This window comes from Pristiophorus japonicus, chromosome 18, assembly GCF_044704955.1.
Source record: "Pristiophorus japonicus isolate sPriJap1 chromosome 18, sPriJap1.hap1, whole genome shotgun sequence".
Classification (NCBI taxonomy): Eukaryota; Metazoa; Chordata; class Chondrichthyes; family Pristiophoridae; genus Pristiophorus; species Pristiophorus japonicus.
Window position 1 is genome coordinate 55,866,507 of NC_091994.1, and position 72,089 is coordinate 55,938,595.

Genomic DNA, 72,089 nt, shown 5'->3' on the forward strand with positions numbered 1-72,089 from the left:
CTGTGAGTTTGTGTGTGTGTTTGTGAGGGTGTGTGTGTGAGTGTGTTTGGGAGTATGTTTGTGACTGTGTGCGAGTGTGTGTGAGTATGTGTTTGTGTGAGTGTGTGTGAGTGAGTGTGTATGTGTGTGTGTGACTGTGTGGGTGAGTGTGTGTTTGTGTGTGTGTGAGTGTGTGTGAGTGTGTATGTGTGAGTGTGTGTGTGTGCGTGTGAGAGAGTGTGTGTGTGTATATGTGAGTATGTGTGTGAGAGAGAATGTGTGTGTATGTGTGTCTCTGTTTGTGTGTGGGAGTGTGTGTGTGTGTGTCTGTGAGTTTGTGTGTGTGTGTGTGTGCGATGGTGTGTATGTGTGAGTGTGTTTGGGAGTATGTGTGTGTGTATGTGTGTCTCTGTTTGTGTGTGGAAGTGTGTGTGTGTGTGTCTGTGAGTTTGTGTGTGTGTGTGCGATGGTGTGTGTGTGTGAGTGTGTTTGGGAGTATGTGTGTGAGTGTGTGAGAGTGTGTGTGAGTGTGTGTGTGGGTGTGAGTGTGTGTGTGTAAGAGTGTGTGTGTAAGAGTGTGTGTGTAAGAGTGTGTCTGTGTGAGTGTGTGAGTGTGTGTGAGTGAATGTGTGTGAGTGTTTGTGAGTGTGTGTGTGAGTATGTAAGTGTGTGTGTGTGAATGTGTACGAGTGTGTTTGTTTGTGTGAGTGTGTGTCTGTGAGTGTGTGTGTTTGTTTGTGTGTGTGTGTGAGAGAGTGTGTGTATGAGCTTGTGTGAGTGTGTGCGTATGTGTACGTGTAAGTATGGGTGTGCGCATGTGTGAGTGTGTGTGTATATGTGAGTGTGTGTGTGAGTGTGTGTGAGTGTGTGTGAGTTTGTGTGTGTGTGAGAGAGTGTGTGTTTGTGAGTGTGTGTGAGAGTGTGTGTGAGTGTGTGTGTTTGTGTGTTTGTAAGTGTGTGTGTGAGTGTGTATGTGTGCCTGTGATTGTGTGAGTGAGTGTGTGTGTGTGTGTGCGTGTGAGTCTGAGTGTGTGATTGTGAGTGCTTGTGTGTGAGTGAGTGTGTGTGTGTGTCTGTGTCTGATGTGTGTGTGTGTGATGTGTGTGTGAGTGTGTGTGTGTATGCGTCTCTGTGGGAGTGAGTGTGTGTGTGTGAGTGTGAGAGTGCGTGTTTAAGTGTGCGCGAGTGTGCGTGTGTGAGTGGTTGAGAGTGTATGTGTGTGCAGGAGTGTGTGTGAGAGTGTGTGTGAATTTGTGTGTGTGTGAGTGTGTGTGTCTGTGAGTGTGTATGAGTGTGTGTGTGAGTGTGTGTGAGTATGTGTGTGTGTGAGCATGTGAGTCTGTGCATGTGTCTGTGAGTGTGTGTGTGAGAGATTGTGTCTGTGTGAAAGAGTGTGTGTATGAGTTTGTGTGAGTGTGTGTGTGTATGAGTGTGTGTGTGTAGGTGTGAGTGTGTGCGTGAAAGAGTGTGTGTTTGTGAGTGTGTGAGTGTGTGTGTGAGTGTGTGTATGTCTGTGAGTGTGTGTGTGTGGGTATTTGTGAGTGTGTATGAGTGTGTGTGTGTGAGCGTGTGTGTGAGTATGTGTATATTTGAGTGTGTGTGTGAATGTATGTGTGAGTGTGTGTGTGAGTATGTTTGTTTGTGTGTGTGTGTGTCTGTGGATGTGTGTCTGCGAGTGTGTGTGTTTGAGTGTGTACATGTGTGTGAGTGTGTGTGTATGTGTGAGTGGGTGTCTGTGAGTGTGTATGAGTATGTTTGTTTGTGTGAGTGTGTGTCGGTGGATGCGTGTCTGTGAGTGTGTGTGTTTGAGTGTGTGTGTGTGTGTGTGTATGTCTGTGTGGGTGTGTGTATGTGTGAGTGTGTGTGAGTGTGTGTGTGAGTGTGTATGAGTGTGTTTGTTTGTTTGAGCGTGTGTCTGTGAGTGTGTGTGTTTGTGTGTATGAGTGTGTGTGTGAGTGTGTGTGAGTATATGAGTCTGTGCATGTGTCTGTGAGTGTGTGTGTGAGAGATTGTGTGTGTGTGTGTGTTGGTGTGAGTGTGTGTGTGTGAAAGAGTGTGTGTTTGTGAGTGTGTGTGTGTGAGTGTGTGTATGTCTGTGAGTGTGTGTGTGGGTATTTGTGAGTGTGTATGAGTGTGTGTGTGTGTGAGTGTGTGTGTGAGTATGTGTGTATTTGAGTGTGTGTATGAATGTATGTGTGAGTGTGTGTGTTTGTGTGTGTGTGTCTGTGGATGTGTGTCTGTGAGTGTGTGCGTTTGAGTGTGTATATGTGTGTGAGTGTGTTGCATGTGTGAGTGTGTGTGTGTGAGTATGTATGAGTATGTTTGTTTGTGTGAGTGTGTCTGTGAGTGTGTGTGTTTGTGTGTGTGTGTGAGGGAGTGTGTGTGTGAGTGCGTGCATGAGTGTGTGTGTGTGAGTGTATGTGAGTGTGTGATTGTGAGTGTGTGTATGTGAGTGTGTGTGTTTGTGTGCGTGCCTGTGAGTGTGTGAGTGAGTGTGTGTGCGTGAGTGTGAGTGTGTGATTGTGAGTGCTTGTGTGTGTGTGAGTGTGAGTGTCTGTGTATGTGTGTGTCTGATATGTGTGTGAGTGTGTGTGTGAATGTGTGTGAGTGTGTGTATGTCTGTGAGTGTGTGTGTGTGTATGGGTATTTCTCTCTCCCTCCTTTTTTAAAAAGTGGTGTTACATTAGCTACTCTCCAGTCCATAGGAACTGATCCAGAGTCGACTGTTGGAAAATGATCACCAATGCATCCACTATTTCTAGGGCCACTTCCTTAAGTACTCTGGGATGCAGACTATCAGGCCCCGGGGATTTATCGGCCTTCAATCCCATCAATTTCCCTAACACAATTACCCGCCTGATAAGGATATCCTTCAGTTCCTCCTTCTCAATAGACCTACTGTCCCCTAGTACATTCGGAAGGTTATTTGTGTCTTCCTTCGTGAAGACAGAACCAAAGTATTTGCTTAATTGGTCTGCCATTTCTTTGTTCCCCATTATAAATTCACCTGAATCCGACTGCAAGGGACCTACGTTTGTCTTCACTAATCTTTTTCTCTTCATATATTTATAGAAGCTTTTGCAGTCAGTTTTTATGTTCCCTGCAAGCTTCCTTTTGTACTCTATTTTCCCCCTCTTAATTAAACCCTTAGTCTTCCTCTGCTGAATTCTAAATTTCTCCAAGTCCTCAGGTTTGTTGCTTTTTCTAGCCAAATTATATGCCTCTTCCTTGGCTTTAACACTATCCTTAATTTCCCTTGTTAGCCAGGGTTGAGCCACCTTCCCCGTTTAATTTTACTCCAGACAGGGATGTACAATTGTTGAAGTTCATCCATGTGATCTTTAAATGTTTGCCATTACTTATCCGCCGTCAACCCTCTAAGTATCCTTTGCCAGTCTATTCTAACCAATTCACGCCTCATACCGTCGAAGTTACCTTTCCTTAAGTTCAGGACCCTAGTTTCCGAATTAACTGTGTCACTCTCCATCTTAATAAATAATTCTACAATATTATGGTCACTCTTCCCCAAGGGGCCTCGCACAACAAGATTGCTAATTAGTCTCTTCTCATTACACATCACCCAGGCTAGGATGGCCAGCTCTCTAGTTGGTTCCTCGACATATTGGTCGAGAAAACCATCCCTAATACACTCCAGGAAATCCTCCTCCACCGCATTGTTACCAATTTGGTTAGCCCAATCAATATGTAGATTAAAGTCGCCCTTGATAACTGCTGTACCTTTATTGCACACATCCCTTATTTCTTGTTTGACGCTGTCCCCAACCTCATTACTACTGTTTGGAGGTCTGTACACAACTCCCACCAGTGTTTTCTGACCTTTGGTATCCTGCAGCTCCACCCATACCGATTCCACATCATCCAGGCTAATGTCCTTCCTTACTATTGCATTAATTTCCTCTTTAACCAGTAACGCCACCCCACCTCATTTTCCTCTCTGCCTATCCTTCCTAAATGTTGAATACCCCTGGATGTTGAGTTCCCAGCCTTGGTCACCCTGGAGCCATGTCTCCACGATGCCAATTACATACCCGTTAACTGCTATCTGCGCAGTTAATTAAAAACATAGAAACATAGAAAATAGGTGCAGGAGTAGGCCATTTGGCCCTTCTAGCCTGCACCGCCATTCAATGAGTTCATGGCTGAACATGCAACTTCAGTACCCCATTCCTGCTTTCTCACCATACCCCTTGATCCCCTTAGTAGTAAGGACTACATCTAACTCTTTTTTGAATATATTTAGTGAATTGGCCTCAACAACTTTCTGTGGTAGAGAATTCCACAGGTTCACCACTCTCTGGGTGAAGAAGTTTCTCCTCATCTCGGTCCTAAATGGCTTAACCCTTATCCTTAGACTGTGACCCCTGGTTCTGGACTTCCCCAACATTGGGAACATTCTTCCTGCATCTAACCTGTCTAAACCCATCAGAATCTTAAACGTTTCGATGAGGTCCCCTCTCATTCTTCTGAACTCCAGTGAATACAAGCCCAGTTGATTCAGTCTTTCTTGATAGGTCAGTCCCGCCATCCCGGGAATCAGTCTGGTGAACCTTCGCTGCACTCCCTCAATAGCAAGAATGTCCTTCCTCAGGTTAGGAGACCAAAACTGTACACAATACTCCAGGTGTGGCCTCACCAAGGCCCTGTACAACTGTAGCAACACCTCCCTGCCCCTGTACTCAAATCCCCTCGCTATGAAGGCCAACATGCCATTTGCTTTCTTAACCGCCTGCTGTACCTGCATGCCAACTTTCAATGACTGATGTACCATGACACCCAGGTCTCGTTGCACCTCCCCTTTTCCTAATCTGTCACCATTCAGATAATAGTCTGTCTCTCTGTTTTTAACCACCAAAGTGGATAACCTCACATTTATCCACATTATACTTCATCTGCCATGCATTTGCCCACTCACCTAACCTATCCAAGTCACTCTGCAGCCTCATAGCATCCTCCTCGCAGCTCACACTGCCACCTAACTGAGTGTCATTCGCAAATTTGGAGATACTACATTTAATCCCCTCGTCTAAATCATTAATGTACAGTGTAAACAGCTGGAGCCCCAGCACAGAACCTTGCGGTACCCCACTAGTCACCGCCTGCCGTTCTGAAAAGTACCCATTTACTCCTACTCTTTGCTTCCTGTCTGACAACCAGTTCTCAATCCATGTCAGCACACTACCCCCAATCCCATGTGCTTTAATTTTGCACATTAATCTCTTGTGTGGGACCTTGTCGAAAGCCTTCTGAAAGTCCAAATATACCACACCAACTGGTTCTCCCTTGTCCACTCTACTGGAAACATCCTCAAAAAATTCTAGAAGATTTGTCAAGCATGATTTCCCTTTCACAAATCCATGCTGACTTGGACCTATCATGTCACCTCTTTCCAAATGCGCTGCTATGACATCCTTAATAATTGATTCTATCATCTTACCCACTACCGATGTCAGGCTTACCGGTCTATAATTCCCTGTTTTCTCTCTCCCTCCTTTTTTAAAAAGTGGGGTTACATTGGCTACCCTCCACTCCATAGGAACTGATCCAGAGTCAATGGAATGTTGGAAAATGACTATCAATGCATCCGCTATTTCCAAGGCCACCTCCTTAAGTACTCTGGGATGTAGTTCATCAGGCCCTGGGGATTTATCGGCCTTCAATCCCATTAATTTCCCCAACACAATTTCCCGACTAATAAGGATTTCCCTCCGTTCCTCCTCCTTACTAGACCCTCTGATCCCTCTTATGTCTGGAAGGTTGTTAGTGTCTCCTTAGTGAATACCGAACCAAAGTACTTGTTCAATTGGTCCGCCATTTCTTTGTTCCCCGTTATGACTTCCCCTGATTCTGACTGCAGGGGACCTACGTTTGTCTTTACTAACATTTTTCTCTTTACGTATCTATAGAAACTTTTGCAATCCGTCTTAATGTTCCCTGCAAGCTTCTTCTCGTACTTCATTTTCCCTGCCCTAATCAAACCCTTTGTCCTCCTCTGCTGAGTTCTAATTTCTCCCAGTCTCCGGGTTCACTGCTATTTCTGGCCAATTTGTATGCCACTTCCTTGGCTTTAATACTATCCCTGATTTCCCTTGATAGCCACGGTTGAGCCACCTTCCCTTTTTTATTTTTACGACAGACAGGAATGTACAATTATTGTCGTTCATCCATGCGGTCTCTAAATGTCTGCCATTGCCCATCCACAGTCAACCCCTTCAGTATCATTCGCCAATCAATCCTAGCTAATTCATGCCTCATACCTTCAAAGTTACCCTTCTTTAAGTTCTGGACCATGGTCTCTGAATTAACTGTTTCATTCTCCATCCTAATGCAGAATTCGTCCACCTTATTCCGAATACTCCTCGCATTGAGGCACAGAGCCTTCAGGCTTGTATTTTTTGACACACTTTGCCCCTTTAGAATTTTGCTGTAATGTGGCCCTTTTTGTTTTTTGCCTTAGGTTTCTCTGCCCTCCACTTTTACTATTCTCCTTTCTATCTTTTGCTTCTGTGTCCATTTTATTTCCCTCTGTCTCCCTGCATAGGTTCCCATCCCCCTGCCATATTAGTTTAACTCCTCCCCAACAGCACTAGCAGACACTCCCCCTTGGACATTGGTTCCGGTCCTGCCCAGGTGTAGACTGTCCGGTTTGTACTGGTCCCACCTCCCCCAGAACCGGTTCCAATGTCCCAGGAATTTGAATCCCTCCCTTCTGAACCACTGCTCAAGCCATGTATTCATCTGAGCTATCCTGCGATTCCTACTCTGACTAGCACGTGGCACTGGTAGCAATCCTGAGATTACTACTTTTGAGGTCCTACTTTTTAATTTAACTCCTAGCTCCCTAAATTCGTCTCGTAGGACCTCATCCTGTTTTTTACCTATGTCGTTGGTATCTATATGCACTATGACAACTGGCTGTTCACCCTCCCTTTTCAGAATGTCCTGCACCCGCTCCGAGACACCCTTGACCCTTGCACCAGCGAGGCAACATACCATTCTGGAGTCTCGGTTGCGGCCGCAGAAATGCCTATCTATTCCCCTTACAATTGAATCCCCTATCACTATCGCTCTCCCACACTTGTTCCTGCCCTCCTGTGCAGCAGAGCCAGCCACGGTGCCATGAACTTGGCTGCTACTCCCCCCTGATGAGTCATCCCCCTCAACAGTACCCAAAGCGGCGTATGTGTTTTGCAGGGGGTGCAGTGCTCAATGAGAGTCGCTGTAGGACTGTTCGCCTACAGTCCTGGTGGTGCGAAGGGGAGTGAGCAGCCAAGTGCACGGGGGATAGCCTTTGTCACCAAGCAGCCAGCCACAACCCTGGTTTGGGCCCGAGAACACGGTGGGCACACTGCTCTGGTGCAGGATGAAGGCATCGTGGCTGCTGCCTACTTTCCGGGCATCGACTGCCAGGAATGCCGGGGGCCGCACACCAGCTGCACGTCGAGGGAGTGGAATCCCTTTCGGTTCATGAACATTTTGGCGTGGGTTTGTGGTGCCCTCAGTGCGCGGTGTGTGCAGTCGATGGCCCCCTGCACCCTGGGGATCCCCGCAATCCGTACCTACCCGGTCTCCTCCCCGCTCATTGGGAAAGAAATGAATTGCAGCCTTCTCTTGTCGAGAGCAGCGGTGACTTGACCGATGGAGCAGTGAGCCAAGAACTGAGAAATGTTACAGATGTATTATCATCATCATCATCATAGGAAGTCCCTCGGAATCGAGGGAGACTTGCTTCCACTCTTAGAATGAGTCCTTAGGTGACTGAACAGTCCATACGGGAAGCACAGTCCCTGTCACAGGTGGGACAGACAGTGGTTGAAGGAAAGGGAGGGTGGGACTTGTTTGCCGCACGCTCCTTCAGCTGCCTGCGCTTGATTTCTGCATGCTCTCGGTGATGAGACTCGAGGTGCTCAGCGCCCTCCCGGGTGCACTTCCTCCACTTAGGGCAGTGTTTGGCCAGGGACTCCCAGATGTCAGTGGGGATGTTACACTTTAACAGGGAGGCTCTGAGGGTGTCCCTGTAACGTTTCCTCTGCCCACTTTCGGCTTGCTTGCCGTGTATGAGTTCCGAGTAGAGCGCTTTCTTTGGGAGTCTCATGTCAGGCATGCGGACAATGTGGCCTGCCCAGCGGAGCTGATCAAGTGTGGTCAGTGCTTTGATGCTGGGGATGTTGGCCCAGGTCGAGGACGCTAACGTTGGTGCGTCTGTCCTCCCAGGGGATTTGCAGGATCTTGCGGAGACATCATTGGTGGTATTTCTCCAGCGACTTGAGGTATTATAGGAAGGACGTGATTGCACTAGAGAGGTTTACGAGGATGCTGCCTGGAATGAAGAATCTTAGTTATGAGGACAGATTGGATAGGCTGGGTTTGTTCTCCTTGGAACAGAGGAGGCTGAGGGGAAACCTCATTGAGGCGTATAAAATTTTGAGGGGATAGTAAGGGTCTATTTCGATTGGTGGAGGGGTCTATTACGAGGGGGCATAGTTTTAAGGTGGTTGGTGGAAGGTTTAGATTGGATTTAATGGGGGCTTCTTTACCCAGAGGGTTGTGGGGGTCTGGAACTCGCTGGCTGGAAGGGTGGTAGAGGCAGAAACCCTCACCTCATTTAAAAGGTGCTTGGACGGACCTAGAGCTGGTAATTGGGATTAGACTGGATGACCTTTTGTTGGACGGAGCAGATATAATGGTAAGTACTGCAGGGAATAGAATACGGCCAGGGTGATCTCCTGGACTAGTTTCGATTGCCTGGATGGGTCGGAGAGGAATTTTCCCAGATTTTTTCTCCCTAAATTGGCCTGGGTTTTTATCTGGTTTTTGCCTTTCCCAGGAGATCACATGGCTCCGGTTGGGGTGGAATGTTTCAGTATAAGGGGTGTCACAGTGCTGTGGGGCGGACTGGATGGGCCGGGTGCTCTTTGCCTTTCTGTCATTGTTCATAGGTTTAAATGTAACCTTCAGGGCTGCTGACCGAGGGCCGTGCCGAAATGGCCTCCTCCTGCACTGTCAATTTCTATGGCGTGGAAATCCTGGCCTCCCCGGGTCTGTAAGGAGTGTGTACGGGGTGTGTACGTGGTGTGTACAGGGTGTGTACGGCGTGTGTACGGAATGTGTACGGAGTGTGTGCGGGGTGTGTACGGAGTGTGTACGGCGTGTGTACGGGGTGTGTACGCGGTGTGTACAGGGTGTGTACGGAGTGTGTACGGGGTGTGTACGGGGTGTGTACGCAGTGTGTACGGGGTGTGTACAGGGTGTGTACGGGGTGTGTACGGAGTGTGTGTACGGCGTGTGTACGGAATGTGTACGGAGTGTGTACGGCGTATGTACAGGGTGTGTACAGGGTGTGTATGCGGTGTGTACACGGTGTGTACGGGGTGTGTACGGAGTGTGTACGGTGTGTGTACGGCGTGTGTACGGGGTGTGCACGGGATGTGTACGGGGTGTGTGTACGGCGTGTGTACGGGGTGTGTGTACGGGGTGTGTACGGGGTGTGTGTACGGCGTGTGCACGGGGTGTGTACGGGATGTGTACGGGGTGTGTGTACAGGGTGTGTACGGAGTGTGTATGGGGTGTATACAGGGTGTGTACGGAGTGTGTACGGGGTGTGTACGGGGTGTGTACGGAGTGTGTATGGGGTGTGTACGGAGTGTGTACGGGGTGTGTACGGGGTGTGTGTACGGCGTGTGTACGGGGTGTGTGTACGACGTGTGTACGGGGTGTGTGTACGGGGTGTGTACGTGGTGTGTACGGAATGTGTACGGAGTGTGTACGGGGTGTGTGTACGGGGTGTGTGTACGGGGTGTGTATGGGGTGTGTACGGGGTGTGTGTACGGCGTGTGTACGGAGTGTGTACGGGGTGTGTGTACGGCGTGTGTACGGGGTGTGTACGGGGTGTGTGTACGGCGTGTGTACGGGGTGTGTATGGGGTGTGTGTACGGGGTGTGTACGGGGTGTGTGTACGGCGTGTGTACGGGGTGTGTATGGGATGTGTACGGGGTGTGTGTACGCGGTGTGTACAGGGTGTGTACGGAGTGTGTACGGGGTGTGTACGGAGTGTGTACGGACCCCGGAAGGCATCACAAAAAACGGTTTTCGTGCAAGCTGGAGCTTGACAGAGCTCGTGCATATCGGGAGCGAGGACAGTTGTACGGGCAAGATTGCAGGATTTACCTATATCTTGCCCGGCAAATGTCCTCAAAACTCTCGCGCCTGATAAAAGCAGGTGCATAGCCCACTGTTACAGGCATAAGAGTTTAAAAACACACAAAAATATAATTAAATTAAAGTATCAAAACCCTGCCCACCATGTTACATTTATTTTTAGCCATAATTAAAAAAACGTTAAAAAAACTCGGAACTTTTTTTTCTCTAAGATATTTATTAACTTTAATTGTAATTATGTGAGGTGTGTTTTTTATTTTTTATTATATGTGTTTGTTTTTTTTTTCTCATTAATATCGTATCGACGAAAGCTGTGGAATACAGAACCTGATTGGCTGAGCACTCACACGTGACTGCACCGTCTCCGTGGGAACCTAGAGCGCGTTCCGCGCAGCGCGGGAAGAGAAGGTCCTACCGCCGGAATCCCACGCTCCTCCCGGACCAGCGGGTACTTGCGTAGAAATGTTTCAAGGTCGGGGGCAGCTGCCCGCGGGAAGCCTGCGACCCCAATTTCAGTCGCAGTGTTTCTATGTTTCTATCCCGCATTCTCTTCAGTAACCGAGAACTCATTGTTAGTGTGGAAGCAAATCATCCTCGACTCCGAGGGATTGCCTGAGAAGGAGAAGAAGAAGGGAGCACCTTCACCACACGGACTGCAGCGGTTCAAGAAGGAGGCCCACCGCCACTTTCTCACGGCAGCTCGGGCAATAAATGCGGCTGTGGTGCACAGGCAGGGCAAGGAATTGCCCCCCCCCCGGGAGTCAGCATGCGCACTCGAGCAGACACTCGTCAGTGGCCGATTTTCCCTCTCGCTACATCAGTATTTTGCCGCAGGGACAAGGTTTTGGAGAGAATATAAAACATTAACATCGCGGCAAAATGGGATGGAAATTCATTTTACCCGTTTTTGGGCCTGAGAAGCCAGAGGCCCCGATACTCTCCCAGAATTGGCCCTCAGGTGTCCAGCTTATTGCCGGCGAGCTGCGGCTGCCAAATTGGGCGTCCGGAGGATGCCTGCCGGTTGCATGAGGACCAATGTGGGCCTGCCCACGTCACCAACACACACTCTACACAAGATGGCACTCAACACAGAAACTGCTATCATGTGACTTTGTCCCATGATCCCTTTATTATTTACATCAGTCATCATAGGCAGCCCCTCGGAGTTGAGGGAGACTCACTTCCACTCTAAAAGTGAGTTCTCAGGTGACTGAACAGTCCAATACGGGAATTACAGTCCCTGTCACAGGTGGGACAGACAGTGGTTGAGGGAAAGGGTGGGTGGGACTGGTTTGCCGCACGCTCTTTCCGCTGCCTGCACTTGATTTCTGCATGCTCTCGGCGACGAGACTCGAGGTGCTCAGCGCCCTCCTGGATGCACTTCCTCCACTTAGGGCAGTCCATGGCCAGGGACTCCCAGGTGTCGGTGGGGATGTTGCATTTTATCAGGGAGGCTTTGAGGGTGTCCTTGTAACGTTTCCTCTGCCCACCTGGGGCTCGCTTGCCGTGTAGGAATTCCGAGTAGAGCGCTTGCTTTGGGAGTCTTGTGTCAGGCATGCGAACAAGGTGGCCCGCCCAACGGAGCTGATCGAGTGTGGTCAGTGCTTCAATGCTGGGGATGTTGGCCTGGTCGAGGACGCTAATGTTGGTGCATCTGTCCTCCCAGGGGATTTGCAGATCTTGCGGAGACATCGTTGGTGGTAATTCTCCAGCGATTTAAGGTGTCTACTATATATGGTCCATGTCTCTGAGCCATACAGGAGGGTGGGTATCACTGCAGCCCTGTAGACCATAAGATTGACAATGAGCTTAAATCAGTAGTTGCATTAAATCGGTAGCCCACTAGGGGAGCTCTATATTTCAGGCCGGTTGCCAGGTTGGTTGCGGCCTTCAGCGAGCACTTGGGTGGGATGTCGGAGAACAAGAGAGGGGTGATTGTGAGGTGGCTGTGGTCTGTAAAGATGCTGTAGAGCTAGGAGCAGAACACCTACTCCCCACGACTCCACATAATGTCAAGCTTTAAAACATTTTTACCTTGAGGCGGCTTTAGGATCCGCACAGCAGCGTGGAGTGGGCTCGATGCTGACCCACTTCACTGAGGTCTTTAGGCAGGAGGTAAACCCCTCAGCCACACATCCAAGGGACCTGATGTCTGCTTAAGGCAGCCACTCGGAGCCTGAAAATCGTCCAAGGGCACTATGGCCTCGGAATTACATCAAGCCCGCTTCAGCTCATCCGCTGCTGAAGCCCTCATCCATGCCTTTGCTACCTCTAGGCTTGACTATCACCCCTTGTGCACACCGCCCTGTGTCCTAACTCGCACCGAGTCCCGCTCACCCATCACCCCTTGTGCACACCGCCCTGTGTCCTAACTCGCACCGAGTCCCGCTCACCTATCACTCCTGTGCACACCGCCCTGTGTCCTAACTCGCACCGAGTCCCGCTCACCCATCACCCCCTGTGCTCGTTGCCCCGTGTCCTAACTCGCACCGAGTCCCGCTCACCTATCACCCCTTGTGCACACCGCCCTGTGTCCTAACTCGCACCGAGTTCCACTCACCCATCACCCCCTGTGCTCGTTGCCCCGTGTCCTAACTTGCACCGAGTTCCACTCACCTATCACCCCTTGTGCACACCGCCCTGTGTCCTAACTCGCACCGAGTCCCGCTCACCTATCACCCCTTGTGCACACCGCCCTGTGTCCTAACTCGCACCGAGTCCCGCTCACCTATCACCCCTTGTGCACACCGCCCTGTGTCCTAACTCGAACCGAGTTCCACTCACCCGTCACCCCCTGTGCTCGTTGCCCCGTGTCCTAACTTGCACCGAGTTCCACTCACCCATCACTCCCTGTGCTCGCTGACCCGTGTCCTAACTCGCACCGAGTCCCGCTCACCCATCACTCCCTGTGCTCGCTGACCCGTGTCCTAACTCGCACCGAGTCCCGCTCACTCATCACCCCCTGTGCACACTGACTCATGTCCTAACTCATACCGAGTCCCGCTCACCCATCCCCGCCTGTGCTCGCTGCCCCGTGTCCTAACTCGCACCAAGTCCCGCTCACCCATCACCCTCTGTGCTCACTGCCCGTGTCCTAACTCACACCCAGTCCCGCTCACCCATCACCCCCTGTGCTCACTGACCCGTGTCCTAACTCGCACCAAGTCCCGCTCACCCATCACCCCCTGTGCTCGCTGCCCCATGTCCTAACTTGCACCGAGTTCCACTCACCCATCAGCCCCCTGTGCTCACTGACCTACATTCTCTGGGTCCAGCAACGTCTCGATTTCAAAGTTCTCATCCTTGTTCTCAAATCCCTGGCCTCGTCCCTCCCTATCTCTGTAATTTCCTCAAGCCCCACAACCCCCCGAGATCTCTGCACTCCTCCAATTGTGGCCTCTTACACATCCCTGATTATAATCGCTCCACCATCGGTGGCCATGCCTTCAGCTGCCTGGGCCCCAAGCTCTGGAACTCCCTCCCCAAACCTCTCCGCCTCTCTCTCCTCCTTTAAGACGCTCCTTAAAACCGACCTCTTTGACCAAGCTTTAAGTCACATGCCCTAATATCTCCTTATGTGGCTTAAAGTCAAATTTTGTCTGATCACGCTCCTGTGAAGTGTCTCGGGATGTTTTACTACGTTAAAGGCGCTATATAAATGCAAATTGCTGTTGGTTTTGAATGATTGAATCTAGTTGTGTGTTTACAGATATCGATATCCCAATTGGACGGACAGATGCTGTGCTCCCATCGATGTCCCTGTTACATTGCACAGGTGCTCAGTTATCTGCACAGCGGCCTTTACATTGTTGGTCCTGCCTATGGGTGAACACTTGAACGGACCGTGCATTGGGGAGGTGGGCTACGCAGGGGGCAGCGTGGATTACGGGGGCACAATGCTCCCATCCCCATGGAAATTCCCGTATTAATGTGCATGCTGATGGGAGCGGGCAGAGGTCAGGGATTCCTAGGGTACCTGAGCTGCAGAACCCCCAGTGCTCACCATGCCTTCAGTATCTCTTCGACATTCTCACGCCCTTTCTCCCAGGGTAGGGGAGAATCTGTCCACATCCGTATTGTTCACAGGGCAGGGGGCGCTGATTCACAACCAGGTTCACCAGTTTGATTCTGGAGATAAAGGCGTGTCTTATGAAGAAAGGTTGAGTAGATTGGGTCTATATACATTGGAGTTTAGAAGAATGAGAGGTGATCTTATTGAAAGATATAAGATTCTGAGGGGGCTGGACAGGGTAGATGCAGAGAGGATGTTTGGGGGAATCTAGAACTAGGGGGCATAGTCTCAGAATAAGGGGCCGCCCATTTAAAACTGAGATGAGGAGGAATTTCTTCTCTCAGAGTGTTGTAAATCTGTGGAATTCTCTGCCCCAGAGAGCTGTGGAGGCTGGGTCATTGAGTATATTTAAGGCGGAGATAGACAGATTTTTGAGCGATAAGGGAGTAAAGGGTTATGGGGAGCGGGCGGGGAAGTGGAGCTGAGTCCATGATCGGATCAGCCATGATCTCATTGAACGTTGGAGCAGGCTCGAGGGGCCGAATGGCCGACTCCTGCTCCTATTTCTTATGTTCTTATGAAAGGAGCACCAGCCTTCTGTAAATGTGTGGGGGCGGAGATTGGGTTCCTGCGGAAGGGAGTGTTCCCCGGGAGACGTACCAGGGACATGTTTCAACACAGTGAGCATCACTGTGTGGGCTGGTTGTAAATAAAAGGCCAGGCTGATAAAATCAGCAGGCGATTGAGCCAGACTCGTCAGCAAGGCCAAAGGGCAAAGGGCAAAGGCTGGCTTTGCGCTGATCGTGGGGGTGCTACAACTGGTCGCTTTCATCCTGAGCTAAAGGGGGAGGGGGTATAGCCAGGTTTCCCCCCCGATGGTCAGCCAGTGACCCTTGCTGAACAGAATCATACAATGGGGAGTCGGTGATGCTTCAGGTATACGGAGCCTTGGTCAGACCCCGCCTGGGGTCCTGCGTTCACTGCCCTCGGAGGGGGAGCAGCTCTCATTCACCAGAGCCACACCGAGGATTAGCGGGTTAAATTATGAGGACAGGTTGCATAAAAAGAAAGAAAAAGACTTGCATTTCTATAGCGCCTTTCACGACCACCGGATGTCTCAACATGCTTTACAGTCAATGAAGTACTTTTGGAGTGCAGTCACCATTGCAATGTGGGAAACGTGGCAGCCAATTTGCGCACAGCAAGCTCCCACAGACAGCGATGTGATAATGACCAGATAATCTGTGTTAGTGATGTTGATTGAGGGATAAATATTGGCCAGGACACTGGGGATAATTCCTCAGCTCTTCTTCAAAATAGTGCTGGGGGATCGTTTACATTCACTTGAGAGAGCAGACAGAGCCTTGGTTTAAGACAGCACCTCTGACAGTACAGCACTCCCTCAGCACTGCACTGGGGTGTCAGCCTGGATTTTTTTTTAATGCTCGAGTCCCTGGAGTGGGACTTGAGCCCACAACCTTCTGACTCCAAGGCAAGTGTGCTGCCCACTGAGCCACAGCTGACACCCCTTGGCTTGTCTTCCTTTGAGTATATAAGATTGAGGGGCGATCTAATTGAGGTGTTTAAAATGTTAAAAGGACTTGAAAGGGGAGATAGAGAGAAGCTATTCCCTCTGGTGAGGGGAGACCAGAACAAGGGGGCATCACCTTAAAATCAGAGCCAGGCCATTCAGGGGAGATGTCAGGGAGCACTTCCTCACACAAAGGGCAGTGGCAATCTGAAACTCTCTCCCCCAATAGGCTGTGGATGCTGGGGGTCCATTCGAGCTTTCAAGATTGAGTGTTGGGTCGGAGTGTTGCGGGATATGGAGCAAAGGCGGTGACATGGAGTTCAGGTACAGAGCAGCCACGATCTGATTGAACAGCGGAGCAGGCCCGAGGGGCTGAATGGCCTCCTCCTGTTCATTTTTCCTGTTCCTCAGGGCTCCACTATTGGCTGCTATCGATAGCGCCCCGCTCCCGCCCCGCCGAGACGCTGCCTCCCGCCCCCCCCACCCCACCAAGACTCTGCCCCGCTGCCGTCCCGAGGCGCCACAGCCTGGCCAGGCAGGCCCTGTTGTAAAGGACGAGAAGTAATATGGGCTCAGCATGGCACGGCGGAGGGAAAGAGAAAGTGATGGAGAGAGAGAGAGAGAGAGAGCGAGATCTCGGCAATGACTCCTGTCTAAAGCTGAGCTCTGTGAATACAGGTGCATTGTGTGTGAAAGGACTACCAATCAGTTAGATAAAGGTTCCTGTAGGGAGGGCCTTTCACTATTGACAAATGAGTCTATCACCCACTTGCATCACAAAAGCAAAGTCATTAATGAGATTGCCCTCCACACTGACACCCTCTCCTGACTATTTCTCCTGTATTTGCAGAATGATTCATACTTTCTGAGCACATATTGACTTGAAACTTCTGTGAAATGCTGGAGTATTGTGCTGGAATGTTTAGACAGCGTATCACTATTTTAGTCATGATTACCTGTATTACCCGTTGATAACCTGCTTAGAGACATTTTTTTATTAGTTCCGGATGTGGGTATCGCTGGCCAGGCTGGCATTTATTGCCCATCCCTAACTGCCCCGTGAGAAGGTGGTGGTGAGCCGCCTTCTTGAACCGCTGCAGTCCATGTGGTGAAGGTGCTCCCCAGTGCTGTTAGGGAGGGAGTTCCAGGATTTTGATCCAGCGACGATGAAGGAATGGCCGATATATTTCCAAGTCCGGATGGTGTGTGACTCGGAGGGGAACGTGGAGGTGGTGGTGTTCCCTTGCGCCTGCTGCCCTTGTCCTTCTAGGTGGTAGAGGTTGTGGGTTTGGGAGGTGCTGTTGAAGAAGCCTTGCGAGATTCTGCAGCGCATCTTGTAGATGGTGCACACTGCAGCCACGGTGCGCCGGTGGTGGAGGGAATGAATGTTGAAGGCAGTGGATGGAGTGCCAATCAAGCGGCTGCTTTGTCCTGGATGGTGTCGAGCTTCTTGAGTGTTGTGGAGCTGCACTTATCCAGGCAAGTGGAGAGTATTCCATCACACTCCTGACTTGTGTCTTGTAGATGGTGGAAAGGCTTTGGGGAGTCAGGAGATGAGACACTCGCTGCAGAATACCCAGCCTCTGACCTGCTCTTGTAGCCACAGTATTTATGTGGCTGGTCCAGTTAAGTTTCTGGTCAATGGTGACCCCCAGGATGTTGATGGTGGGGGATTCGGTGATGGTAACGCCGTTGAATGTCAAGGGCGGTGGTTTGACTCTCGCTTGTTGGAGATGGTCATTGCCTGGCACTTGTGTGGCGCGAATGTTACTTGCCAATTATCAGCCCGAGCCTGAATGTTGTCCAGGTCTTGCTGCATGCTCCATTATCTGAGGAGTTGCGAATGGAACTGAACACTGTGGAATCATCAGCGAATATCCCCACTTCTGACCTTATGATGGAGGGAAGGTCATTGATGAAGCAGCTGAAGATGGTTGGACCTAGGACACTGCCCTGAGGAACTCCTGCAGCGATGTCCTCCTGAGATGGCTGAGATGATTGACTTCCAACCACCACAACCATTGTGCTGGGTGTGACTCCAGCCAGTGGAGAGTTTTCCCCGATTCCCATTGACCAGTTTTACTGGGGCTCCTTGGTGCCACACTCGGTCACATGCTGCCTTGATGTCGAGGGCAGTCACTCTCACCTCATTAAAGGAAATTCCTAAAGAGATCAGTTTGCTCATTTTCTGTCCCCCTCTTGGTCTTTATGTGTCATTTACCAGGGATCAGATTACTGGATCTAAAAGAGGGAGAGAGAGGGTTAGTGTTTGTGGGTTAGGCACGTATCGACACTTTCTACATTAGAATGCGCATCACACAAACTCACTCAAAACTGGATCACTGTGCTCTGACAGTCCCAGACAGACCCAGACAGACTCCGCACACAATCCCCCCATCCCCCTCCCCCCCTGTACACACTCCCCAACCCGCACACACTCCAGGACTGTGCTTGCACTCAGTTCCCCTCCATCCTGTAACAAAGGCCATTCCGTGCACATTGTTCCCCCTGAGATACCTCCCACAGTGAGTATGTGTGAGCTGGACAATGCGGGGCAGAAAAGGGTCTGTGTTGGACCCAGATTCAGGCAATAAGATGGGTGCAAAGCGCACCAATTTAGCAGTGGGGTGGTCTGTGCCCAATCTGCACAGGCATTGCTCTCACAGCTAAATTGCCGGGGCCTTTTTATCGGTGTCCCAGGTGAGACATCGAAAACACGCCTCTTAATATGTAAATTAGGGGCCTCATGTCTGTGGGAGGACCCCATTAGTCGGCGATAAGCAGGGCCGATGTCGGGCCGATCTCGCTCAGGATTATTCAGCGGCCCCAATGGCTGCCAATCACAGGTACGTTTAAAAATTATTTTTAGTAGCGCCCCCATCCTGTGGAGCCAGGAGGAGCAGGAGAGCTCCCCCCTCACTCCCCACCCCCGCTCCCCACTCCCCCCCCGCTCCCAACCCCGCTCCCAACCCCCCCCACTCCCCCACTCCCTGCTCCCCACCCCCCGGTCCCCACTACCCCCCCCCGCTCCCAACCCCCCCCACTCCCCCACTCCCTGCTCCCCACCCCCCCCACCACTGCTTCCCCCCCACTCCCCCACTCCCCAGCCAACATCTCCCCCAGCACCCCCGCTCCCCACCCCCCCGCTCCCCAACCCCCCCCCCGCTCCCAACCCCGCTCCCCACTACCCCCCCCGCTCCCCACCCCTCCCTGCTCCCCAACCCCCCCCCCCGCTCCACACACCCCTGCTCCCCATCCCCCGGTCCCCACTACCCCCCCCCGCTCCCAACCCTCCCCGCTCCCCCACTCCCTGCTCCCCACCCCCCCCACCACCCACCACTGCTTCCCCCCACTCCCCAGCCAACATCTCCCCCAGCCCCCCCACTCCCCACCCCCCGCTCTCCATCCCCCGCTCCCCAACCTCCTTGATCCCCACCCCCCCGCTCCCCATCCCCCACTCCCAACCTCCCCCGCTCCCCACCCCCCCGCACCCTATCCCCCGTTCCCCACTCCCCCTGCTCCCCACCCCCCCGTACCCCATCCCCCGCTCCCAACCCCCCCCGCTCCCCACCCCCTGCTCCCCATCCCCTGCTCCACACACCCCCCGCTCCCCCCCGCTCCCCACCCCCGCACTCCCCACCCCTCCCACTCCCCACCCCCCTGCCCCCCCGCTCCCCATCCCCCCGCTCCCCACCACCCCGCTCCCCACCCCCCCACTCCCCACCCTCCCACTCCCCATCTCCCGCTCCCCACCCCCCCGCTCCCCACCCCCGCACTCCCCACCCCCCCACTCCCCACCCCCCCGCTCCCCATCCCCCACTCCCCATCCCCCGTTCCCCACCCCCCCGCTCCCCATCCCCTGCTCCCTACCCCCCTCTGCTCCCGACCCCCCCACTTCCCACCCCCCCGCTCCCCACTTTACACTGCTATCAATTCTTTTGGTGTCAACACTGAATTTCCCATTTGGGGAGTGTGCCTGAACTGAGGCATTAAACATTTCTCTCACGCAGTGATGACGCCTCAAAAATGGCGGTACCGAATTTTGACTCCAATGGCTTTGGTCTTCCCAATACTTAGTCGAAGGAAATTTCTACTCATCCAGTACTGTTCCAATGCAGTCCTGGCTGGCCTCCCACATTCTCCCCTACATAAACTGGAGGTGATCCCAAACTCGGTTGCCCCATGTCCTAACTCGCACCAAGTCCCACTCACCCATCACCCCCTGTGCTCGCTGACATACATTGGCTCCCGGTTAAGCAACGCCTCGATTTCAAAATTCTCATCCTTGTTTACAAATCCCTCCACGGCCTCGCCCCTCCCTATCTCTGTAATCTCCTCCAACCCCACAACCCCCCGAGATATCTGCACTCCTCTAATTCTGCCCCCCTGAGCATCCCTGATTATAATCGCTCCACCATCGGTGGCCGCGCCTTCTGTTGCCTGGGCCCTAAACTCTGGAACTCCCTGCCTAAACCTCTCCGCCTCTCTACCTCTCTTTCCTCCTTCAAGATGCTCCTTAAAACCTACCTCTTTGACCAAGCTTTTGGTCACCTGCGCTAATTTCTACTTATGCGGCTCAGTGTCAAATGTTTTTATCTCAAAACGCTCCTGTGAAGCAACTAGGGACGTTTCACTGCGTTAAAGGTGCTATATAAATACACGTTGTTGTTGGATGTTGGACAAGCAGCGTGACAATTTGGAGACCGTGGAGGGGTCGAGAGAGGTGGTGGTGAGGTAGAGCCCGGTGTCATCAACGTCAAGGTGGAACCTGATGTGTTTTCGGATGATGTCACCGAGGGGCAACATGTAGATGAGAAATCGGATCGATGGTTGGGGGACACCAGCGGTAAGGGTGCAGGAGCGGGCAGAGAAGACATCGCTCCTTGTCCACTCGAAGCTGAAGGCACAGTGAGTGGTCTCCGCGGCCCCTGTTGACCGAGAGATTCTCACCCGAACCGGACCAGCATGCACTGGGTGATGTGAGCAAAACCATGTTTGCCTCTCAGAGCAACAGTCCCCGGTCTGCAAAGCAATGCACCGTGTGTTCGGGTGCTATATAAATGCAAGTATGTTATTGTTAGCACTATAACTACACACTGCTGTGCAACAGTGCGGGGCTGCAGGTATGATGTCATTGTGTTTTTTTGCATATTAGGTTGGCGTGAGAATAGGGTGCAGCCAGGGATGTCTGTCACAAGTTGCAGTGACTCACAGACCTGAGCTGGTGGTTGTGGAGAGCAGAGAAAGAGCTGAAGAGGTGGGTGTGTTGGCCGTGTCTGTATCGTGCTGTATTGGTGCACCACAACTGTCGGAGGCAGGTGGGATGGACCGGATCATTCGGCTGACCCTCTCCCATATTTACGGATGCTCATGTAATTTACTAGCACTGGGATGCTAACAGCAAAGTGGTCGGTTCCCCATCACCCAATCAGTGGGGACTCCAAGCGCCCACATCCAGCAAGTGAGTCTGATTCCGCGCACTAGACACGTGGTCCCAGGTAGTGACGCTGTTCTGGGCAGGATCCCCGGGCCTGGGGCATCGAGCTTTGCGCTGGAGCTACTGGTGCAGAACATTGCAGTGTAGCTACCACAGCTCTGGTCATCCCGGTGTAACAGTGAGCTTGTATCTCACCCCATCAGAGCATAAAGCTTCAAGGATCACACGGTGACCCCAATCACATGACACGGTGATCCAATCACATGGCACAGTGACCCCAATCACATGACACAGTGACCCCAATCACACCGCACGGTGACCCCAATCACACCGCACGGTGACCCCAATCACGTGACACGGTGACCCCAATCATACCGCATGGTGACCCCACGGTGACCCCAATCACACTGCATGGTTACCCCAATCACATGACACGGTGACCCCACGATGACCCCAATCAGATCTGAGGGAGTGCTGTCAAGGACAGAAGTACTCCCACTATTACCACTACCATAACTATTACCACCACTATTACTACTAAAACTACAGCCACCACCATTACTACGGCTGCTACTACTGCTGACCTAAGAAAGGTCAGAAGCAAAATACTACGGATGCTGGAAATCTGAAATAAAAGAAAGACTTGCATTTATATAGCGCCTTTCACGACCACCGGACATCTCAAAGCGCTTTACAGCCAATGAAGTACTTTTGGAGTGTAGTCACTGTTGTAATGTGGGAAATGCGGCAGCCAATTTGCGCACAGCAAGCTCCCACACACAGCAATGTGATAATGAGCAGATAATCTGTTTTTTTTAATGTTGGTTGAGGGATAAATATTGGCCAGGCCCCTGGGGATATCTCCTCTGCTCTTCTTCAAAATAGTGCCATGGGATCTTTTACATCCACCAGAGCGAGCAGACGTTTATCGTCTCATTCGAAAGACGGCCCCTCCGACATGAAAAAACAGAAAATACTGGAAATACTCAGGAGGTGAGGCTGAGCGATAATCTCTAAATGGTGAGAAGCTAGGAACTGTGGATGGCAGACAGTTTGAGGAGTCAGTGTACAGAATCACTAAAGGCTAGTGGATAGGTTCAAAAATAATTAAAAAGGCTAATAGAATATTGGCCATTATCTCAACGGGCTGGAATTCAAAGGGGTGTAAGTTATGTTCCAGTTATATAAAGCTCTGGGCGAATCCTACCTGGACACTGAGTTCAGTCTGGCAACCACCCCTCGGGAAGGGAGGGCGATTCGCCAGAATGATACCGGGGCAAAAAGGGCCATCTCAATCAGATGAAGACAGGTTGTATCGACTTGTAATCCCTTGAGTATAGAAGATTAAGGAATGATCGAATTGAGGTATTTAAGATGATTAAAGCATTTGAAAGGGTAGATAGAGTGAACCTATTGCCCCTGGTCATGTATTTGCTTCATGGGTTCTTTGCTGAAGAATTCAGAGCAACACATTGCTATTAAGAACTAGTTGGTTTATTAACAAAGGTTTAACAATCACACGACACATTATCAGTTCATCCACCAGGCTCACAACCACCTGCCTCATCGTGGATCCCCCGAACCCAACTGGCTGGGGTTTTATTGAGACTTGTGAACATCACGTGACTGGCTAAGCCACCCACAGTGCAACAGCTCCACAAACTGTTGAGTATCCTCACAGGGGCATAGATTACAGCTCTGGTGGGGGATTCCAGAACCCAGACCAGGGGACACAGTCTTAAAATTAGAGCTATGTCATTCAGGGTGATGTCAGGAAGCATGCCTTCACACAAAGGGCAGTAGGAATCTAGAACTCTTCCCCCAAACAGCTGGTGAGGCTCAAAAGTGGAATTGATAGAGTTTTGTTGGGCAATGTTATTAAGGGATATGGAACCAAGGTGGATAAATGGAGTTAAGATCAGATCAGCAATGATTAAGTTGAATGTTGGAACTGACTCGAGGGGCTAAATGGCCTCCTCCTATTCCTATGTTGCTTTCATGTAAGAAAATGAGAGGCAAAAGATAGAAAAACTATTTGGAAAACAATAAGCGTGAAAAGAAACGATCTATTGGTCCCTCAGCACATGTCTGGAACTATCTGGTCAGAAGAACATCAGAAATAGGAGCAGGAGTCGGCCATTTGGCCCCTCGAGCCTGCTCCGCCATTCAATAAGATCAAGGCTGATCTGATCCTGAGCTCAGCTGCACTTCCCTGCCCGCTCCCCATAACCCCTTATTCCCTTATCCTTCAAATATCTGTCTATCTCTGTCTTAAATATATTCAATGACCCAGCCTCCACAGCTCTCTGGGGCAGAGAATTCCAAAGATTCACGACCCTCAGAGAAGAAATTCCTCCTCATCTCAGTTTTAAATGGGAGACCCCTTATTCTGAAACTATGCCCCCTAGTTCTAGATTCCCCCATGGAGGAAACATCCTCTCTGCTTCTACCTGTCAAGCCCCCTCAGTATCTTATATATTTCAATAAGATCACCTCTCAGTCTTCTAAACTCCAATGAGTATAGGTCCAACCTGCTCAACCTTTCTTCATAAAACAACCCCTTCATCTCAGGAATCAACCTCGTGAACCTTCTCTGAACAGCCTCCAATGTAAGTATATCCCTCCTTAAATACCGAGACCAAAACTGTACGCAGTACTCCAGGTGTGGCCTCACCAATACCCTGTACAGTTGTAGCAGGACTTCCCTACTTTTATACTCTATCCCCCTTGCAATAAAGGCTAACATTCCATTTGCCTTCTTGATCACTTGATGTACCTGCATACTAACTTTTTGCATTTCATGTACAAGAACCCCAGATCTTTCTGTACTGCAGCACTTTGTAATCTCTCCCCATTTAAATAATAATTTGCTTTTTTATTTCTCCTACCAAAGTGGATAACCTCACATTTTCCTACATTATACTCCTTCAGGTAAAACTTTTGCCCACTCACTGAGCCTATATGTATCCCTTTGTAGATTCTTTACGTCCGTCTCACAATTTGCTTTTCAACCGATCTTTGTATCATCAGCAAATTTGGCTACATTACACTCAGTCCCTTCATCCAAGTCATTAATATAAATTGTAAATAGTTGAGGCCCCAGCACTGATCCCTGTGGCACCCCTAGTTACAGTTTGCCAACCTGAAAATGACCCATTTATCCCGACTCTCTGTTTTCTGTTAGTTAGCCAATCCTCTATCCATGCTAATATATTACCCCCAACCCTGTGAGCTCTTATCTTGTGCAGTAACCTTTTGTGTGGCACCTTATCGAATCCTTTCTGGAAATCCAAATATACAATATCAACTGGTTCCCCTTTATCCACATCCTCAAAGAACTCCAGAAAATTTGTCAAACATGATTTCCCTTTCATAAAACCATGACTCTGCTTGACTGCATTATGATTTTCTAAATGTCCTGCTACTGCTTCCTTAATGATGAACTCCAGCATTTGTCCAATGACAGATGTTAGGCTAACTGGTCTATAGTTTCCTGCTTTCTGTCTTCCTCCTTTCTTAAATAGGGGCGTTACATTCGCGGTTTTCCAGTCCGTTGGGATCACTCCAAAATCAAGGCAATTTTGGTAGATTACATCCAATGCATCCACTATCTCTGCAGCTACTTCTTTTAAGACCCTAATCCGAGGGCCATCAGGTCCAGGGGACTTGTCCACCTTTAGTCCCAGTAGTTTACCGAGTACTTTATCTCTAGAGATAGTGATTGTTTTGAATTCTCCCCCCACCCCCACCCCCCCCACCCCCCCACAATAGCTCCTTGATTATCAATTATTGGGGTGTTTTTAGTGTCTTTTGTCCGTGAAGACCGATGCAAAATATTTGTTCAAAGTCTCTGCCATTTTCCTGTTTCCTATTATTAATTCCCCAGTCTCATCCTCTAAGGGAGCAATGTTTACTTTAGCTACTTGTTTCCTGTTTATATACCTGTAGAAACTCTTACTGTCTGTTTTTATATTTCTTGTTATTTACTCTCAAGCTATCTTCTCTCTCTTTATCATTTTTTTAGTAGTCGTTGCTGGTTTCTAAACGTTTCCCAATCCTCTGGCCTTCCACTGTCCTTCACAACATTGTAGGCCTTTGTTTCAATTTGTTACCATCCTTTACTTCCTGAGTTAGCCACGGATGGTTCATCTTTCTCTTAGTCTTTATTTCTCACTGGAATAAATCTTTGAGTTTTGAAATATCTTCTTAAATGTTTGCCACTGCTTTTCTACAGTCTTACCCTTTACTATATTTTCCCAGTCCACTTTAACCAACTCTGCCTTCATACCTTTTAATTACCTTTATTTAAGTTCAGGACACTAGTTTGAGACCTAGCTTTCTCACCCTCAAACTGAATTTGAAATTCTACCATGCTATGATCACTCTTCCCAAGAGGATCCTTCACTACAAGATCATTAATTAATCCAGACTCGTTACACATTACCAGATCTAAAATAGTCTGCTCCCTGGTTGGTCCCACAACATATTGTTTCAAGAAACCATCTCACATACACTCTATGAACTCTTCCTCAAGGCTACCTTTGCCACTTTGATTGTCCCATCAATATGAAGATTAAAATCACCCATGATTATTGCCGTACCTTTCTTACAAGCCTCCATTATTTATTGATTTATACTCTGTGCTAGTATGGCTACTGTTTGGGGGCCGGTAGACCACTCCCACAAGTGACTTCTTTCCCTTATTATTTCTTATCTCCACCCAAACTGATTCACCATCTTGATCTTCTGAGACAATACCGTTTCTTGCTACTGCACTGATCTCATCACTTATTAACAGAGCTACCCCACCTACTTTTCCTTTCTGCCTATGCTTACAAAATGGAAAAATACCCCTGAATATGTCTTCAGTTTACACACAAGTTAATTATCATAAGCTGACATCAAACAATTTCTTTGTTCACCTGACAATCTAATTATCTGGAATGATCTATAATTATGAGTTAATTGAAACCTTTTGATAATATTTCATCAAGTGTTTAATAGACTGATGTCTCAATCCCGAGGTACCTCGTCTTTTCAATAAACTTTAACTTTGAAAGTCACCTTTTGCTGGGCAGAAGTAAACCTTGCCAAAAACCCTCCTATTTCGGAGTCACGCTCGATCGCACCCTGTCATATAGACAACATCTCCAGAACCTGGGGCAGAAACTAAAAAGTAGTGTTAACTTGATCCCGAAACTGGCCGGATCCACATGGGGAGCAGACGCATTGGTACGCAGCACTCGCGCCGGTGTACTCGACAGCGGAGTACTGCTCTCCGGCATGGCTATCAGTCCGCATGGCAAACCCGCTGATGTCCAGCTGAATTCTACTCTGAAAATTATCACCAGTACGCTTTTATCGGCACCAACACCTTGGCTGCCTGCAAACATCGCACCACCACATCTACACCGCGAATATACAGTATCCAGAGAATACAACCAGTACGCCAGCAAAGACCTGCCAATCCAGGAAGATTTGACCAACCGACCACTAAACCATCTCAAATCTAGGGCCATTTGGACCGTCACCGAAGCCCTTCAGCGATCTCCCCTCAGCCTTGATGACCGACGGCGGGATCCCAGCATCCCTTGGGAGCACTGTATATAAGCCGGCCCCTAAGGCCTGTTGCTCACTCTGGAGTGTTTTAATAAAGACTGAGGTCATTGTTACTTTAACCTCCCTGTGTGCAGCCTCATCTGTGTTAGGAACACAACAGAATGGATTCCTTATCAAGGACCCCACAGTACAACCTGAAGGAGCAAACCTTCCTTGCAAACAGTGGACAACCATCAACCGCCTCACAACCGGTCACGGTCCATGTTGCCACCTTCTCCATCGATGGAAGATTGAAGCATCCCCATCATGCAACTGTGGAGCTCCTAATCAGATCCTGGAACACATCATTGAGCACTGCTCTCAGAGGGAATTCACATCAGCCTACAAGATATCCACGCTGTTACACCGGAAGATTTGGATATCCGACTTAGATATTGACGTTTGATGTGCTTTGCTACTACTGTCATGTATTCAACTATCATTGTAACCCATGTATAAGCTAACCTAAGTTGTACACCTGGAGAACATTGACCACAAGGGGCAAACTTGTGGGAGACACTCCTAACCTGGACTTTCTGGTATAAAAGGGGAAGCTCCACCCACCTTCATCATTTGAGGTCTTGGTAATAAAGGTAACTGGTCACAGAGTGACCTTCTCTCAAGTATGGGCCTCGTGTGTATTTATACTGGATAGTAAGGACGTAACATTGGCAACGAGAAACTGGGATTTAAACCACGCGAGCATGGCCACGAGCAGCACAGAAGAGAGGTAGTGTGTTGGTGATGATTGGGACGACTTTATTGAGAAACTATAGCAAAGTTTTGTCACTAAGGAATGGTTGGGACATGATTCGGCCGACAAACGCAGGGTTCATCTCCTGACGGTTTGTGGATCCAGAACGTACTCACTGATGAAGGACCTTCTAGCACCAGAGAAGCCGGTGGACAAGATGTTTGAAGAGCTCAGTAAGTTGATCGGGGAACACCTTAAACCGGCGAGCAGCATGCACATGGCGAGACACTGGTTTTACTTGCACGGCGGCGAGAAGGGCAAAGCGTTCCTGACTTCGTGGCAGACCTCCGGTGACTAGCGAGCCTATGTAAGTTCCCAGATGCATGCAGAGCGGAGATGCTGTGAGACTTTTTTTATTGAGGGCATCGGGCACGCTGGGGTTTTCAGGAAACTGATTGAGACCAAAGACTTGACCTTGGAAGCGACGGCTCTGGTAGCCCAGACATTTATCTCAGGGGAGGAAGAGACCAGAATGATTTATGGCAAAAATCTTGGCTCAAATGTGGCAAACGACCAGGGAGTCAACATTATTAATGCGGCACACAGTTCTCTAGGCAGACAAGGGCAATCGGTCATACCCCAGCGTGCAGTCGAACCCAAAGGGGGAATTCAACAGAGACAATAGCTAACTGAACGGCGATTCATGCCATCGCAATGGACAATTCAGCCAGTAATGGGGCCATCAACACTTGTTAATGGTGCGGTGCGCTTAAGGATAGTTACAGAGACAGTCAGAGACGATCGACTGGTAATGGACCTTTTGTTTCCAACAATGGGGCCTCCAGCTCACACCCAGCCAGAGCTTGCAGGTATCAGCAATATACCTGCAGAAACTGCAACGTCAGCGGCCACTTGGCGCATATGTGCAGGAAGCCTGCAGCCAGGTTGATGTACGAGGAGGACGGGCCCGATGTAAGCCCCATGAGGCCAAATGAATACTGGGGGAAATCACTGGAAGCTGAAGTTCAGCGAGTTCATGTGGAGCACATATACAGTTCATAAAACAGGACGCCACCGATAATGATGAAAGTGCTCCTCAATGACATCCCGGTATTAATGGAGCTAGACACGGGGGACAGCCAGCCCCTGATGAGTATCAAACAGTCTGAAAGGTTGTGGGTGTCCAAGGCCAGGAGGCCAAAATTATTGCCGATTGACGCACAGCTACGGACATATGCAAAGGAGATCATTCCAGTGCTAGGCAGCGCCACAGTAGTCGTGACTCACAAAGATTCAGAGAACTGGTTGCCACTCTGGGTTGTCCCGGGGGATGGTCCCACACTACTGGGGAGGAGTTGGCTTGCTGTCATGAACTGGAAATGGGGCGATGTCAATGCAATTTCTTCTGTGGAGCGAGTATCATGCTCACAGGTTCTGGACAAATTTGACTCATTATTTCAACCCGGCATCGGCACTTTCATGGGGACCAAGGTAGTGATTCACATAAAGCCGGACGCCAGGCCAGTACACCACAAGGCCAGAGCGGAGCCCTACGTGATGCGGGAAAAGATAGAATGCGAATTGGACCGCCTGCTGAGGGAAGGCATCATCTCGTCAGTCGAATTCAGTGACTGGGCGAGCCTGATTGTGCCGGTGCTCAAGGCGGATGGGTCGGTCAGGATATGTGGCGATCACAAGGCCACCATCAATCGGGTGTCACTCCAAGACCAGTACCCGCTACCGAGAGCGGAGGACCTCTTTGTAACGCTATCCGGTGGCAAACATTTTTCAAAATTGGACCTGACCTCAGCTTACATGACCCAGGAGCTGGCGAGTGAGTCGAAGAAGCTGACCACCATCACGACACACAAGTGGTTGTTTGAGTATAACAGATGTCCGTTCGGGATTCATTCAGTCACCGCGATCTTTCAGCGAAATATGGAAAGCCTCCTCAAGTCGATTTCAAGGACGGTGGTTTTTCAAGACGACATCCTCATCACGGGTCGCGATACTAAAGAACACCTCCACAACCTGGAGGAGGTGCTACGCAGACTGTATCGGGTAGGGCTGCGACTGAAAAAGGCGAAGTGCGTCTTCTTAGCTCCAGAGGTAGAATTCCTGGGGATGAGGGTAGCAGCAGACGGGATCAGCCCTACTGCGTCCAAAATGGAAGCGATCCAGAGAACACCCAGACCCCGTAACACGACGGAGCTGCATTCGTTCCTGGGGCTCCTGAACTATTTTGGTAACTTTCTTCCCAAATTTAAGCACGCTGTTAGAGCCGCTACACCTGCTCCTACGCAAAGGTCACGATTGGGTCTGGGGGGACAGCAAGGAAAGGGCTTTTGATAAAGCACGCAATTTGTTATGCTCCAACAAACTGTTAACGTTATATGACCCGTGTAAGAAACTTGTGTTAACGTGTGATGCGTCGTCCTATAGTGTCAGGTGTGTGTTGCAGCATGTCAATGCCAAGGGTCAGTTACAGCCGGTAGCTTATGCCTCCAGAAGTCTGTCCCGGGCAGAAAGGGGCTAGGGGATGGTAGAAAAGGAAGCGCTAGCATGTGTAAATGCAGTAAAAAAAATGCACCAGTACCTGTTTGGCAGGAAATTTCAACTGGAGACAGATCACAAACCCCTAACGTCCCTTTTGGCCAACAACAAGGCCATAAATGCGAATGCATCGGCCCGCATACAGAGGTGGGCACTTACGTTAGCCGCCTGTGACTACACAATTCGGCACAGACCGGGCACTGAAAACTGCCGATGCACTCAGCAGGCTCCCACTAGCCACCACTGAGGGGCAACTGAGCATGGTGCTGAGATGGTCATGGCTGTTGAAGGTTTCGAAAGCGAAGGCTCACCTGTGACAGCCCGTCAGATTAAAGTATGGACAAATAAAGACCCGTTACTGTCTTTATTTAAGAAATGTGCCCTGAATGGGGACTGGGCAGCCACGTACGGGTCATGCCCTGAGGAGTTTAAACCGTTTCATAGGCGCAAGGATGAACTCTCGATTCAGGCCGATTGCATACTGTGGGGAAACCGAGTAGTCATGCCCCAGATGGGCAGAGAGGTGTTTATCAGAGAACTTCACAATGAGCACCCGGGCATTGTCATAATGAAGGTCACACATTTGGTGGCCAGGGATAGATGCAGACCTGGAACTTTATGTTCGCAGGTGCAACACGTGTGCTCAGTTGGGCAACGCACCCAGGGAAGCTCTCCTTAGCCCCTGGTCCTGGCCCGCCAAGCCATGGTCACGCATCCATGTGGACTACGCAGGTCTTTTCATGGGAAAAATGTTTTTGGTTGCAATAGACGCCTACTCCAAATGGATTGAGTGTGCCATTTTAAATTCAAGCACATCCTCTGCCACGGTAGAAAGTATACGGGCAATGTTTGCCGCCCATGGTCTACTGGTCGTCTTGGTCAGTGACAATGGCCCGTGCTTCACAAGCACTGAATTCCAAGACTTCATGGCAGGCAATGGAATCAACCAGATCAGAACGGCACCGTTCAAGCCGGCCTCAAACGGCCAGGCGGAACGAGCAGTGCAGATAATCAAACAGGGGATGCTCAGAATCCAAGGGAGTTCCCTACAAAACCGCTTATCACGCCTCCTGTTGACCAATAGATCCTGACCACACTCGCTCACAGGGGTTGCACCCGCAGAGCTGCTAATGAAAAGGATGCTCAAAACCAGGTTATCCCTTATGCACCCTACTATTAAAGAAATTGTTGAGAGCAGGCATCAGTCACAATGTGACTACCATGACAGGAATGCGAGGGCGCGATGTATTGATGTAAATTACCCTGTTTTTGTCCTTAATTACGCTGCAGGGCCCAAATGGCTTGCAGGCACTGTGATTGCCAAAGAGGGGAATAGGGTTTTGGTAGTTAAAGTTACCAATGGACAAATCTGCCGCAAACACATGGATCAAACTAAAAGGAGGTTCAGCAACCCCATAGAAGAAGCAGAGGAAGAACACGATGTAGAGTTCACTCCACCACAGGTGACCGAACACCGGAACCAAGTGGAGGAGAGCCCAGTCACTGTGGGCAGTCCGGATAGGCCTGAGGCACCGCAAACAGCTAACACTCAGGCCAGCGCCCACCGGAGCCTCAACTCAGGCGCTCTACAAGAGAGCGTAAACCACCAGAGAGACTTAACCTGTGATCCCAATTCAACTATCATTGTAACCCATGATAAGCTGACCTACGTTGTACACCTTGAGAACACTGACCACAAGGGGCGAACTTGTGGGAGACACTCCTAACCTGGACTTTCCGGGATAAAAAGGGGAAGCTCCACCCACCTTCATCACTTGAGGTCTTGGTAATAAAGGTAACTGGTCACAGAGTGACCTTCTCTCAAGTATGGGCCTTGTGTGCATTTATCCTGTATAATAAGGACATATCAACTACCATACGAAAGAAGAAGAATAAACTTTAGCTGCTGTTCTAGGCGGTTTAGTGGGCTCTCGGCCCGTGTGTTCTCACCGGGAGTCTGCCTGAACCTTGTGCCAATCCCCGGGTTCTCCAATGCTGGCAGCAGGAGGAGCCACTCCAGGAGGATTTCCACAGAGAGCCTTTGGCTCAGTGGTAGCACAGCATTGTTGTCTGTGAGTCTGAAGGTGCAGGGTTCAAAGCCCCAGCAAGTGACTTCTGTCTGACATCCAGTGGGTGTTGGGGTGGGGGAAGGCCCATGGGCTGTGGGAGCTCAAAAACCTTCTCTCTGTGTACGACGAAGCAACCCATCGGCCGGCGTAAAGCGGGTTCGGGCCAGGGAAGGAGCATTCAGATTGCAGCCCGCCAATCAGCCTGAAAATCCTTCCACAACTCTTCATTGTTCCCTGAGGGACAAGTGTAGAAACACTTGGTCGAGGTACCGCATTCGTGGGACCCATCATAGACAGACGCCTCAAACCTGCAGGCCCCTCGAGGGTGTTCAACAGACTCCAGGGGCTGAATTAGGGGCCCGATGTCTGCCGAAAGTCCCAATCAGCAATAAGTGACTGACGAGGGGGGCACAGGTTACTCCTGACCCACTCAGGATTCTTCAGTGGCCCCCAATCGAAAGCAACCGCAATTATTTCGAAACTACATCTTCCTGTGGAACCCGGAGCAGCAGGTGAGTTCCCTCTGGTTCCACGGCCATCACGATCACGCCTCTTCCCCGTCCCGTCGCCTGCTCTAACCTCCGCCCCCTCCCACACCCCGCCCACGCCCCCGCCCCACAACCCCCCCCCACCGTCGCCTGCTCCAACCTCCGCCCCCTCCCCCCCCCAACTAATAAAGGCAAATATTCCGTATGCCTTCTTAACCACATTATCTACCCGGCCTGCTACCTTCAGGGATCTGTGGACCTGCACTCCAAGGTCCTTTTGTTCTTCTACACTTTTAAGTGTCATACCATTTAATCTGTATTCCCTTTCCTTGTTAGCCCTCCCCAAATGAATGACCTCACTCTGATCCGGATTAAATTCCATCTGCCACTGTTCTGCCCACCTGACCAGTTCATTGAGTGCGCCAGTGCAACCTTCTGAGGAAAACAGTGTTTGAAGACCAGGCCCTCAAAACTGCCACCAAGCTCATGGTCTAAAGGACTGTAGTAATACCCGCCCTCCTGTATGGCTCAGAGACATGGACCATGTACAGTAGACACCTCAACTCGCTGGAGAAATACCACCAACAATGTCTCCGCAAGATCCTACAAATCCCCTGGGAGGACAGACGCATCAACATTAACGTCCTTGTCCAGGCCAACATCCCCAGCATTGAAGCACTGACCACACTTGATCAGCTCCGTTGGGCAGGCCACATTGTTCACATGCCAGACACGAGACTCCCAAAGCAAGCGCTCTACTCGGAACTCCTTCACGGCAAACAAGTCAAAGGTGGGCAGAGGAAACGTTACAGGGACACCCTCAAAGCCTCCCTGATAAAGTGCAACATCCCCACTGACACCTGGGAGTCCCTGGCCAAAGACTGCCCTAAGTGGAGGAAGTGCATCCGGGAGGGTGGTGAGCACCTCGAGTCTTGTCGCCAAGAGCATGCAGAAACCAAGCGCAGGCAGCGGAAAGAGCGTGCGGCAAACCAATCCCACTCACCTTTTACCTCAATGAATGGCGGTCCTATCTGTGACAGGGACTGCGGTTCTCGTATTGGACTGTTCAGCCCCCTAAGGACTCATTTTAAGAGTGGAAGCAAGTTTTCCATGATTCCGAGGGACTGCCTATGATGATGAGTTGATTGATATCTTCCTGCAGTCCGCAGCTTTCCTCTTCATTATCAACCACACAGTCGATTTTAGTATCATCTGCAAACTTCTTAATCATACCCCCTATATTCAAGTCTAGATCATTGATATATACCATAAAAAGCAAGGAACCTAGTACTGAGCCCTGCGGAACCCTACTGGAAACATCCTTCCAGTCACAAAAACACCCATCAACCATTACCTTTTGCTTCCTGCCTCTGAGCCAATTTTGGATCCAACTTGCCACTTTTCCCTGGATCCCATGGGCTATTACTTTTGTGACCACTCTGCCATGTGGAACCTTATCAAAAGCTTTGCTAAAATCTATATGCACTACATCATACACACTGCCCTCATTGACCCTCCTGGTTACCTCCTCGAAAAATTCAATCAAATTAGTCAGACATGACCTTCCCTTAACCAATCTGTGCTGACTGTCCTTGATTAATCCATGTCTTTCTAAGTGAAGATTTATCCTGTCCTTCAGGAATTTTTCAAATAATTTTCCCACTACTGAGCTTAGGCTGACTGGCCTGTAATTACTCGGTCTATCCCTTTCTCCCTTCTTAAACAAAGGTACCACATTAGCAGTCCTCCAGTCCTCTGGCACCATACCTGAAGCCAGAGAGGACTGGAAAATGATGGTCAGAGCCTCTACTATTTCCTCTTTAGCTTTGCTTAACAGCCTGGGATACATTTCATCCAGGCCTGGGGATTTATCCACATTCAAAGCTGCTAAACCCTTTAATACCTCCTCTCTCACTATGTTTAGTTCATCTAATATTTCACACTCCTCCTCCTCGATAGCAGTATCTGCATCACCCATCTCTTTTGTGAAAACAGATGCAACGTATTCATTGCGAACCATACCCACATCTTCCGCCTCCACACACAGATCACCCTCATGGTCTCTAATAGGTTCTTTAGTTACCCTCTTACTCTTAATATATTTATAAAACAGTTTTGAGTTTTCCTTGACTTTACATGCCAAGAATTTTTCATGCTCTCTCTTTGCTTTCCTAATATCTCTTTTAATTTCATCCTTGGACTTTCTATTCCTCTAGAGATTCTGCAGTATTTAGCCCTCGGTATCTGTCATCAACTTCTCTTTTTTTCCTTATCCTCCCCTGTAAGTCTCTAGACATCCAGGGGGCTTTAATGTGTTAGTCCCACCCTTTTTCTTTTAGGGCACATGTTTGGCCTGAACCCTCCGGATCTCCTGCTTGAATACCTTCCACTGCTCTGACACTGATTTACCCACAAGTAGCTGTTTCCAGTCCACTATGGCCAAATCACTCCTCAGCTTAGGAAAGTTGGCTTTTCCCCAATTTAGAACTTTTATTCCTGGTCTAGCCTTGTCCTTTTCCATAACTACCTTAAATTTAACTGAATTATGATCACTAGCACCTAAATGCTCTCCCACTGATACTCCTTCCACCTGCCCAGCTTCATTCCCTAAAACTAAATCCAGAACCGCCCCCTCCCATGTTGGGCTTGCTACATATTGGCTAAAAAAGTTCTCTTGAATGCATTTTAGGAATTCCACATCCTCTATACACTTCACACTAATTTTGTCCCAGTTAATATTAGAATAGTTGAAATCCCCTACTGCCCTATAGTTTTTGCACATCTCAGAAATGTGCCTTTTTATTTGCTCTTCTATCTCCCTATCCACTCTATCTAGGCCCCTCACAATTTTATACACCTCAATCAGGTCTCCCCTCAGCCTCCCCTGTTCCAAAGAAAACAAACCCAGCCTATCCAATCTTTCCTCAGAGCTAAAATTCTCCAGTCCAGGCAACATCCTTGTAAATCTCCTCTGTACCCTCTCTAGTGCAATCACATCTTTCCTGTAATGTGGTGACCAGAACTGCACGCAGTACTCTAGGTGTGGCCTAACTAGCGTTTAATATAGTTCAAGTACTACCCCCCTGCTCTTGTATTCCATGCCTTGGCTAATAAAGGCAAGTATTCCATATGCCTTCTTAACCACCTTATCTAGCTGGCCTGCTACCTTCAGGGATCTGTGGACCTGCAATCCAAGGTCCCTTTGTTCCTCTACACTTTTCAGTCTCCTACCATTTAATGTGTGTTCCCTTCCCTAAAACATCCCAATGTGCTTGAAAGGAGCGATTATCAGACAAAATGTGACAAAGAGCCACACAAGGAGATTTTAGCGCAGGTGACCAAAAGCTTGGTCAAAGAGGTAGGTTTTAAGTAGAGTGTTGAAGGAGGAAAGAGAGGTAGTGAGGCGGAGAGGTTTCGGGAGGGAATTCCAGAGCTTAGGGCCCAGGCAGGGGAAGATGGAACGAAGGAAATAGAGGATGTGGAAGAGGCCAGAATTGGAGGAGTGCAGCGCTCTCTGGGGCTGGAGGAGATGACAGGGCAAACAAGATAAGATAAATCTGTACCCCAAATTTTCTTTCCGAAAGCGAATTCCTGCAATGGTAAAGTGCGATAGTTGCACTTAGGTTCTGCGATTCTGACTGAATTTTGATAAATGGATGTTTGCTGCCTATTTCAACACAACGCCAAGATCCCTTGAGAAAGGTGGTTTGCCCTGCTCTCTGCTCAAGGCTGACCCTCAGTGATCACACCACCTCAACTCCCATCTTAAAGGCCCATGGAGATTGAATCACCTCGGGCAGAGTTACAGGCCACACAGTCAGTGCCTGCTCCAACAATGAATGGTTTAAAACCATGATGTGGGAACATAGGGATTGCAAGGTCAGATAAGCCAAGGTCCATCTTGTTTGTCTTCTATCACCCACACAGCTTGTCAGGGTTTACATTATTAGTCCATTTTCAATCCGAAAGACAGCAATCCTAGTCCCTCTCAAACTTCTCTCTTGCAGAGGCAAGTTGGGGCAGGAGTGTGCTGGGAGAGCTGTGAGTTGGTGAGACCAGGTTGATTGTGTGAAGGGTCTGCTGCCAGCCACTCATTCTGCAACAATGTTAGGTGTAGCCGTGACTCAGTGGGTAGCACTCTCACCTCTGAGTCAGAAGATTGTGGGTTCAAGTCCCACGCCAGGGACTTGAGCAAATAATCAAATAATCTAGGCTGAAAGTCCAGTGCAGTGCTGAGTGCTGCAGCGGACTGTCGGAGGTGCTGTTTTTCGGATGCGACGTTAAAGTAAATGTAGGTCCGTTAGAAGATGAGAAGGGGGATTTAATAATGGGAAATGTGGAAATGGCTGAGACCTTAAACAATTATTTTGCTTCGGTCTTCAAAGTGGAAGACACAAAAAACCATGCCAAAAATTGCTGGTCACGGGAATGTGGGAAGGGAGGACCTTGAGACAATCACTATCACTAGGGGGTAGTGCTGGACAAGCTAATGGGACTCAAGGTAGACAAGTCCCCTGGTCCTGCTGAAATGCATCCCAGGGTATTAAAAGAGATGGCGGAAGTTATAACAGAAGCATTCGTTATAATCTACCAAAATTCTCTGGACTCTGGGGAGGTACCAGTGGATTGGAAAGCAGCTAATGTAACGCTTCTGTTTAAAAAATGGGGCAGACAAAAGGCAGGTAACTATAGGCCGGTTAGTTTAACATCTGTAGTGGGGAAACTGCTTGAAGCTATCATTCAGGAAGAAATAGCGGGACATCTAGATAGGAATAGTGCAATCAAGCAGACGCAACATGGATTCATGAAGGGGAAATCATGTTTAACTAATTTACTGGAATTCTTTGAGGATATAACGAGCGTGGTGGATAGAGGTGTACCGATGGATGTGGTGTATTTAGATTTCCAAAAGGCATTCGATAAGGTGCCACATAAAAGGTTACTGCAGAAGATAAAGGTACGCGGAGTCAGAGGAAATGTATTGGCATGGATCAAGAATTGGCTGGCTAACAGAAAGCAGAGAGTCGGGATAAATGGGTCCTTTTCGGGTTGGAAATCGGTGGTTAGTGGTGTGCCACAGGGATCGGTGCTGGGACCACAACTGTTTACAACATACATAGATGACCTGGAAGAGGGGATAGAGTGTAGTGTAACAAAATTGGCAGATGACACTAAGATTAGTGGGAAAGCGGGTTGTGTAGAGGACACAGAGAGGCTGCAAAGAGATTTGGATAGGTTAAGCGAATGGGCTAAGGTTTGGCAGATAGAATGCAATGTCGGAAAATGTGAGGTCATCCACCTTGGAAAAAAAACAGTAAAAGGGAATATTATTTGAATGGGGAGAAATTACAACATGCTGCAGTGCAGAGGGACCTGGGGGTCCTTGTGCATGAATCCCAAAAAGTTAGTTTGCAGGTGCAGCAGGTAATCAGGAAGGCGAATGGAATGTTGACCTTCATTGCGAGAGGGATGGAGTACAAAAGCAGGGAGGTCCTGCTGCAACTGTACAGGGTATTGGTGAGGCCGCACCTGGAGTACTGCGTGCAGTTTTGGTCACCTTACTTAAGGAAGGATATACTAGCTTTGGAGGGGGTACAGAGACGATTCACTCGGCTGATTCCGGAGATGAGAGGGTTACCTTATGATGATAGCTTGAGTAGACTGGGTCTTTACTTGTTGGAGTTCAGAAGGATGAGGGGTGATCTTATAGAAACATTTAAAATAATGAAAGGGATAGACAAGATAGAGGCAGAGAGGTTGTTTCCACTGGTCGGGGAGACTAGAACTAGGGGGCACAGCCTCAAAATACGGGGGAGCCAATTTAAAACCGAGTTGAGAAGGAATTTCTTCTCCCAGAGGGTTGTGAATCTGTGGAATTCTCTGCCCAAGGAAGCAGTGGAGGCTAGCTCATTGAATGTATTCACGTCACAGATAGATAGATTTTTAACCAATAAGGGAATTAAGGGTTATGGGGAGGGGACATGTAAGTGGAGCTGAGTCCACGGCCAGATCAGCCGTGATCTTGTTGAATGGCGGAGCAGGCTCAAGGGGCTAGATGGCCTACTCCTGTTCCTAATTCTTATGTTCTTATGTTCTTGTGTTCTTAAAGCCCCGTCTGCTCTCTCAGGTGAATGTAAAAGATCCCAAGGCACTACACGAAGAAGAGCAGGGGGAGTTCTCCCTTGTGTCCTGTCAATATTTATCCTTCAACCAATGTCACTAAAACAGATTATCTGGTCATTATCACATTGCTGTTCGTGGGAACTTGCTGTGCACAAATTGCCTGCCGCGCTTCCACATTACAACAGTGACAACACTCCAAAAGTACTTCATTGGCTGTAAAGCACTTTGGGACATCCTGAGGTCATGAAAGGTGCTATATAAATGCAAGATCTTTCTTTCTTCAAACCCATGCAGGAGATTCTGGTTCTGTGGGTTGATTAAAACCCTTTCACTCACCCGATGGATGCTGGGACAGCTCCACCTCCCAATGGTGTTATCTCACTTGCTCTCAGTGCTCAGTGAGGGAGGTAAGGAGTGCTGAAAGGTGAATGGCGCCTGGTAAAAGCAAGGCTTGCATTTTTATAGCGCCTTTCACGGCCACCGGACGTTTCAAAGCGCTTTACAGCCAATGAAATACTTTTGGAGTGTAGTCATTGTTGTAATGTGGGAAACGCGGCAGACAATTTGCGCACAGCAAGCTCCCACACACAGCAATGTGATAATGACCAGATAATCTGTTTTTTTTGTTATGTTGATTGAGGGATAAATATTGGCCCCAGGACACCGGGGATAACTCCCCTGCTCTTTGTTGAAATATGCCATGGGATCTTTTATATCCACCGAAAGCAGACGGGGCCTCAGTTTAACGTCTCATTTAAGAGGGAGTTAGATATGGCCCTTGCAGCTAAAGCGATCAAGGGGTATGGAGAGAAAGCAGGAAAGGGGTACTGAGGGAATGATCAGCCATGATCTTATTGAATGGCGGTGCAGGCTCGAAGGGCCGAATGGCCTACTCCTGCACCTATTTTCTATGATTCTGTGTTTCTATGTTTCATCAGAAAGACAGCACTTCCGACAGAGCAGCACTCCCTCAGCACTGCACTGGAGTGTCAACCTGGATTTATTTGCTGAAGTCCCTGGAGCGGGAGTGGGTACGGGGAGAAGTGTGACTTCAGAACAGCAGAGGTGACGGGGCATTGGACCACAAGTAGCCGGGACCAACTTGCCAATACCACGCCTCCACGATGACAAACAGGGCAAACAGTGGCAGAAGCTGCCTCATGCCATTTGAATAAAGAAGTTGAATGCACTTTGAGAACAAAGCCTGATACTTAATCGAATTTTAATACTGCACACACAGCCAGTCAGCAACCCCAACAGCAAACAGCGCGTCATGCAAAGACTATTTCAGAAAACCTTAATAATTAATAGCTGTAACACGAGGTGGGTGGTGACACATTAGTAACACACTTTAAGTGCTCACACCTCGTTTTTTATTCCTATTCATTATCAGGATGTGGGTGTCACTGGCAAGTTCAGCATTTATTGTCATCCCTAGTTGCCCTGAGGAAGTCTGGGTGCCTTGCTAGGTCATTTCAGAATCAACCGCGTTGGTTTGGGACTGGAGTCACCTATAGGCCCAGACTGGGGAAGGACGGCAGGTTTCCTTCCCGAAAGGACAATTAGTGAACCCCTTGGGTTTTTACGACAATAAGAGCATAAGAATTAGGAGCAGGAGTCGGCCATTCGACCCCTCGAGCCTGCTCCCCCATTCAATATCATGGCTGATCTTTGACCTCAACTCCACTTTCCTGCACTATCCCCATATCCCTTGATTCCCTTAATGTCCAAAAATCTATCGATCTCTGTCTTGAATATACTCAAAGACTGAGCCCGCACAGCCCTCTGGGGTTGAGAATTCCAGAGATTCACCACCCTCTGAGTGAAGAAGTTTCTCCTCATCTCAGTCCGAAATGGCCGACCCCTTATCCTGAGACTGTGACCCCAGCATCTTCCCTGTCAAGCCCTGTATTTTGTATGTTTCAATGAAATGGCCTCTCATTGACAATCTGACAGATTTATGCTCCCTTTTACTGATACTAGCTTTTAATTTTCCGATTTTGTCGAGTTGAATTCAAATTTTCAAATTGCCATAGTGGGATTGGACCTCTTGTTCCCTGGATTATCAGTCCAGCAACACGACTAATACATAACCCGTAACTGTAATTTGGAAAACCTTGTTTGCTCCTTGTGGAGAGACCAATGAAGAGCCAGACTTCATTGTCACTGCAATAGTGTCACATGCAAGGGTTTCATCAGACTGACAGCACGGCACCGTGTTCTTCAACAGACACAGAAGTTGCTGCTGCTTCATCACATCTACATATCCAAAGGTGGGAAATGATGAGAACTCGGCCATCCTTCCCCGGCTTACAGGGCTGAGGGGTGAACTAATCGAGGACTTAAACACTATAAAGAGCTTTGATCGGGTAGATGTAGAGACGATGTGGGGAGACCAGAACCAGGGATCACAAATATAAGATAGTCACTGATAAATCCAGTAGGAAAGCTCTTCACCCAGAGTGGTGAGAATGTGGAACTTGCTGCCACAGGGAAGGGTTGAGGCAACTAGCATAGATACATTTAAGGGGAAACTAGATAAATACATGAGGGAGAAAGGAATAGAACCATTGAAATTTACAGCACGGAAGGAGGCCATTCGGCCCATCATGTCTGCGCCGGCTGACAAAGAGCTACCCAGCTTAATCCCACTTTCCAGCTCTAGGTCCGTAGCCCTGCAGGTTACAGCACTTCAGGTGCACGTCCAGGTACTTTTTAAATGTGGTGAGGGTTTCTGTCTCTACCACCCTTTCAGGTAGCGAGGTCCAGACCCCCACCACCCTCTGGATGAAGAAATTTCCCTTCAAATCCCCTCTAAACCTCCCCCCAATTACTTTAAATCTATGCCCCCTGGTTGTTGACCCCTGTGCCAAGGGAAACAGATCCTTCCTATCTACTCTATCCAGGCCCCTCATAATTTTATACACCTCAATCAGGTCTCCCCTCAGCCTCCTCTGTTCCAAAGAAAACAGACCCAGCATCTCCAATCTTTCCTCATAGCCAAAATTCTCCAGTCCAGGCAACATTCTTGTAAATCTCCTCTGCACCCTTTCCAGTGCAATCACATCTTTCCTGTAATGTGGTGACCAGAACTGCACGCAGTACTCCAGCTGCGGCCTAACCAGTGTTTTATATAGTTCAAGCATAACGTCCCTGCTCTTGCATTCCATGCCTCAACTAATAAAGGCAAGTATTCCGTATGCCTTCTGATATGTCCTTACTATACAGTATAAATGCACATGAGGCCCATACTTGAGAGAAGGTCATTCTCTGACCAGATACCTTTATTACCAAGACCTCAAGTGATGAAGGTGGGTGGAGCTTCCCCTTTTATACCTGAAAGTCCAGGTTAGGAGTGTCTCCCACAAGCTCACCCCCTTGTGGTCAGTCATCTCACGGTGTACAACTTAGGTCAGTTTATACATGGGTTACACTGATAGTTGAATACATGACATCACCTTCCCCCCAAAGTCTTATTGGGATCACAGGTTGAGTCTCTCTGGTGGTTTACGCTCCCTTGTAGAGCACCTGAGTTGGGGCTCCGGTTGTTGGCGCTGGCTTGAGTGTCTGCTGTTTGAGGTGCCTCAGGCCTATCTGGACTGCCCACAGTGACTGGGCTCTCCTCCACTGGGTTCCGGTGTTCGGTCACCTGTGGTGGAGTGAACTCTACATCGTGTTCTTCCTCTGCTTCTTCTATGGGGTTGCTGAACCTCCTTTTTGTTTGATCCAGATTTGTCCATTGGTAAGTTTAACTACCAAAACCCTATTTCCCTCTTTGGCAATCACAGTGCCTGCAAGCCATTTGGGCCCTGCAGCGTAATTAAGGACAAAAAACAGGGTCATTTACATCAATACATCGCGCCCTTGCATTCCTGTCATGGTATTCACATTGTGACTGATGCCTGCTCTCAACAATTTCTTTCATAGTAGGGTGCATAAGGGATAACCTGGTTTTGAGCGTCCTTTTCATTAGCAGCTCTGCGGGTGTAACCCCTGTGAGCGAGTGTGGTCAGGATCTATTGGTCAACAGGAGGCGTGATAAGCGGCTTTGTAGGGAACTCCCTTGGATTCTGAGCATCCCCTGTTTGATTATCTGCACTACTCGTTCCGCCTAACCGTTTGAGGCCGGCTTGAACGGTGCCGTTCTGACATGGTTGATTCCATTGTCTGCCATGAAGTCTTGGAATTCAGTGCTTGTGAAGCACGGGCCATTGTCGCTGACCAAGATGTCCGGTAGGCCGTGGGCGGCGAACATTGTCCGTATACTTTCTACCGTGGCAGAGGATGTGCTTGAATTTAAAATGGCACACTCAATCCATTTGGAGTAGGCGTCTACTACAACCAAAAACATTTTTTCCATGAAAGGACCTGCGTAGTCCACATGGATGCGTGACCAAGGCTTGGCGGGCCAGGACCAGGGTCGAAGGGGGGCTTCCCTGGGTGCGTTGTCCAGCTGGGCACACGTGTTGCACCTGCGAACATAAAGTTCCAGGTCTGCATCTATCCCTGACCACCAAATGTGTGACCTGGCAATTGCCTTCATCATGACAATGCCCTGGTGCTCATTGTGGAGTTCTCTGATAAACACCTCTCTGCCCATCTGGGGCATGACTACTCGGTTTCCCCACAGTATGCAATCGGCCTGAATCGAGAGTTCATCCTTGCGTCTATGAAATGGTTTAAATTCCTCAGGGCATGCCCCGTATGTGGCTGCCCAGTCCCCATTCAGGACACATTTCATAACTAAAGACAGTAGCGGGTCTTTATTTGTCCAGACTTTAATCTGATGGGTTGTCACAGGTGAGCCTTCGCTTTCAAAGGGCCGATGCATTCGCATTTATGGCCTTGTTGTCGGCCAAAATGGACGTTAGGGGTTTGTGATCTGTCTCCAGCTCAAATTACCTGCCAAACAGGTACTGGTGCATTTTTTTTTTACTGCATTTACACATGCTAGCGCTTCCTTTTCTACCATCCCGTAGCCCCTTTCTGCCTGGGACAGACTTTTGGAGGCATAAGCTACCGGCTGTAGCTGACCCTTGGCATTCACATGCTGCAACACACACCCGACACCATAGGACGACGCATCGCACGTTAACACAAGTTTCTTACATGGGTCATATAACGTTAACAATTTGTTGGAGCATAACAAATTGTGTGCTCTATCAAAAGCCCTTTCCTGGCTTTCCCCCGAGACCCAATCACGACCTTTGCGTAGGAGCACGTGTAGTGGCTCTAGCAGCGTGCTCAATTTGGGAAGAAAGTTACCAAAATCGTTCAGGAGCCCCAGGAACGAATGCAGCTCCGTCGTGTTACGGCGTCTGTGTGCTCTCTGGATTGCTTCCATTTTGGACGTAGAAGGGCTGATCCCGTCTGCTGCTACCCTCATCCCCAGGAATTCTACCTCTGGAGCTAGGAAAACGCACTTCGCCTTTTTCAGTCGCAGACCTACCCGGTCCAGTCTGCGTAGCACCTCCTCCAGATTTTGGAGGTGTTCTTCAGTATCGCGACCTGTGATGAGGGTGTCATCTTGAAAAACCACCGTCCTTGGAATCCTTGAGGAGGCTTTCCATATTTCGTTGGAAGATTGCGGCGGCCGAGCGAATCCCGAACGGACATCTGTTGTACTCAAACAACCCCTTGTGTGTCGTGATGGTGGTCAGCTTCTTCGACTCACTCGCCAGCTCCTGGGTCATGTAAGCTGAGGTCAGGTCCAATTTTGAAAAAGGTTTGCCATCGGATAGCGTCGCAAAGAGGTCCTCCGCTCTCGGTAGCGGGGACTGGTCTTCGAGTGACACCTGATTGATGGTGGCCTTGTAATCGCCACATATCCTGACCGACCCATCCGCCTTGAGCACCGGCACAATCGGGCTCGCCCAGTCACTGAATTCGACTGGCGAGATGATGCCTTCCCTCAGCAAGTGGTCCAATTCGCCTTCTATTTTTTCCCGCATCACGTACAGCACTGCCCTGGCCTTGTGGTGTACTGGCCTGGCATCCGGGTTTATGTGAATCACTACCTTGGTCCCCAGGAAAGTGCCGATGCCGGGTTGAAATAATGAGTCAAATTTGTCCAGAACCTGTGAGCATGATACTCGCTCCACAGAAGAAATTGCATTGATATCGCCCCATTTCCAGTTCATGACAGCAAGCCAACTCCTCCCCAGTAGTGCGGGATCGTCCCCCGGGACAATCCAGAGTGGCAACCTGTTCTCCGAATCTTTGTGAGTCACGACTACCGTGGCGCTGCCTAGCACCGGAATGATCTCCTTTGCATATGTCTGTAGCTGTGCGTCAATCGGCAATAATTTTGGCCTCCTGGCCTTGGACACCCACAACCTTTCGAACTGTTTGATATTCATCAGGGACTGGCTGGCCCCCGTGTCTAGCTCCATTAATACTGGGATGCCATTGAGGAGTACTTTCATCATTATCAGTGGCGTCTTGGTATATGAACTGTATATGTGCTCCACATGAACTCGCTGAACTTCAGTTTCCAGTGATTTCCCCCAGTATTCATTTAGCCTCGTAGGGCTTACATCGGGCCCGTCCTCCTCGTACATCAACCTGGCTGCAGGCTTCCTGCACATACGCGCCAAGTGACCGCTGATGTTGCAGTTTCTGCAGGTATATTGCTGATACCTGCAAGCTCTGGCTGGATGTTTGCCTCCACAGCTCCAGCATGAGCTGAAGGCCCCATTGTTGGAAACAAAAGGTCCATTACCAGTCGATCGTCTCTGACTGTCTCTGTAACTGTCCTTAAGCGCACCATTAACAGGTGTTGATGGCCCCATTACTGACCGCATTGTCCATTGCGATAGCATGAATCGGCGTTCAGCTAGCCATTGTCTCTGTTTAATTCCCCCTTTGGGTTCGACTACATGCTGGGGCATGTCCGATTGTTCCTGTCTGCCTAGAGAACTGTGTGCCGCATTAACAATGTTGACTCCCTGGTCGTTTGCCGCAGTTGAGCCAAGATTTTTGTCATATATCATTCTGGTCTCTTCCTCCCCTGAGATAAATGTCTGGGCTATCAGAGCCGCCGCTTCCAAGGTCAAGTCTTTGGTCTCAATCAGTTTCCTGAAAACCCCAGCATGCCCGATGCCTTCAATAAAAAAGTCTTGCAGCATCTCCACTCTGCAAGCATCTGGGAACTTACATAGGCTCGTCAGTCACCGGAGATCTACCACGAAGTCTGGAACGCTTTGCCCTTCTCGCCACGGGTGCGTGTAAAACCAGTGTCTCGCCATGTACATGCTGCTCGCCGGTTTAAGGTGTTCCCCGATCAACTTTCTGAGCTCTTCGAACGTCTTGTCCGCCGGCTTCTCTGGCACCAGAAGGTCCTTCATCAGGGAGTATGTCCTGGATCCACAAACCGTCAGGAGATGAGCCCTGCGTTTGTCGGCCGAATCCTGTCCCAACCATTCCTTAGTGACAAAACTTTGCTGTAGTCTCTCAATAAAGTCATCCCAATCATCCCCAACACAGTACCTCTCTTCTGTGCTGCTAGTGGCCATGCTCGCATGGTTTAAATCCCAGTTTCTTGTTGCAATGATATGTCCTTACTATACAGTACAAATGCACATGAAGCCCATACTTGAGAGAAGGTCACTCTGTGACCAGTTACCTTTATTACCAAGACCTCAAGTGATGAAGATAGGTGGAGCTTCCCCTTTTATACCTGAAAGTCCAGGTTAGGAGCATCTCCCACAAGTTCACTCACTTGTGGTCAATGTTCTCAAGGTGTACAACTTAGGTCAGCTTATACATGGGTTACAATGATAGTTGAATACATGACACCTTCTTAACCACCTTATCTACCTGGCCTGCTATCTTCAGAGATCTATGGACCTGCACTCCAAGGTCCCTTTGTTTCTCTACACTTTTAAGTGTCATATGATTTAATGTGTATTCTCTTGCCTTGTTCAACCTTCCCAATGGAAGGATTTGCTGATAGGGTTAGATGAGGTCGGGTAGGAGGAGGCTCATGTGGAGCATCAAGCAGTTGGGCTGAATGGACTGTTTCTGTGCTGTAAATTCTGTGTCATTCTATGAAATATGTGACTCACTCCCACACCAACATGGTTGTCTCTTAACTGCCCTCTGAAAAGCCCTAGCAAGCCCCTCAGTTGTATGCAAACCTCCACAAGGCAGCGCTTCAAGAGGAAGGCCCACCAGCACACGCTGAGGACCAGCATGGATGGACAATAAATGCCAGCCTTGCCAGCGATGCCCACATCCTGAGACAAACATTAACACAAACTTGCTCGGATGATGGCAGCTGCTGGTGTAGGTGCTGCTTGGCGATGCCCTTCGCCACTCGGGTGAGAAATGTACAAGACAAAGCTGAGCTGCTGGAGATATCCAGCAGGTGGAAGTGGGAAGCAGGCAGTTTCGGAAGGATGCAGAAACTGGAGAGAAAGGGGGAAATGTGGGAGGCAAAGAACCAGCAGATATGATCCACCACAGAGAGGGAGCAAATGCATGAAATGACCTGCAAGCAACTTCATAGAAAACAGATGTGAAAGATTATCAGTGAGATAATGCAGACACCTCAGGGGTGACTTAACTCAGAGGCGAGGGCCCAGGGGCAGCACGGCCCAGCCCACACTGCGATATGTGTGCACTAGGTCCGTGCAGCAGAGCAGGTCTCCAGTCGTCCTGGTTAACCCTTGCCACTGGACCAAGACCTAGCTCTGTCAAGCCCGTGTGATGGCTGGTGTGCAACGGTCACCACACGTTAAAAAAATCCACGCACAGGCATCTTCCACCCTTCAGAATGTAGTTCGGGATCTGGAATATCAGGTCCTTCATTGAAACTCATCCCTTTTTTGGTGTGGAAGCAAGTCATCCTCAATACGAGGGACTGCCTAACCCCAACCCTTCTGGTGGAAACTGGACAGTTAAAATGGGATAAAAACAGAAAACACTAGAAATACTCAGTGGGTCAGGCAGCATCTGTGGCCAGAGAAACAGAATTAATGTTTCAGGTCGGTGAACCTTCCTCAGAACTGGACTATCTAGACTCATCTTTTGTTTCTTGTCCCATTGCCATCTCCTTTCACCTCGCTCCACCATCCCTTTTGTCCCTAATCTCTCCTGCCTCCCACCCTATCACAGACCTTCCCTTTGGCTCTTTCCTCCCCTCCCCCTTTCCCTGCCCCTACACACGCTTAAAACCTGTTACATCTCAAACTTTCTCCAGTTCTGATGAAGGGTCACCGACCTGAAACATTAACTCTGTTTCTCGCTCCACACTTGCTGCCTGACCCGCTGAGAATTCCAGTATTTTCTGTTTATATTTCAGATTTCCAGCATCTGCGGTATCAATGATCTCAAAATGTCTTTAGTGAACCCAGTGGTGAGAGGGAGCTCAGTATGAAAAGTACACATCACCCTAGACGATGCAGTGACATGGTGACCATTCCATTGTATTTACACAGGCTCGATTACACTGTATCGCGCTGTGCCGTGGGTTCTCCACCTTCCGGTATTGCCCTGAAGCCTCTCGGAATTAACGAGCCGTCTCCCTGACACTCCCGCGAGTGACCCGGGTGAGCGATCATTGGGGCCGCTTCCTTCTTCCGCTGCACTCCGACCGGACTCACGACAAACAGCCGCGCCACAATTCAACGCTCCCAGGATGCAATAGGCCCTGACACATGCCCGCTCGCACCAGCAGAACCATTCAACGCATAGAGCGGTTTCAGGAATGCAGAGGATTGTGGGTATTGTAGTTGCCATTAGTGAGCGTGTCAGGCAGGGTGGGCAGGGCGGTGAATACGCCCTGAATGCGGTCCAATCAGGGGTGGCAGGCCGTACTGTGTTACAGCAGGTTCTATTTTATTGCCGACTGAAGTGTACAGAAAGAAAGACGCTTTTCACGATCTCTGGACGGCTTTTACTACCAATAGTTTTGTCACTGTTGTCATGTAAGAAATGAGGCAGCTATATTGCACACAGCAAGTTCCCACAAATAGCAATTAAATAAATGACCAGATTGTCTGTTTTATTGAAGAGGGATAAATTTATTGAGTGATAAATACTGTCCAGGATACTGGGGGAGAACTCCCTTGCTCTTCTTTGAAAAGAGCCACAGGATTTTTTTCCATCCACCTGAGAGAACAGAGGGGCTTCGGTTTAACGTCTCATCCGAAAAATGTCACCTGCGTCAGTGCCGCACTCTGTCACAGTGTCAGCCGAGATTTGGTGCTGGGAGTGGGACTTGAGCACGGGACCTTGTGCCTGAGAGGAGTGCGAGCTACGCATTGGGGGTGGGGTAGGGGTCCTACTCTGTTTCTTCGGGAGAGGAGGGGCATAGCCTGGAGAAGAAAGGGCCAGGGTGTGAGAGTTTTGAACGTATTTCGTGGCGGAAAGCCCGAGTGAGGGAAAGGTACTTCAGTCGAAGGGTTAAAGAAAGCTTCTGTGGTTGTGGTTCAGTCAGTTTTACAGTGTGGGAAATGCTAATAAAAGAACTGGCTCCTGTACAAGTTCGTTCCAAAACAATGCAATAAATAGAGAGAAAAACTCCCTGCCTTAATCCTTGGTAATACATATCTAATCCCGTGAATCACAAGACTGATTGTCACGACTGGCACTCAGCAATAATGGCTGATGTCACTAAATAGGTAGCTTCAAAGATTTTCAACCGATTCAAAGTGGAATCCATTGCAAAATCTCCACAGGCTGGTTGGTAAAACACTCTCCCTGGGGGGAGGTCCCCTTGGGCATTGTAAATGTGTTTGAGAAGTTTGACCTGAAACTTCAGAAGGAGTTGGGTTTGAGGAATATTTTCTGGGGCACGGTACCAGAGAGTGGAGTCTTGCCCCGATGCCTCGACAATCAGCCACTGTCTTCAGGCAAAATAGGAAGAGAATTGGCAAAAACAAAGTTCAAAGGAGAGAGATTGCTGAGTCATCAGTCTCTTGTTACCACCCAGTGTCCTGACTGACTGAGAATGCAGCACTCGAAGGTGTTAAATGCTAAGAACATAAGAATTAGGAGCAGGAGTCAGCTATTCAGCCCCTCGAACCTACTCCGCCATTCAATAAGATCATGGCTGATCTTCGACCTCAACTCCACTTTCCCGCCGGATCCCCATATCCCTTGATTCCCTTATTATCCAAAAATCTATCGATTTCAGTCTTGAATATACTCAACGGCTGAGTCTCCACAGCCCTCTGGGGTAGAGAATTCCAAAGATTCACCACCCTCTGAGTGAAGAAATTCTTCCTCATCTCTGACTTAAATGGCCGCCCCCTTATCCTGAGACCGTGACCCCTGGTTCTAGACTCTCCAGCCCGGGGGATACAAGCTCTCAGCATCTAACCTGTTAATCCGCTTCAGAATTTTGTATGTTTCAATGAGATCACCTCTCATTCTTCTAAACTCCAGCGTGACTGGCACTGTGATTGGCGGCTCTGTTGATGGCACTAATGCCAGCTATTCACAAACCCCCTCGACGATAAATGAGACAGAAGATCTGATTAGCAATTGAGTGTTGACAGAGTCCTAGATTGGCATAAAATCATTTTGAATATCTGCCAAACTGTCTCTCGGGATTGCACCTTGGGGTGGTGGGAAGACTAACGTGCTCCTAAGAGCTGTTGCAGGCAGGAGTATAACTCCTGGGAGGACCACCCAAGCCAGACAGGTGGGATGGTTGGAGCCGGACTGAAGGCCAGTGCAATGGTTCTCCTGATCGGGGGGCTGTGAGCCAGGCCAACGACCTGTCCATTTGAAAGATGCCTTTAGTTCGGGAACCAATCCAGAGAATGGATAACCACCATTCTGCCTCAACCTCCATCCATTCCGTTCTGGGACTGTAGAGTGTTCTCATCTGTCACGGGTTGTATGATATCTATCTGAATCACGTGTTGTATCTGATTATGCTTATAACTGTGTCTCTTTTTTAAAAAAGCCTTACAACTCCTAAGACCCTTTGGGTAATATGTGTGTGACCGATGATCCAAATCTTACATTGCTGACAGACCTTTCTCGTGCCTGTAGTTTCAGGCTGTGAATAGGTTGATAGTAAATATTGGAAGAGTGAAACTGTTAACAAAGCCAACAATAGAGCCCGAGGCTGAGCAAGCAGGCTGAGTGAAATGTACATACGCATTGACATTGCTGGCCGTACAGCAGCTTTACCCGGATCAAGGCGATGTTAAAAGGAAACAAATTCTGTAAGGAAGACAAAACACACTCCAGAGAGAGAGTTGGAGAGAAGAAAGGAGAGTGAGATAGAGGCTGAAACATATGGGCCCAGAAATTGCGTTCGGAGGCTTCCCACGGGCGGAGGCCTACGGCCAAATGATTTTTACGAAAGTACCTGGTGGTCCCGGAGGAATATAGACTTGCGTTCCGAGGCCTCCATTCGCAGCCCAGCCCAGAGGCCCACGCTTCCCAGGAATGTAAGCGCACCCTGGGATCACGCGGGCCGGACTACCCAATGAACATGGAGTATTCTCATTGACAGTAACAGTTAGTTCTGTCCGTGCGCAGATCACCATTCCTGGGAATGAGAATACCTCCAAAAACACACAAACAAAAGATAACAACACTTCACATATTTAACATTTATTGACATTAAATTTAATTAAATGCTTTAGGCAAAATAATTATCTTTTTGAATTTTTTTTGAGTACGTTTTAATCGGGGTAAAATTAAACTTACCTTAATGGACAGGGTGTTTAATATAAAAATTATTGATAACATTTTATTTTCCTTTCTTTTAAAACTCTTACACTGGTAAAAGCAGGCCTCGTGCTTGTTTTTACCGGGCGTCAGAATTTGAAGGACACTCGCTGGGCGGGAGTTGGGCACATAGCCAAATCTCTGCCCACGGAGACCCTTCTCCCGGGGATGCGTGCAATCTGGCAAAAGACTGCGACGGGCCGGTTTTTGCCCCATGCGCGTCGCTCCCCGAGAACCGGCACTTGTGGGGCCTGTGCGATGCATGCTCACATTGTACGCGCCCAGAGAGGCTGCGATCTTTGGCCCATACACATGCACTGTGCACCCATACAGGAAAAGGAGGAAGAATAAAGGGAAAATGGAGAGAGAGGAGGAGAGCAAAAGAGATATGGAATGAGAAGGAGGAAGGGGAGCTGGAGAGTTCTTATCACAAAGTATAGAATATAAAAGCCAAGAGGTAATAATGAACCTGTGGAATTTCTACCACAGAACGTTGTTGAGGCCAATTCACTAAAAATATTCAAAAAGAAGTTAGATGTAGTCCTTACTACTAGGGGGATCAAGGGGTATGTCGAGAAAGCAGGAATGGGGTACTGAAGTTACATGTTCAGCCATGAACTCATTGAATGGTGGTGGAGGTTCGAAGGGCCGAGTGGCCTACTCCTGCACCTATTTTCTATGTTTCTATGTTTCTATGACCCTGTATGAACCCTGAGTTAAAACTCAGTCAGTGCACTGCATGCAGTATTGGGCTCCAAACTAGAACATAGGAACATAAGAAATAGGAGCAGGCATAGGCCATTCGGCTCCTCGAGCCTGCTCCGCCATTCAATGAGATCACGGCTGATCTTCGACCTCAATCCCACCTTCCCGCCCGATCCCCATATCTCTTGATTCCCTTAATATCCAAAACTCTATAGGAAGGATATTGAGGCTTTTGAGAAGGTGTAAAGGATTCACAAGGATGCTGCCTGGTATGAGGAAATATAAATATGAAGTCACTGGGGCAGTTTTCATTAGAACAATGCAGAGTAAGGGGCGGTACGTTTAACATTGGATGGGAGAAGGTAGATAGAAGCAGGCTGTTGCCAGTAGTTGAGGGGCTGGAGACACAAGATTAAACGTGAGAGATTTGCAACAGAGGGCAGGAGAGACTTCTTCACACACAGAGGTGTGTAGAGCTTGTGATTGAGGGAGAAACTATATCAACATTCAAGATTAGATTGGATACACGATGAAGGAAAGGGGGTAGAATGGATATGGGAACAGGGCGGGTAACTGTGATTAGATCTATTTGCTCACATGGAGAGTAAACAGCGATACGGTCTGCTTGGGTCGAATGAACTGTTTCCATGTTGTAACTTTGATCTATTTCTTTGTAGAGTGAGAGAGACAGACACACAGGCATGGGGAAAGAAAGGAGAGAGTGGCGAATTTAGAGAGAGAGAAAGGAGAGAGTGTAGATGGAGAAAGGAGTTTGAACAAGGACATGTCTCCTTTAGATTTTATTGCTGATTATTTTAAATCTGTGACCTCTGGTTACTGAAATAAAACCAGAAAACGCTGGAAACACTCGGCGGGTCAGGCAGTATCTGTGGAGAGAAACAGAGTTAACGTTTCAGGTCGATGACTCTTCGTCAGACCCTGATGAGGCGATATTAGGATAGGTTTCCAAGCGCTAACGCTGTTCCCCTCCACAGATGCTGCCCGATCCATTGAGAATTCCCGCATTCTTTGTTTTTATTTCAGATTAAGCATCCGCAGTATTTTGCCTTTGTACCTCTAGTTACTGACTCACTTGCCAGAGAAAGCAGTTTCTCCCGACTTGCTCTATCAATACTGTTATATATGTAAATTTGTATTTACTCTGTACAGCCACCAGAGGGCTCATCCCCTGGAGTCCCAAGGGATCCCATAATCCCTTGGGAGCACAGGTATTTAAGGAGGTCTCACAGGCTGGAGAGGCACTCTGGAGACCTGCAATAAAAGACTAAGGTCACACTTTATTTTGAGCTCACAGTGTTCAGTCTGACTCTTTCTCCATACAAAACAACTGGCGACGAGATACAGATAGCGAACCCAACGATGCAGAGAACAGTGGGCATCCTGGAGAAATTTTCGGAGGGAGATGATTGGGAAACTTTTGTGGAGCGACGCGACTAATACTTCGTAGCCAACGAGCTGGAAGGAGAAGTGAATGCTGCCAAATGAAGGGCGATCCTCCTCACCGTCTGCAGGGCACCAACATATAGCCTCATGAAAAATGTGCTTGCTCCAGCGAAACCCACGGAGAAATCATATGATGATTTGTGCACACTGGTCCAGGAGCATTTGAACCTGAAGGAAAGCGTTCTGATGGCAAAGTACCGGTTCTACAACTACAAAAGGTCTGAAGGCCAGGAAGTGGCGAGTTATATCGCCGAGCTAGATGCCTTACAGGACATTGTGAACTTGAAGGACATTTGGAGCACATGCTGAGAAACTTTTTCCTACTTGGCATTGGCCACGAAACCATACTTCGCAAACTTTTGACTGTAGAGACCCCAACCTTGAGTAAAGCCATAGCGATAGCCCAGGCGTTCATTGCCACCAATGACAATACGAAGCAAATTTCTCAGCACACAAGTGCTGCTACAAGTACTGTGAACAAAGTGATGTTGTTTTCCAATCGTAATGTACAGGGCAGGTCACACATACCTGCAGCTGCACATCCACAGATGTCTCAGAGTCCACCATCAAGGGTGATGAATGCAAGGCCATTAACACCTTGTTGGCGCTGCGGGGATGATCATCGTTTCCATTCATGCCGCTTCAAAGGGAATGTTTGCAAGGGCTGTGGAACAATGTATGTGCAGGCGAGCTGCAAATCCTGTTAATCCTGCAAACCACCATGTTGCAGAGGAGGACAGATCTTCGGCGGATCATGACGATCCAAAGCCTCAGACCGAGGAAGCAGAGGTACATGGGGTGCACACATTTACCACAAAGTATCACCTGATAATGCCGAATGTTGAACTAAATGAACTCCCCATATCAATGGAGCTGGACACGGGCGCGAGCCATTCCATCATGAGCAAAAAGACTTTCGAAAAATTGTGGTACAGCAAGGCCTCAAGGCCAGTCTTAACTCCAATTTGCATGAAACTAAGAACTTATACAAAGGAACTGATTCCTGTAATTGGCAGTGCTACTGTAAAGGTCTCCTACGATGGAGTGGTGCACAAGCTACCACTCTGGGTGGTACCGGGCGATGGTCCCACGCTGCTCGGCAGGAGCTGACTGGGAAAGATATGCTGGATCTGGGACAACGTCCGAGCACTATCACCCACTGACGACACTTCGTGTGCCCAGGTCTTAAACAAGTTCCCTTCCCTGTTCGAACTCGGCATCGGGAAAATCCAAGGAGCAAAAGTGTAGATCCACCTAATTCCGGGGGCGCAACCCATCCATCACAAGGCGAGAGCAGTTCCATAAATGATGAGAGAAAGGGTAGAGATCGAGCTAGACTGGCTGCAAAGAGAGGGCATCATTTCACCGATCAAATTCAGCGAGTGGACCAGTCCTATTGTCCCAGCCCTCAAGGGAGACGGCACCATCAGAATCTGTGGCAATTATAATGTAACTATCAATCATTTCTCCCTGCAGGACCAATACCCACTACCAAAGGCCGATGACCTCTTTGCAACGCTGGCAGGAGGAAAGACGTTCACGAAGCTGGACTTGACTTCAACGTACATGACGCAGGAGCTGGAGGAATCATTGAAGGGCCTCACCTGCATCAACACGCACATGAAGGTCTCTTCATTTATAACAGATGCCCGTTTGGAATTCGATCAGTGGCGGCGATATTCCAGAGAAACATGGAAAGCTTACTGAAGTCGGTCCCACGCACGGTGGTCTTCCAGGACGACATCTTGGTTACAGGTCGGGACACAGTCGAGTATCTGCAGAACCTGGAGGAGGTTCTTAGTCGACTCAACCGCGTGGGGCTCAGGTTAAAACGCTTGAAGTGCGTTTTCCTGGCACCTGAAGTGGAGATCCTGGGGACGACATCAGGCCCACCGATTTGAAGACTGAGGCAATTGAGAACGCACCGAGGCCACAGAACGTGACGGAGCTGCGGTCGTTTCTACGACTCCTGAACTACTTTGGTAACTTCTTACCGGGTCTCAGCACTGTTAGAACCACTGCACGCCTTACTGCATAAAGGGGATGAATGGGTATTGGGCAAAAGCCAAGAAAATGCCTTTGTAAAAGCTAGAAAATTGTCATGCTGAAACAAATTGCTTGCGTTGTATGATCAATGTAATCATTTGGTATTAGCATGTGATGCGTCGTCATACGGCGTAGGGTGTGTATTGCAACAAGCTAATGATTTGGGGAAACTGCAACCGGTTGCTTATGCATCTAGGAGTCTGTCTAAGGCTGAGAGAGCCTACAGCATGATTGAAAAAGAAGCATTAGCGTGTGTCTATGGGGTAAAGAAAATGCATCAATACCTGTTTGGGATAAAATTTGAATCGGAAACTGACCATAAGCCACTTATATCCCTGTTTTCCGAGAGTAAGGGGATAAATACTAATGCATCGGCCCGCATCCAGAGATGGGCGCTCACGTTGTCCGCATACAACTACGCCATCCACCACAGGCCAGGCACAGAAAACTGCGCCGATGCTCTCAGTAGGCTGCCATTGCCCACCACGGGGGTGGAAGTGGCGCAGCCCGCAGATTTAGTCATGGTTATGGAAGCATTTGAGAGTGAGCAATCACCCGTCACTGCCCGATCAAAACCTGGACAAGCCAGGACCCCTTAAAAACTGCAGGCTTCACGGGAGCTGGTCCAGTGTCCCAGTGTAAATGCAGGAAGAGATAAAGCCGTTCCAGAGGCGCAAAGATGAAATGCCTATACAGGAAGATTGCCTTCTGTGGGGTAATCGGGTAGTGGTTCCCAAGAAGGGCAGAGACACCTTCATCAGTGACCTCCACAGTGCCCACCCAGGCATCATAATGATGAAAGCGATAGCCAGGTCCCTTGTGTGGTGGCCCAGTATCGATACGGACTTAGAGTCCTGCGTGCACAGATGTAACACATGCTCACAGTTAAGCAATGTACCCAGGGAGGCGCCACTAAGTTTATGGTCCTGGCCCTCCAAACCGTGGTCTAGGGTCCGTGTCGACTATGCAGGACCGTTCTTGGGTAAAATGCTCCTTGTGGTTGTAGATGCGTACTCCAAATGGATTGAATGTGAGATAATGTCGGCAAGCACGTCCGCTGCCACCACTGAAAGCCAGCGGGCCAGGTTTGCCACACACAGCTTACCCGGTGTCCTTGTGAGCGACAAGGGGCCATGTTTTACCAGTGCTGAGTTCAAAGAATTCATGACCCGTAACGGGATCAAACATATCACATCTGCCCCGTTTAAACCAGCATCCAATGGTCAGGCAGAGAGAGCAGTGCAAACCATCAAGCAAGGCTTGAAGAGGGTAACTGAAGGCTCACTGCAGACTCGCCTATCCCGAGTCCTGCTTATCTACCGCACGAGACCCCACTCACTCACTGGGATCTCACCTGCTGAACTGCTCATGAAAAGAGCACTTAAGACAAGGCTCTCATTAGTTCACCCTGATCTACATGAACAGGTAGAGAGCAGGCGGCTTCAACAAAGTCAATATCATGATAGAGCAAATGTGTCATGCGAGATTGAAATCAATGACCCTGTATTTGTATTAAATTATGGACACGGTCCCAAGTGGCTTCCTGGCACTGTTATGGCCAAAGAGGGGAGCAGGGTGTTTCGGGTCAAACTTTCAAATGGACTCATTCACCGGAAACACTTGGACCAAATCAAACTCAGATTCACGGACCACCCTGAGCAACCCACCTTGGACCCTACCTTTTTTGACCCCCAACATACACAAGTGGCAACCGACACCACGGTTGGCCACGAAGCAGAACCCATCATCCACCGCAGCCCAGCAGGGCCCAACACACCAGGCAGCCCAGCAAGGCCAGCTGCATAGCAACCCAGCGAGGGCCCAACAGATGATCCACCAACACCAGCATTTGTCCCGAGACGATCAACCAGGGCAAGAAGGGCCTCAGATCGACTCACCTTGTAAATAGTTACACTGTTGACTTTGGGGGGGAAGTGTTGTTATATATGTAAACTTGTATATACCAGAGGGCTCATCCTCTGGAGTCCCAAGGGATCTCATAATCCCTTGGGAGCACAGGTATTTAAGGAAGCCTCACAGGTTGGAGAGGCACTCTGGAGACCTGCAATAAAAGACTAAGGTCACACTTTACTTTGAGCTCACAGCATTCAGTCTGACTCTTTCTTCATACATAACAAAAACTACGAATAATTTTGAACACCTCTATTAAATCTCCCTTTAACCTTCTCTGCCTAAGGAGAACAACCCTAACTTTCTCCAGTCACTCCTCATAACGTAGGGTCACCAAACAAACTTTGACACTGAGCCATATAAGGAGATATTAGGACAGGTGACCAAACAAAGCGGTCAATTTTAAAGAGTGAGTTAAAGGAGGAGAGAGGCACAGATGTGGAGAGGTTTAGGGGGGAATTCCAGAGCTTAAGGCTGAAATAGCTGAAGGCACATCTGCCAAAGGTGGAGGGAAGCAAGTCAAGGATGCGCAAGAGGCCAAAATTGGAGGAGCACAAAGGTCTCAGAGGGTTGCAGGGCTAGAGGAGAGTACAGAGATAGGGAGGGGCGAGGCCATGGAAGGATTTGAACAACAGGATGAGAATTTTGAAAATTGATGCATTGCCGGACCTGGAAACAATATAGGTTAGTGAGCACCGAGATGGTGGATGGGCAGAACTTGGTGTGAGTTAGGACACGGGCAGTAGAGTATTGAATGATCTCAAGTTTATGGAGGTGGGTTGATGGGAGATTGGCCAGGAGAGCATTGGAACAGAGGAGTCTGGAGTTATAAAGGCAAGGATTATCCTGCCTCCCACACATGCAAAATGTAGCCTGGCCCTGGAAACTGGGAGCAGGTCATGGCAGGAGCGGCGGGGGGGTGGGGGGGGCTGATATCCGGCGGAGGGGCGTAATCCAGACCCAAGAATACAGAGTGACATGTGATTGGGACACTAAACTATCTCCTAATGGGATGTTGCACTTTATCAGGGAGGCTTTGTGGGTGTCCTTGAAATGTTTCCTCTGCCCACCTGGGGCTCGCTTGCGGTATAGAAGTTCCGAGTAGAGCGCTTGCTTTGGGAGTTTCGTGTCAGGCATGCGAACAATGTGGTCCGCCCAACAGAGCTGGTCGAGTGTGGTCAGTGCTTCGATGCTGGGGATGTTGGCCTGAGCGAGAACACTGATGTTGGTGCGTCTGTCCTCCCAGGATTTGCAGGATCTTGCGGAGGCAGCGCTGGTGGTATTTCTCCAGTGCTTTGAGGTGTCTACTGTATATGGTCCACGTCTCCGAGCCATATAGGAGGGCGGGTATCACTACAGCCCTGTAGACCATTAGCTTGGTGCCGGGTTTGAGCTCCTGGTCTTCAAACACTCTCTTCCTCAGGTGACTGAAGGCTGTGCTGGCGCACTGGAGGCGGTGTTGGACCTCGTCATCGATGTCTGCCCTTGCTGATAATAGGCTCCCAAGTTATGGAGGCAGTGCTGTGTGGCAGGGCCAGGTTGGTGGAGGACCTTTGTCTTACGGATGTTTAGTGTTTGCTTTCGTACACCTCGGTGAAGATGTTGACGAATGCTGGAGAGTTGGCAACCCTAGTTAGACGTTGGAGGTTAGAACAGAAACAAGCACCTTCCTGTTTGGAGCAATGCTGGCTTGCCTCTGACTAATATAATTTTATTTCATAATTAATATCACAGGAACAGAGCAGCAACAAGCGGTTTGGAGTTGACTTGTCAGTCTAAGCGGGACAAGGCTTTTGATGTGGTCACTGCAAGAATGATGTCAGTTCATCAAAATGTAAATGCAATACCTCAATCAGAACTTTGTTTCAGTGACATCAGACTCATGTAGGAGCTGAGCAAGCCGGTGATTGCGAGGTCACAGTCATGGCATCAAAGGATTTCTCCCCTATAGAGCAACAACGTGTGCCACCCGGGAAGGAATGAGCAAAGCCAGGATCTGACACCACCCAATATACACACTGACAGTGCGCGTGTGGTTAGCACGGCATCTGGGACTGCGGTGGGGAGATCCTCCATTGATACGGACGGCTGTCGTTCAATCATTCCACGGATTAATCAGGAAATGAATGTGTTCCCACTTGTATCCACAGCTCTCCAGAACAATGTGACCAGAGGGTTAGCTGTGGCTCAGTGTGTTGCACTCTCACCTCTGGGTCAGAAGGTTGTGGGTTCAAGTCCCACTCCAGGGACTTAAGCACACAAATCTAGGCTGGCACTCCCAGTGCAGTACTGAGGGAGTGCTGCATTGTCGGAGGTGCCGTCTTTCGGATGAGACGTTAAACTGAGGCTCCGTCTGCTCTCTCAGGTGGACGTAAAAGATCCCATGGCACTATTTCGAAGAAGAGCAGGGGAGTTATCCCCGGTGTCCTGGTTGATATTTATCCCTCAATCAACATAACAAAAACAGATTATCTGCCCATTATAACATTGCTTTGTGTGGGAGCTTGCTGTGCGCAAATTGGCTGCCGCGTTTCCCACATTACAACAGTGACTGTACTTCATTGGCTGCAAAGTGTTTTGAGACGTCTGGTGGTTGTGAAAGGCGCTATATAAATGCAAGTCTTTCTTTCTTTTCACATAATCCAGCCTGGCATTCCTGCTTAATATTTACCCCTCAACCAACATCATAAAACCGGTTACCTGTCCATTTCTGTATGTGGGAGCTTGCTGTGCGCAATGCAGTGCCGCGTTTCCCTGCACTACAAAAAGTACTTGATTGGCTGCAAAGAGCTTTGGGATGTCCTGAGTTTGTGACAGGCGCTATAGAAATGCAATTGTTTCCTGCGAGCGGTGCAGGTACTGGAGGGGGCTGGTGGCGGAGTGTGCACATGTACTGCTCTCCAGGGAGACCCCAGCATCACCTACGGCCTGTGACCAGGCTCCTTCTTCTGGCCACTGATCATCAGGAAAACACCCTCAGCACAATAATGACCCTGAAATCCCGGCCTCCCCGGGTCGGTATGGAGTGTGTACAGGGTGTGTACAGGGTGTGTACGGGGTGTGTACGGGGTGTGGACGGGGTGTGCACGGGGTGTGTACAGAGTGTGTACGGGGTGTGTACGCGGTGTGTACAAGGTGTGTACGCAGTGTGTACGGGGTGAGTACGGAGTGTGTACGGAGTGTGTACACGGTGTGTATGGGGTGTGTTCGCAGTGTGTACGCAGTGTGTACGGAGTGTGTACGGGGTGTGTACGGATCTAGGAAGGCATCGGAAAAGCCGGTATTAAACGCACAATGCATGCGCTGAAAACCGGCTTTTCCGATCTGTCAGAACATAAGAACATAAGAAATAGGAGCAGGAGTAGGCCATTTGGCCCCTCGAGCCTGCTCCGCCATTCAATAAGATCATGGTTGATCGGATCAGGCTCCAGCTCAACTGATCATCCGCATCTCAGGAGCGAGGACATTTGTACGGGCAAGATTGCGGGATTTACCCATATCTTGCCCGGCAAATGTCCTCAAAACTCTTGCGCCTGATAAAAGCAGGCACATAGCCTACAGTTACAGGCGTAAGAGTTTAAAAACACACAAAAATATAATTAAATTATATTGAAAAACACATTATTTTTAAAAACCCTGCCCACCACGTTACATTTATTTTTAACCATAATTTAAAAAACTTTTTAAAAGCTTGGAGAAAAAAAATCTCAGATAATTATTAACTTTAATTTCAATTCATTTTAATGATGAGAGGTGTGTTTTTTATTTTTATTACATGTGTTTAGTGTCTTTATTTGTTTTCTCATTATTGGAATGAGAACTGGTAGATACGGAGAAAGCTGTGGAATACAGAACTTGATTGGCTGAGCACTCACACGTGACTGCACCGTCTCCGTGGGAACCTGGAGGACGGGAGCGCGCTGCGCAGCTCGGGAAGAGAAGGCCTCCCCGCCGGAATCCCACGCTCCTCCCGGACCAGCGGGTACTTGCGTAGAAATGTTTCAGGTCGGAGGCAGCTGCCCGCGGGAAGCCTCTGATCGGAATTTCAGGGCCAGCGTGATTTGCTGTCAGGAGACGGTTTGTTACCGCACTCTGTGGGCTGCTTGTGTTTCATTATCCATCAACACTCTCACTGCTCTTTACTCAAACACTCAACAAACCATCCAGCAATATTTGCAGATGGACAGACAGAAGAATAGCTGCTGCTGGGCTCGGTGGTACCTCTTCACCTCCCGTTTACTCCCCATTTATTCAATGACTTCTCCTGTCAGCCTCTCCACCTGGGAGTCTGTTTACCCTTTGAGCAAAGTATGTTTGCTGTTCCGCACTGCTCCAAAACGCAGTCAGGTGGCATCGAGTCAAAGAGACAGTCAGCTGAGGTTAGAAAGCTCCACGCCAAGAGTACTGTTCCACATGACAAAGGATTGGTGATTGAAACAGCTAGCCTCGGTTTAGACCAAGCCTGTCTGTGTCCAATGGATAGGTTTCATTCCCTTGTTACTGGACTATGCAAATATTTAGCAATTACCTTTCCTAGAAAGGACACCTGCAGTTCCTCCTTTACAGGTCCCGGAAGGTCGCTTGTTCCTGTCCTCAGGAGTGGGAACCCTGGCCAATATTTCTCTCTCTGTCTCTCCATCCAATCTTTTTTCCCTCTCTTTATTTTACTAATTCAGCCTCCTTCCCCCCTCGTTCCTCTGCTTCCTCCTCAATCCTTAAATCCCATTGGTTATGGAGATAAGCATTTGGTCCCGCCGTTCAGTGAAGTCCCAGATAACCCATTGCCCTCGCTACGCCCTGATCAGCTTGCACACCCAGCAAATGACGACGCAAGCAATCTTCGAGCCGAAGGCGCGCAGGAACAGGGCTAACACCACCAACCGCGAGATGGCCCGCTCCAGGAAGATCTGGCCCCTGGTGTTCATCCAATTTGGCTGACCTCCCAGATACCCTTTGCTCGTGCTTCTCCTCAACCCAGGGCCACGAGATCTCAGGCCAGGGATCGAAGCCGGGACCTCCCTGGTCCGGGGGGATCAATTACTCAGCAGGTCCACCCATTGAGCCCCGGGGGTTGCTCCACCTTCGGTATCAGCCGTGGCTCAGTGGGTGGCACCCTGACCTCTGAGACCAGAAGTTTGTGGGTTCATCCAAGAGCAGAATCCACTAGCCTAACTTGACCCCTGCAGAGTTCGAATGGAGAGAGTTGACACAGCAGCATTGAGTGCAAGCAATGGCTGGACTGTCACTGTCAACAGCACGCTGCTTCAGGTGGCCCAACGGAAGCTAGTCTACATCTTCCAGCCTAACAATACCCAAACATGGCAGTCTGTGAGATTGAAAGAGATGACCGAGACATGGAGCAGTTTGTCCATTGATGCACTGAACCATACTGACCATGAAGACCATCGCTTTGATCTCTGGCCCGAGTCCCTGTGCCCCTGGGTTAGGAAGGCGAAGGCCAGCCAGGGTCCCCACTCCCGATTACATAATAAGAACATAAGAAATAGGAGCAGGAGTCGGCCATTCGGCCCCTCGAGCCTGCTCCACCATTCAATAAGATCATGGCTGATCTGATCTTGGCCTCAACTCCACTTCCCTGCTCACCCCCCATAACCCTTGACTCCCTTCTGTCTCTCTGTCTATCTCCGCCTTGAATATATTCAACACCCCAGCCTCTGCATTACTGTGCGCTCCTTCGTGCTTCCCACGTGGAAGCGTGCCTGTGTGGATGTTGCACAAGGACCAGTCTGCAAGGATGGCTCTTACAGTCAGGCAGCTGGGCGATTCTCGATACTGGAGCTCGCACATGACTGAAGGCCACTGGGGCAATGTACCACCGGGCGTCTGATGACTGTCGGGCCGTCTCTGAATAAGAGGCTGCACCAGGGACGGACTTGGGACCTTTCCGGGCTCAAACAGGTGAGAGAAATGAGAGTGAAGATCGCTGAGGGAACAGTGGGTGAGTGGCAGCCATTCCAGACATGTGCTGCCCCACACCAGGGCCCCCGCTGCACTGCATTGTGGGCTCAGGCTGATATCCCGATCGCTAATTGTCACTGAGCAATCACAGTCAGCGCCAAGTATGATACTTGCAATGTGATAGTTGGAAGTGATTGATAAGAAGCTAAATAAACAGTACAATACATGACATTCTCAATGTATCACAAGAAGGTGATATCACCAGCATCGCTCAATACAGCTGGACAGAAGTTGTGTTATGTCAAAGCACCATAATCAATTTGTTCCTGCTGCCAAATATCAGCCACACATTGCCAAATATTGCACCTTTGTTCTTGGTATTTCTGTAATATTTACCAAAGATTTTTTCTATGAATACTCCCCGATGCCAGAATCAACATATTAAAGTTGGTATTTACATCCCAGCGAGCTATGTACAGTCGAGTTCCTCCAGTGACAGCATCATTCCAATGTGACAGTTACCTGACTCAGTGTCATCATCAGCTCTCCTGGACAGACACTGCCACTGCACTCCAATCACTCCCGCCGACTGACCCATAAACCCTCCAATACACTCCCTGGCTCACCGTACAGACACCTCCCATCATTACACTTCCTGGGACTTTCCATCACCCGACAGCAGCACATTCCGATCAGAGCACCCTTCACAGTCCGCCTCACTCTGCTCCAATATACTCCCCACTCTCCAATATACCCCCCACTCCAATATACCCCCACTTCCCAATATACCCCCCACTCCCCAATATACCCCTCACTCCCCAATATACCTCCCACTTCCCAATATACCCCCCACTCCCCAATATACCCCTCACTCCCCAATATACCTCCCACTTCCCAATATACCCCCCACTCTCCAATATACCCCCACTCCAATATACCCCCACTCCCCAATATACCCCCCACTCCCCAATATACCTCCCACTTCCCAATATACCCCTCACTCCCCAATATACCCCCCACTCCCCAATATACCCCTCACTCTGCTCCAATATACCCCCACTCCCCAATATACTGCCCACTCCCCAATATACACCCCACTCTCCAATATACCCCCACTTCCCAATATACCCCCCACTCTCCAATATACCCCCCACTTTCCAATATATCCCCACTCCCCAATATACCCCTCACTCTGCTCCAATATACCCCCACTCCCCAATATACCGCCCACTCCCCAATATACCCTCACTCCCCACTATACCTCCACTCCCCAATATACCCCCCACTCCCCAATATACCCCTCACTTTGCTCCAATATACCCCTACTCCCCAATATACCCCCACTCCCCAATATACCGCCCACTCCCCAATATACCCTCACTCCCCACTATACCTCCACTCCCCAATATACCCCCCACTCCCCAATATACCCCTCACTCTGCTCCAATATACCCCTACTCCCCAATATACCCCCACTCCCCAATATACCGCCCACTCCCCAATATACCCTCACTCCCCACTATACCTCCACTCCCCAATATACCCCCCACTCCCCAATATACCCCTCACTCTGCTCCAATATACCCCTACTCCCCAATATACCCCCACTCCCCAATATACCGCCCACTCCCCAATATACCCTCACTCCCCACTATACCTCCACTCCCCAATATACCCCCCACTCCCCAATATACCCCTCACTCTGCTCCAATATACCCCTACTCCCCAATGTACCCCCACTCCCCAATATACCGCCCACTCCCCAATATACCCTCACTCCCCACTATACCCCCACTCCGCTCCATGCCCCTTTACCTGATTACCATGGCTCTCCCCTCGCTGACCCGGATTGCAGGTATGGTTGTGATTAGGAGCCACAAGCACTGGAACGGGTTCAGCGTTGTATCAATTCCAGACTCTGTGCGAACTGTAAACAGAGGTGCTTATCCAAAACAAACCTCCTGCTTCAAAAGCAAAGCTACATTCTAAAGACAGTGAAAGATTACCTTCAGTTAGTGGCAGGTTAATAAATGAATATTTGTATTGGGTAACAGGAAATTAGGTAAATATGGTTTAATGAAACCAAATCCGTGTATCTTTGTTAACATAATGGGGCTGGGCAACATGTAAGCAACTGATAGAGGCCAATCCGAGCTCAGAGACAGTCCGAGTGTAGTGTCGGTGTGAAGTGGATCCACGGCCACAGTGTAAGTGGTGCCTGAGTCAGTCAATGCAGCAAAGGAGGGCGGGAGACCCTCGCTGCTTCACTCGAGGGGCTCAGGCCTATACACTCGATTTACAGACCACACTTAGCCTCAGTCTGAAGTGCTTTAGGATTTCTTTTATTCATTCACGGGATGTGGGCATCGCTGGCCAGGCCGGCATTTATTGCCCATCCCTAATTGCCCCTTGAGAAGGTGGTGGTGAGCCGCCTTCTTGAACCGCTGCAGTCCGTGTGGTGAAGGTGCTCCCACAGTGCTGTTAGGGAGGGAGTTCCAGGATTGTGACCCAGCGACGATGAAGGAACGGCCGATATATTTCCGAGTCAGGATGGTGTGTGACTCGGAGGGGAACGTAGAGGTGGTGGTGTTCCCATGCGCCTGCTGCCCTTATCCTTCTAGGTAGAGGTCGTGGGTTTGGGAGGTGCTGCCGAAGAAGCCTTGGCGAATTGCTGCAGTGCATCTTGTAGATGGTACACACTGCAGCCACGGTGCGCCGGTGGTGGAGGGAGTGAGTGTTGAAGGTGGTGCCTGCTGCCCTGATCCTTCGAGGTGGGAGAGGTCACGGGTTTGGGAGGTGCTGCTTAGCCAAGGCTAATCCTATGAGGCCTGAATGCACTCTAGGAACCTTTTGCAAGCCCTGAGGGATTTACGTACTGTCTTCCCCAGGAAAGTGGATCAGATCTTCGACACTGTCTCTTCAGCGGGCTGTTCTACACGCAGGTGGATGAAGACAGACCTGGAATGTGCTGGGACCGTGGGGCTGGTCCTGCACTCAGCTATATTGACAGCACACAACACACATGGAGCAGGCCCGGGGCAATGGGAGGACCGTGCGAGCAGGCCTCAGGCTTTTAGTGTGTTAGCCGTGGCTCAATGGACAGCACTCTTGCCTCCGAGTCACAAGGTCGTGAGTTCAAGTTCCACTCTACAAAATCCAGGCTGACACTCCAGTGCAGTGCTGAGGGAGTGCTGCACTGTCGGAGGGGTCGTCTTTCAATGAGATGTTAAACCGTGGTCCCATGGAGAGATTTGCATTTTTAGAGGACCTTTCTGAAATGTACTCACAGTAGGAAATGCGGCAGCTAATTTGCAGCAAAATTCCACAAATAGGGATAAATATTGGCCAGTACATGGGAGACCTCCACTAAGCCTCTTCGAAATAGTGCCATGGGATCTTTTATGTTCACCTGAAAGAGCAGACCGGGCCTCGGTTTAACGTCTCATCCGAAAGATGGCACCTCCGACAGTGCAGCACTCCCTCAGTACTGCCCCTCCGACAGTGCAGCACACTCTCAGTACTGCCCCTCCGACAGTGCAGCACTCCCTCAGTACTGCCCCTCCGACAGTGCAGCGCTCCCTCAGTACTGCCCCTCCGACAGTGCAGCGCTCCCTCAGTACTGCCCCTCCGACAGTGCAGCGCTCGCTCAGTAGGCCCTCCGACAGTGCAGCACTCCCTCAGTACTGCCCCTCCGACAGTGCAACATTCTCTCAGTACTGCCCCTCCGATAGTGCAGCACTCCCTCAGTACTGACCCTCCGACAGTGCAGCACTCCCTCAGTACTGGCCCTCCGACAGTGCAGCACTCCCTCAGTACTGGCCCTCTGACAGTGCAGCACTCCCTCAGTACTGCCCCTCCGATAGTGCAGCACTCCCTCAGTACTGCCCCTCCGACAGTGCAGCACTCCCTCAGTACTGGCCCTCCGACAGTGCAGCACTCCCTCAGTACTGCCCCTCCGACAGTGCAACACTCTCTCAGTACTGCCCCTCCGACAGTGCAGCACTCCCTCAGTACTGGCCCTCCGACAGTGCAGCACTCCCTCAGTACTGGCCCTCTGACAGTGCAGCACTCCCTCAGTACTGCCCCTCCGATAGTGCAGCACTCCCTCAGTACTGCCCCTCTGACAGTGCAGCACACCCTCAGTACTGGCCCTCCGACAGTGCAGCACTCCCTCAGTACTGCCCCTCTGACAGTGCAACACTCCCTAAGTACTGGCCCTCCGACAGTGCAGCACTCCCTCAGTACTGGCCCTCTGACAGTGCAGCGTTCCCTCAGCACTGCACTGGGAGTGTCAGCCTGGATTTCGTGCTCATGTCTCTGGAGTGGGGCTTGAACCCACAACCTTCTGACTCTGAGGTGAGGGTGCTGCCACTGAGCCAGGGCTGGCCCACTCAATGTAACACTGTGAGGTCAGATCCTCCACATGGATTGCACTATGGCCCAGGCACGCGCCTGTTCCAAATGGGAGCCCCATCGTGGTGCGTACATCGCGGCCGTACGATGCACATAAGATCCTGATGTGACTTTTGAGCTACCAATGGGCGTGGATGGTGCGCCGTGCAGGCTCCGTCCATTGTTACTGGGGAGCGTGGCTGAACCAGCGGCCCTTAAAGGGGTGCTACAGCCCGCTCAATAAAAACGGCAATGGTAGGTTTTGACAAAGAGTTTAGTGGGGGCGGACAGGTTTCCACCTGCCCTGGAGGGTGGGCTGCCTGTGGGTCGTGTTGTGTATCTGTAAAGCATGCACTCCCATGTTCCGCCACCAGGGAGCTCATCCCCTGAAGTCGCAAGGAATCCCAGCATCCCTTGGGAGCACTGTATATCAGCCAGCCCCTAAGGCCTGTTCCTCACTCTGGAGTGTCATATTAAAGACTGAGGTCACTGTTACTTTAACCTCCCTGTGTGCAGCCTCATCTGTATTAGGAACACAATAACTGGCGATGAGTATACGAATCCAACGCAAAGATGCAGTAAACTGTGGGCATTCTGGAGAAGTTCTCGGAGGGTGAGGACTGGGAAACCTATGTCGAATGGCTAGACCAGTACTTTGTAGCCAATGAGCTGGACGGAGAAGGAAGCGCTGCAAAAAGGAGAGCGGTCCTCCTCATGGTCTGCGGGGCACCGACCTACAGCCTCATGAAGAATCTTCTGGCTCCAGTGAAACCCACAGATAAGTCATATGAGGAGCTGTGTACACTGGTTCGGGAGCATCTTAACCCGAGGGAGAGCGTGCTGATGGCGAGGTATCAGTTCTATACGTGCCAGCGATCTGAAGGTCAGGAAGTGGCGAGCTACGTCGCCGAGCTAAGGCGACTTGCAGGGCAATGTGAGTTTGATGGCAACCTGGAGCAAATGCTCAGTGACTTTTTTGTCCTGGACATTGGCCACGAGACCATCCTACAAAAACTTTTGACTGTAGAGACACCGACCCTCAGTAAGGCCATTGCGATAGCACAGGCGTTTATGTCCACCAGTGATAACACCAAACAAATCTCTCAGCACACAAGTGCTAGCAATGTTCATAAATTAACTGGAACTGTGTTTGCGAGCAGCAATGTACAGGGCAGAAACCACGAGTCTGCAACTGCCAGCAGGCCTCAGGTGACCCAGATGACTCAGAGTCCGCAACAAAGGATGAATGCAAGGCAATCCACACCTTGTTCGCGTTGTGGAGGCTTCCATTCAGCCTATTCATGCCGCTTCAAAGGGTATGTTTGCAAGAGCTGTGGAACAATGGGGCACCTCCAACGAGCTTGCAAACGAGCTGCAAACTCTGCAAAACCTGCTAACCACCACGTGGCAGAGGAAGATCGGTCCATGGTGGATCAAAGCAATTTCGAGCCTCAGAGAGAGGAGGCAGATGCTGAAGTACACGAGGTGCACACATTTTCGACGAAATGTCCACCTATAATGTTAGACGTAAAATTGAATGGCTTACCCGTAGCCATGGAACTGGATACTGGCGCAAGCCAATCCAATATGAGTAAAAAGATGTTTGAGAGACTGTGGTGCAATAAGGCACTCAGACCAACCCTGAGCCCCATCCACACGAAACTGAGAACGTACACCAAGGAGCTCATCACTGTCCTGGGCAGCGCCATGGTTAAGGTCACCTACGAGGGCATGGTGCACGAACTGCCACTCTGGATTGTCCCGGGCGATGGCCCCACACTGCTTGGAAGGAACTGGCTGGGCAAAATCCGCTGGAACTGGGATGACATCCGAGCACTATCACATGTCGATGAGGCCTTCTGAGGCGAAGGTGCGGATCCACTTGGTCCCAGAGGCATGACCCATTCACCACAAGGCGCGAGCGGTACCTCACATGATGAGAGAGAGAGTGGAAATTGAGCTGGACAGGCTGCAACGCGAGGGCATCATCTCCCCAGTGGAATTCAGTGAGTGGACCAGCCCGATTGTTCCAGTACTGAAAAGTGATGGCACGGTCAGGATTTGCGGCGATTATAAAGTAACTATTAATCGTTTCTCGCTACATGACCAATAGCCGCTACCTAAGGCAGACGACCTATTTGCGACGCTGGCAGGAGGCAAGACGTTCACCAAACTCGACCTGACTTCGGCCTACATGACGCAGGAGCTGGAGGAGTCTTCGAAGGGTTCACCTGCATCAACACGCACAAGGGACTGTCCATCTACAACAGATGCCCGTTTGGAATTCGGTCGGCTGCAGCGATCTTCCAGAGAAACATGGAGGGCCTACTCAAGTTAGTACCACACACGGTGGTCTTTCAGGACGACATATTGGTCACGGGTCAGAACACCGTCGAGCATCTACAAAACCTGGAGGAGGTCCTCCAGCGACTGGATCGCGTAGGGCTGCGGCTGAAGAGGTCGAAATGCGTCTTCATGGCAACAGAAGTGGAGTTTTTGGGGAGAAAGATCGCAGCGTACGGTATTCTGCCCACAGACGCCAAGACAGAGGCGATCAGGAACGCGCCCAGGCCACAGAACGTCATGGAGCTGCGGTCGTTCCTGGGACCCCTCAGCTATTTTGGTAACTTCCTATCGGGGTTAAGCACCCTTTTAGAGCCCATACATGTGTTATTGCGCAAAGGTGAGAACTGGGTGTGGGGGAAAAAAAATCAAGTAATTTCTTTTGAGAAAGCCAGACACATTTTATGCTCCAACAAGCTGCTTGTATTGTATAACCCGTGTAAAAGACTTGTGCTAGCATGTGACGCGTCGTCGTACGGAGTCGGGTGTGTATTACAACAAGCTAACGTTACGGGGAAGTTGCAACCTGTCGCCTAAGCTTCCAGGAGCTGGTCTAAGGCCGAGAGGGCCTACAGCATGATTGAGAAAGAGGCATTAGCGTGTGTGTTCGGGGTAAAGAAAATGCATCAGTACCTGTTTGGCCTCAAATTTGAGCTGGAAACCGATCACAAGCCCCTCACATCCCTGTTCGCTGAAAACAAGGAGATAAATACTAATGCCTCAGCCCGCATACAAAGGTGGGCACTCGCGCTATCAGCATATAACTATACCATCCGCCACAGGCCAGGCACCGAGAACTGTGTGGATGCTCTCAGTCAGCTACCATTGCCCACCACGGGGGTGGAAATGGCGCAGCCTGCAAATTTGTTGATGGCCATGGAAGCGTTTGAAAATGATAAGCCCAGCCAAGATCCTCTGCTGTCCCTAGTCAAAAACTGTGTACTGCATGGGAGCTGGGCCAGCATCCCCATTGAAATGCAAGAGCCAATCAAGCCGTTCCAGCGTCGAAAGGACGAGCTGTCCATTCAGGCAGACTGCCTGATGTGGGGTAACCGCGTAGTGCTACCAAAAAAGAGCATCATCTCGGATCTCCACAGTACACACCCGGGTATAGTAATGATGAAAGCGGTAGCCAGATCCCACGTGTGGTGGCCCGGTATCGACTCTGACAGAGTCCTGTGTACGGCAATGCAGCGTGTGCTCAGTTGAGCAACGCGCCCAGAGAGGCACCACTAAGTTTGTGGTCCTGGCCCTGCAGACCATGGTCGAGGATCCATGTTGACTATGCGGGCCCGTTTCTCGGTAAAATGTTCCTGGTGATGGTGGATGCTTTTTCAAAATGGATTGAATGTGAAATAATGTCGGGAAGCACCGCCACCGCCACCATTGAGAGCCTGAGGGCCATGTTTGCCACCCACGGCCTGCCTGACATACTGGTCAGTGCCAACGGGCCATGTTTCACCAGTGCTGAATTTAAAGAATTTATGACCCGTAATGGGATCAAACATGTCACCTCGGCCCCGTTTAAACCAGCCTCCAATGGGCAGGCAGAGCGGGCAGTACAAACAATCAAACAGAGCCTCAAACGAGTCACAGAAGGCTCACTCCAAACCCGCCTGTCCCGAGTACTGCTCAGCTACCGCACGAGACCCCACTCGCTCACAGGGGTGCCCCCGGCTGAGCTACTCATGAAAAGGACACTTAAAGCCAGACTCTCGCTGGTTCACCCCAACCTGCATGATCAGGTAGAGAGCAGGCGGCAGCAACAAAATGTCGCACCACTGTGTCACGGGAAATTGATCTGAATGACTCTGTGTATGTGTTAAACTATGGACATGGTCCCAAGTGGATCGCGGGCACGGTGATAGCTAGAGAAGGGAGTAGGGTGTTTGTAGTCAAACTAGACAATGGACAAATTTTCAGAAAGCACCTGGACCAAACGAGGCTGTGGTTCAC

General features: G+C 49.7%; 1 long non-coding RNA gene across 1 annotated transcript; it reads left to right on the forward strand.

Annotated features, from left to right (window-relative positions):
• The first annotated feature begins 11,297 nt into the window (after positions 1-11,297).
• LOC139229238 (uncharacterized) lies at positions 11,298-39,826 on the forward strand. Its single transcript, XR_011587694.1, has 3 exons — positions 11,298-11,349; positions 13,865-13,930; positions 39,599-39,826. It is a non-coding gene; the product is annotated as an uncharacterized lncRNA (long non-coding RNA).
• Positions 39,827-72,089: the final 32,263 nt, after the last annotated feature.